This window comes from Melopsittacus undulatus, chromosome 3 (genome assembly GCF_012275295.1).
Source record: "Melopsittacus undulatus isolate bMelUnd1 chromosome 3, bMelUnd1.mat.Z, whole genome shotgun sequence".
Taxonomy (NCBI): Eukaryota; Metazoa; Chordata; class Aves; order Psittaciformes; family Psittaculidae; genus Melopsittacus; species Melopsittacus undulatus.
In genome coordinates, this window is record NC_047529.1 from 72,997,099 (window position 1) to 73,069,187 (window position 72,089).

Sequence of the window (72,089 nt, forward strand, 5' to 3'; positions counted from 1 at the left end):
GTACCAGGAAGTTAGTACCCAAGCTAGCATTCATTAGGAACTACAGATAATACCAACCCCCAAAACAGCTCAAAGCCTGTTATCTAAATGGCAAGTTTCCTAAAAATTGACAAGTTTTCTCATTTGCAAAGCCCTGTGATTTTTTTTTTCCCCCACCACTAAGGAGTGCTGTAATTTGTTTAAGCCTATTGAGAAAAGAGACACTTTTCCTTAGCTTTTGGGTCCCTCACCAAAAAAATATGCAGATGATTTGATGATAAAAAGCCTACCAGTTTAGAGACACATAGAATTAATATGCTGGAATTAATGGAATTAATATGAGATTAGTATCCTGGGCTTCATCAAAGTGAATGTGGCCAGCACAATGAGGGAGGTGATTCTCCCCCTCTGCTCTCATGAGATCCCACGTGCAGTGCTGCATCCAGCTCTGGGGCTCCAAATAGCCCTGGCTAGGGAAAAAAAAAAAAAAGCAAAACAAAACAAGAAACTGCCTTTCACTCATCTCTTCTGCAAATGGAAGTCTGTAATTGTTACACTCGCCAGCCTGTGGCTCAGTTCTGTGGTTGTGTTTCAAATTCTCAATACCATTTCTGTATCATTCAAGGGGAACAAACTCCAGAACAGGGCTCTATTCTAACAGCCTTCATGACCACCATCTCCAAATTACTACTGAGTTTGTAAATGTACTGTAGTTTTATGAGCCTTTTTTTTAAATGCAATGTCTCAGATCTTGTCTAGACAGTCTCTTGGCATTCAGGAATCACCATGCTGAGCATTCTAGGACAGATTTCTCCGTGCTCAGTGTGACTGGGTTTCACACTTTTCAGAGGTGTTAGTTTCAAGTTTACTCCAATGTGACAATTTTACCAGAAAAATTTACATCACCTTGTGATACTTACTTGACAAAAACCTTTGTTCCATGTTCTTTTTCTTACAGGAGATGAAATTTGGTGCTTCTCAAGTAAAACTTCTAGTTTTGCTGCACACCCTGGAAGCAGCAAGTCAAAGTAATTCTTAGTCACCTAAATTTGCACTGTTTCATTCCAATTTCTATTCAGACTTGGGCAGGGGGCAACTGAAACTATACTAACACCTGATACAAGGCCAGAGTGATTCCTCGGATGAACAGACATGGAAGAAGGAACTAAGGAATGGCAAAGGTGCCCTCTAGCCATTCAAGCAAGCTTCTGCAACCCTTCTTTACCTGTTAGAATCCCACGTTGTCCTGGGTTCAGCAGTAGCAGTCATTTTTTCTTCTTCTTTGTAGCTGGTGCAGTGCTGTGTTTTGACTTTCAGCCTGGGAACAGTGCTGATAGCACCGATGTTTTTAGTTACTGCTCAAATATTTGGTCTGGCCAAGGACTTTCTGAGCCTCATGTCCTTCCAGGGAGCAGGGGAGGCCAGGAGGAAGCAGAGACAGGACACCTGACCCAGGCTAGCCACACAGGTATTCCATACCACAGCACGTCATGCCCAGGATGTAATGGAGAGTTACCCTGAAGGGCTAGTGCTCTAGGGGGGTTGGAGAAGGTATTGGTCAGTGCTCAGTCAGGCAGGGTGGGATGAGGTATCTGTCGGTGAGTGGTGAGGTGCTGTATTCTCTTCACTTGTTATTTCCTTTATCATTATTATTATTATTGGTAGTAGCAGTAGTGATTTGTGTTATACCTTAGTTATTAAACTGTTCTGATCTCAACCCGTGGGGGCTACATTCTTTTGATTCTCCTCCCCAGCTCTCAGGGAGTTGGGAGAAAAAGGGGGGAGTCAGTGAACGAGCTGTGTGGCTGGGTTTAAACCACGACAGTTCTTCTTGGCACCCAATGTGGGGCACAAGGGGTTGAGATAACAACAGATCTGACCAGATTTATAGTCACTTATCACAATACTGATTTATTGGCTCTCAAAGTTGTTTCTCTTGATCTCACAGTTTCAGAATATTGTAACTTACTGAGGGCATGTATTTGCTGTGTTAGTGTTTATCAAGTGTGGGGCTTGGGCTAAGGTTCTTGTTTCACAGTACTTTATGGCAATGACCTGTAATACGGGCAGGCTCTGGCAGCAGGGCAGGATGGATGTGGCTGTGGTCTTGTACCAGGCCATCCCACTGCTCTTCACCGTCCTTGTTCTCACTGTCTTTGCGAGGCTGCAGGGAGCCAAAGAGGAGCGGTCCCGGGAGCTGGCGGTGGCTGAAGCGACCAGGGAGAGGGGTCCCGGGGACCAAGTGGCGGCAGGAGCGGGACCAGAGGCCGGGAGGGAATGGCTGCCGGTGGAGTTCGGGGTGGTGGAGGAGCGGAGAGAGGCGGCAGCCAAGCAGCGGGAGCAGGCAGCGGAGGAGCCAAGTCCCGCAACGGCCAAGAGCATCCCCCGGAAGTCGCCTGCCGAGCCCCAGCAAGATGCAGGAGACCACGCAGCATTTCCCAGCAAGTCAGTGGAGAAAGATCTGGACTTGGGAAAAGAGAAGCTGGTAGTGGGAGAGGTGGCAAGCACGGCAGCTACATCAGCCCCACTGCCAAGTGCAGCAGCATCATCTGAGAGTTCTGAAGGTTTTGAATGGCTTTTGGGTACCCTTGGGACCTGCCTGCTGATTGTGATGGGGATCAGCATGTTGGCACACACACAGAGTGTGTTCTACCCACGACCATTTTGTCTGATCTCAAAAGTTAAGCAGAGTCAGGTTTGGGTCTTGTCTAGGGTTAGACAATGACATAGGAGCACCAGGAGATTTTCCCCAAGGCTGGACAGTCATGAGTGGCAGGGCATGTGGGACAGTATGGGTGAGTATCTGGTCCACTGGGCCCCTCCAGTCCTTTGGAAGCATTGGAGATGGAAGGCAGCTGTATGGAGTCCCCAGCAACAACTTGCAGAAACTGCTGAAGGGGACAGTGAATTATTTTGAGCCTGGTGGGCCCATGACACATGTTTAATCACATCTGTAGCAGGTTGCAGTCGTGGCTGTTGTTCCAGGCCTCAACTCTTCCAAATCTCACAGCAGAAAGCACACACCCCTATATACAGTTCCCATCTTCTGGGATGTGACTGCACATGCCATCCACTCTTCCTATAATTAACTCAGCTGCTGTTAACTCACAAAAAGACCCCAACCCACCAAAACACTGAAAACATAACACAAAACCATCATACCCCAAAAGAAAATACAACATATTAGATTTTTATTCTTTCCCTTCGTATTTTTTGTCGTTTAAGCAACCCTTCAGAGTCTGCATTACTCAAGAGATGTTGGCATGGGAAAGAACCAGATCAGACTTGACATTGCTTACTGCTCTACTGCACACATGCTGCAAGTATTTTGACAACTGCAGTATTAATTTTGCAGAAGACATAGCGAACTGTCTGGCAGAAGAAACTGGTTTGCTTGCTCATTACTTGCTCTGTGTTTAATGCATGTCCTCTTTTAAGCTGTGGTTGTACAGCAGAAAACAAAACTGCTTTGCCCTGATATAAAAGAAAAATTAGTTTCCAGCATAATCGGCTACCCTGTCTTTCTAAGCAACCATCATGATGAAGCCCTGCTGTCCTGGGGATGGTTGAACATATGCCTGCCCATGGGAAGTGTGGAATTAATTCCTTGTTCTGCTTTGCCTGTGTGTGCAGGTTTTGCTTTACTTATGAAACTGTCTTTAAATCAACCCACAAGTTCTTACTTTTCCAATTTCCTCCCCCATCCCACAGTGGGAAGTGAGCAAGTGGCTATGTGGCCAGCTGGGGTTAAACCACAACACTAAACTAGCATGACACTTCAAGACAAAAAGTTGATTTCCAAGATATGTATAAGGCTGCACATGCTCACAGTTAGGAAGTAAACACCATACAAGTAAGACTTCTGTGATCACTGAAACTTAAAATACAGTAACAGGTGAGTTTCAAGGAAGCCCTTTCCTTGCTCTGTAGCCATTAATCTCTTCAAATGGTATGACCACTTAATCCTTATCCTCATTTTTAAAACAGAACTAGAAGAGAGGCCCCAGGCTTGAGAAATAGAACTGAAGTTCTTGCACGCTACATCAACAACACCAAAGGGCAAAAAAGAAACTGCAAAGCCAATGATGTGGCCAGAATCAGCAGTTCAAAGAGCTCCTTGTGTGTCAGCCATCGTACCTCTGAAAGACCTCCTACTGGAGTACAGTAAGAGTATCACCTCACATCTGTAAAGCAGACAGACCTCTTTCAAAACAAATGGATGTAAATTGTTGTCCTCAAAGTCAGACTTCCACTGCTGCCTGGAGCAAGTGGTATTTTACCCAAAGTATTCCTCGACAAACAAGGAACCAACTTAGTTTAAAACTACTTCTCCTCTATGACAGTACCACTGGTTAGCAGAATACAGTGACTAGCTACATCTAATTAAACACATGCTATACATATCCTCAATAGTGTTTCCTATTAATTTTCAATCATGTTCAAGCATACACTACATATATAACTTGAACTGAGCAAGCTTCAAAAATGGATTTAGTCTTCAGCACAAAAACAGTAAGAAAAAGTCGAACACACATATTTGTCTTCTGAAATTTCTTTAATTCAATGTAAAAGCATTTACAATTTACAGTATTTACAAGTAGTTCAGCTACAAATTTCAGACAAAAATGAAAGTATGTCCAGCAGGTCCACTGTGAATAATGAAGTGTCTGAAGTCAGGAAAACTTACATTAAACACCAGAAAATACTTTCTAGGCATAAAGAACTCCTGCAATAAATTGCCAGATGGGACTGTGGAATCCTCAAATGGGTAAGAGGCACAATGCAGCTCTGGGGAGAATAATAAACTGTGGACCTGTGAAGGACCCACTTAACCCAATGACTGCATCCATTTAGAGAATATAGAAAGTGTATTAATAAACAAGGGCTTCATTATTAAAGAACTGCATTTTTAAAAACCACCCCAAAGAAAACTATACAGCTCACTCATTTTGTAAAACGAAAGGTGCTTTGTGTCTGGTTTGGTGTTTTGGTTTTGGGTTGTTTTCTTTTTTTAAGACATGGTGAAACTATTAATTTGAACCAAGTAAAGTATAACAGGTCTTATTTATATATATTAAACTGTTTACATAGCACCACTTCAGAACAACCAGTTATTGCTAGCCTTGAAAAAAAAACAGCTCTTCTCATGCAAGTTTATTTTCCTGCCATCTTAACAAGTGAAAAACTACATACAAGTATGCACGTCTTGTGTACTGGTTTGAAGCAACCAGGACACGAGGTATCTTGTTTCCAGAGATGTCATTTAAACTAAATTACTGATTTATGCAGAAAAAACATAAAAGCCCAACTTGATACTTCTGTGCCAGCATGCAGTAGCACCACAATATTTCACTGTTAACTGAAGATCTGAAAGTAAAAAGTTACAGTGTCCATGCAAAAATGAGAACTTAAGATATTCTGAGAAACGTTGTCAGGTATTAGGCTGAAGTTTTGTGACACAATGTCGCCTACACAGGATATAATGTTTTGGAGTTTTATACTCCATCACCCCCAAATCATTTTTAGGAGACAGGAAGGGAGAAATGCTGAGCAGTCATAACAAGATAAAAATCACCTGAGAGAGCCTGAAGTGGTAAAACCTTTCACATATGTCATACTGGGTAGCTGATATGCCTATAAAAGGCACAGATACTAAATGATTTTGAACCTGTAAATGTTAGGCACTTTGATATCCTGTGTCAAGGTGTAATACATGAATATCCAGAAGCTTAAGCAAACTACTTCCTCATCACAAGAATATTTATTAATTTTAATTCATTTGGTAATTAAGTGAAAATGCATAGATAAATACTCCCTGACAGCTTCTAAACTCCATGGCTTAGATATTTGGTACTACAGTACTGGAAAAGTAAGGCTAACTAGCTGTAACTAAAAGGCATTTCCCTGTCCCAAGAAGTCCTAACATTACAGGCTGCTAGACTGTACCCTAGCAAAAATATCATCATGTACTTACTCTTTTTAGGCTCTCTTTTACTATCATTCCTAGCAATTGCTGGAAACAAGATTCAGTTAAATAGAGCTTGCTAACACAGGGAAAACACCTGTTTCTCACTGTGGCCTCATGTTTTCTGCTAGTCACAGCTAATTAGAGAATCTGGTGCTTTGTGCACCCTTAAGCTTCTTTATTTCACAATTATAAAGCCTGAAAGCTGCTCTGAGAAATTTAAACATCTAAACTATCCCTGTGCAACTGGTACTTGTGAAATACACATCACACAGGAGATGCACCTTACCTGCAGGGAGGGGTGACAGTTCAATGGCTTTTGTAATTACAGTTCAGAAATTTTCATTAAAAAAAATAATAATACATTTAGCCTTGTGATAGATACAAGAACATGTCAGTTTGTGCTATACAACATACCTATGCACACAAGCTCTCATACTCCTGTGCTTTATTTTCAGCTTAGAGTACCAGTGCCTTTCCATACCTGCCATACCAAATTTTTCCCATATGCTCATGATTTGTGTGTCATTTCTGATTTACCTTAACATTCTTGTCATTAACTATTATCCTAGCATCTGGCTGGTCCCTTTTACTCACATTGGACTCCACGTGACTTGAAAGATTCAGGACAATGCACAATGTAGTAATATTGCAGGGAAAAGTGAAAAGAATCAGAAATAGTCACTTGGTTTTAAAATGAATCTATCTGCCCTCACACAGCAAAAAACATCACCCCTCTTCCAGCACGGCAGCAGAGGAAAGCCTTCCAGAACAGAGAGCATTTAGCGACCCCTTATGTTCACACAAGTGTAAGAGGCTGAGTTTTGGCTAATAATTCTTCTGATAGTGCCAGGGTTTCAACACACACAGTTAAGAATGTAAAGCCAGCATTTTCAAGAAATTACATACTTCTAGCAGAATAGTTCAGAGACAGATACACCAAATGGAATGATTACTGTGGCTAATTTCTGATCTTGGAGAACAGCAAGCTTTTTTGGGGGGAGGGGGGAGACACAAAACTGATCTATTATCTTCCCATACAGAGTAGAGAAGGGAAAAATAGCTACTGCCTTTAAATCTTCAGTAATTGACTATGTACCATTGTGGTTAATGTTGGTTATCTGCAGGAATGGAAGCAGTCCAGAAACTGCTGTATAAACTAACTTTATCTTAGGATGTCCCATCCCTGGCAGTGTCCAAGACCAGGGTGGTTCAAGATCACGTTGGCTGCGGCTTTGAACTGTTCGCAGCTGGAAGGTCCCTTCCAACCCAAACCATTCTATAGTTCTATGAATGCTCACGCCACTGAGATGGATAAGAACAGAAGTACTATGATACTGATTTTCCTTTAAAACCACCTGCTATAACATGTAAACATTTCTAATAATCCTATTAAAAGTATCTTTTAAAACAAAGATATAATTTGGTATAAATACAACACCTTGTGTCTGTAAAGCATCCTTTTTTTTTCTGAACTAAGCTTCATTAGGAACTATTGCAAACATTTCCTACAATCAGAAAATACCCCTCAGATCTCAACTAAAGGGAAATAACTGGATTGCAGGCATTAGGCTCAAAAGCTTTTAAATATAAAGATAAAATCCTCATGCTTCAGTTTTCAACACTTTCATTACATTCTACAAAATTCAGAGGGCTGTCAGATGACAACTTCTGAAATACAGTTTATCACATTTTCTATTCTCTTGAGATATATTTTTAGAGTGTGGTAATTTGGTGTAGTTATGGCTTAAAAAGGGGGGAAAGGGTAGTAATTTTCAACCTGCTAGAAAGCATGTTTGGAAGAAGTCCTGTTGATATCTATTTCAAAAAATCGTATCATTCTAAGAACTGGGACAAAAATGCTCCTGAGGAAAGTACGCTTCAGCACTTTGAAAACATTTTCTCAATAATTTGTTCAACTATGCACTACACTTTTTTTTCCCCAATGAGCATAAGCCAGCATGGTAATGCAGGAGTTATCCAGAATGTGACATGATCACATAATGTATCCAGGTGAACCAAATGGATGCATCTACACACAAATAACAGCACCTTTAAAATAGCTTTTTTCAGTCACAGGATTTACAATTGAAAGAAAAAAGCCTATTGTTTACTTGCTGAAATGTACAAAGCAATGGTCTTGGAAATACGTATTTCAGTGCAGAAAAGACTACAAATAACTGGTTTGGCCATACACTAAATTCTTAAGATACACAGGAAAAGCTACAGGCATATTCTCACTTAAAAGAAATAGCATCTTGTTTAATGCAAAAATAGTTTTTAAGAGAAAAAGACAAGCAGGAGAAATATCTCCAGCAAAGACAAAAGCTCCCAAAATAGTTCTTGCACATCTCTATCATAACCAAGAGAAGGCCTTTGAAGCATACGTTAAAATTAATTTTGAAAAGGCTTTGAAATGGAAGGAAACTAATACAGCTGCTGTTTTAAACTCCTTCATGAAGAAGCTCATTCTCCATAGAGTACTGTTAAAAAAAGAGTGCTATTTCAAAAAGAACAGTGAATTATGTCATACACACAAACGCTTCTAAAGCGGTTAGTATGAAATTTCCCCCATATTTTTTATGCTGTTCTCAGGCACTATTCTCAGTGCCTGATCAGGATCCCATTGTCTATACTGTGCACTGGTTATTCTTGTTGGATCAGAGCAAAAACACCTTGTAGATTTTCATAATATAACCCGGACATTCCATAATCTTCAGTAATGCTATTCCTCCTGAGTTCTGATTAAACATGTCAGCTATCCTGGTTAGTCAGTTGGCCTGTAAGCAATTACATGCTGTTCTTCACCAACATCTATCAACATATCTAATGGAACATGAGGCTTGTCATAGCCAGAAAACTTGAGACAGCTGTTTGGAATGACTGTTTGCTGTATTTCTGTGTTAGAAACCTCTGGACCTGAAGAGTTAGAGCATATATCCATTTGGCTACTGTCAGAAATAAAGTAATTCTCTCTTACTTTATGATTTTGTTCTTCATCAGCAGATACCTCCTCTGTGCTTTCCTGCACAGACACCTCTTCTGTTTTGGCTGGTGCCTCCGGCAGAAGAACAGAAGATACTCCTTCACTGGAGTTCTCAGGACTAGCAGTTTCTTCTTTTGGTTCTACCTCCAGTGAGGTTACTTCATCGTTCTGTGGCAACATTGACTGGCCTGTCACGAAGCTTATTACAGACATGTATTTTACTTCCGATTTTGGTTCTGGAATGCTGTCTGTGTTCAGGTTTCTTATCACACTGACCTTAAATTTAAATAAATAAATAAATAAATAAATAAATAAATAAATCCCTTTTAGTTCCACATAATCTATGAATTTGCTTTATCTTCTGTCAAAGTTTTGAGGTTGAAAAACAGAACATAACAAGTTTGTAATACAGACTTTATGTCATTAAAACCAATCCCAACAGAAATTACCAAAAATAGAATCTGGCTAGATCAATTAGACTACATCTATGACTTAAACTGTTCCATTAACACCTTCATGCAAGCTTTTGTAAATGCTTTCCATGTGCAAACAAGCGTGCAAGGACCAAATCCATTTCATGCCACCCACTATATTTTAAGTTATTTCAAGTTTGCAATGTAGAGGAAACCAGTGAAGGAAGAAAAAGCTGTAATACTCTGCAACTAGCTGAGGAAACCTTTCATACTTATAGCTAATGAGTGTAACTTGAAATTCCTAGTATTTTGTGGCAACTGTCTCAACTAGGAGGTAAGTGAATTTTGGCAAGAGATCTTTAAAACTACATGAGACCTTTATGCATACCCACTAGTCACATCTATGCTGAAGTCTTACTTATTTTCTCCTCCTTCCCCAAGCATTTCCTCAATGCTGTGACAAGCTTTTCACATTTCACTTTGAAACTCCTCCCCATGAAGAACATTATCAATTCCTTCAATGGCCAGGCTGCAGCTGGTTTTAAACATTTATGACATACTTTCAGGCAGTTTAGATTCTTTTATAATAGAAAGCACAGAGAGAAAGGGTTACTCAGCTAAAAAGTGCCCTTTTCCAAATTTCACAGTTCAATATATGTCTATCAGAGACAACCAAGTACTATAGATAAGCTAATTAATAAAATGTACACAATCACTTTTTTCTGAGATACTTTGCAAACAGTCTGACCAAAAAATCAGGTCGAGACAAATTTGGAAGAAAGGGATGTAGGTAGGAGGAGGAAAGGGAAAGAAAAATAATGTTGTTTTAAGAAAAGCTACAAATAGGCAAAAAAAACCTCCCAGTCTGTATTAGTGTTAAGAACTGAGCCATCAAAATCAGATGATCAAATCTGACTGTCCTTTTCCAGAATCTTCCTTGATCAAAAGGTTGTGAGGCTGTAACTTTGCAGTCTTGTCTTCGCAGTGTGCTGACTTCATTAGAACTTCCTTCATCTCTCACTTCAGCCCCATACCTTTCCCCCCAGTTGTCCTGGTATCTGTTGATAGTACAGTGGTTTAGGCTGGATCAATGGAACTACTGGAGCTTAAAAACCAAACAAACACCACCACCACAAAACCCTAACAAGCACTCCCTGGAGAGCAGTTATTTGTAACATGAGTTTTATGAACAGCTGGGTTAGCTCCACTAAAGTGAGGTGGTCCCCTTGGCTACCACTGGAAAGCTAGTAAAAACAGCATTAAGGTGGCTCTTAACACTGAGAATATACCACACTACAACCTAGCTGTCATTCAGCCATCATTTTCTGTTATATAGAAGCAGTCAGGATACTATATAAGTAATGTTCAGAGTAATTTCCATGAGCATGTATGGAAACCACCCATTCCTAAGAAGCAGAATCTTAGAAGATAGTTACAGAAATCAGAAAACAATAATGCACAGATACTAAAAATGTTATGAAGAGCTGGTAGGATTAATGTACCTTTTGGAAACCTGTTCATACAGATATCTGAAAAAACACTGGATACTTATGCTACACCAAAACTGATCTTGAAGGGGCCAGTACCTGTAATTTTAGGGGGAGTAGCAAAACTATTACTCCAATAGTCACACTAAGTGACAAGAGAAGAAAATGCGCTACATAAGCTGGAATTCTTGAGGAATGCAAATGAAAACAAAATGCTACAGAAGCTATGGCTAAAAGCTGCATTTACAACTTTCCATTTCTCCCCATACCAGCATGTGCTACACTGAAGTTAAAACCTAAACTCAAAGAGTTCTTGCTTCTGTTCTTAAGATTTTCATGTAGCTCTAAAAAAAAAGTCAGTCCTAAAATGTGCTAAAGGACCACCTTGTACTCTGTGCAGGTTCTGCATTTAACAGTGACAGCTGGCAATACTAGAGATAGAATCCCCAGATAAAGTAAGTACCCTCTGTACAACTACATCCAAAACTTTTGTTCTCAAAAAGGAAACTGTTTTTCTCTCAGTCAGTTTTTGACCAAAGCAAGACAATGCAAACAAACTCTTATTCCCATCCATGAAAGAAAAATCAGAATTAAAAGACTCTTGTAAGTTTCCTGGTACCAAAGGTTCTTTAAAAGTCACTGAGTGATGATAATGTAGCAATTCATTCAGTTGTTTCTAACTTTCATGAGAAGTTAGCTTATCACACTAACTGGAATGCCATTCAAAGCATCTCAACTAGCAAGAGTAATGAAGATATGGTTGTTATTTGAAGAGAAGCATTTACTGCAAGAAAGTATTTTTCTTTTGTGCACATTATCTCATACTAGCAAACTGACAGACAGTGAGTTTAAGCTGGATGACAGCAGTATTTCCTGGCATGTACAGGTGCTCAGGTATCTTCCTGTCTTCAGTGGCAGTACCTGAGCTTTCAGATCTTCATTGTCTCAACAGACTTGGAAGACACGTCAGTGAAAGACAGGATAAAGGACACACATAAACCACATATCAAAAAAAAAAAAAAATCCATAAGAGTTAAAGTACCAGTTCCTTTCTTAACTTTCTTTTCTAAAGGCTTGTCCACCTACAAATTCATGGTAATTTTAAGGTGCACATTTTCTGAGGAAAGTTTGAGAAGTCAGTTTCAAATCTTGTTAGGACCTTGACAAAATCTGCACAAGCCTTGGCGTGGTCCACAACAATTTAATGCTGTGTAAATGCATGAACAGGAGACTGTCGTACTGCCCTGCAGGTGCTCACAAAGGGGGAAATATTCACAAAAGCTAATGAAGCAGCTTTTCTCTTCTAAGATGACAATTATTTGGGCAAGTATCAGTCAAAGTTCACAGGACCAATTACAATCCTCCAAATCAAAAATATATGTTCCAAATCAAAAATGTCGTATAACTAAAGAAGCCAGTCACACAGAAAATTCTTACATTTCATGAATATCTGTAAGCATTCTACAAATAATGTGAGAACGCAGCCTTGACAATTCAGTCAGGCTCACAAAAAGCACCAGCAGATAGCAAAAAAGCTAACTTATGTATGAGCCAAAACACTGAAGTTGGTGCTTCTCAAGGAGTCTCTCCCAGAGGGTGGATGTTTTCTACCTATGAAATATTTGCCACTATTTAAAGAGGCAGTGGGAAAAAAAACCAAACCAAACCAAAAAACAAACAAAAAAATCAACAAAAAACCAAACAAAAACTACACACACACACACAAAAACCCAACCAAACAAACAAAAAACCAACTAAAAAATGAAGTTAAAGCAGAGGAGATGCCTGTGGCATACCAGTAAATCAAGGATCAAGGCCAGGCTCCTTTGAAAGGGGGTAAGCCCTTATCACAAATCTTGCATCAAAAATCTAGTACAGGACAGCTCACACAGAAGACTAATTGGAATGACTGAAGATGGTCAGTGAAGAAGACAGCCTCTTGAAATATTTTTTTTGTGAGATAAACAAAAGAAAATTAATGCCTCTACCTACAGCTGGGTTTCTGAGCTCCAGCAGAAGACTAGTATGATGAAGTCTTGTAAAGGAATCTGTCCCATTCACTAAACACATACCCTGGTAGGATTCTACTAGGAATAAGGATGTTTAAAACAAATGTTTTCTCTAATAAGGGTAATCATTCAATGCCTACAGAAAAAGACAGATGCAGTGTGGAAGTAGGACCTGTACGTGACTGACATGTTACTCTTGGGAGTCACTAGCAGCACAACAAAGACTAACTATAGAAAATTTCTTTGGATCTAAATGGCAATGGATTTCTTTTTTATTTAATTTGGGTATACAAGAGCTGCAATCGTAGCTACTTGATAATGACTATTTTCTTAGTTCTCTTTCTATTGGAGAATTTCAATCTGCTGAGAGTCATTCAAATGGTATTTTAGCATCTACTTAAAGTCACCAGGAAGTAGATCACTGGAAGGCAGCAGTCCTAAGGTACAACACCTTGCCTAACCTTTTAAGAGATGGCAAAATTTCCCAGGTGTTTCATTTTCAGACAAGCTCAGGTAAAGCACAGTGTTCATAATCTGTACAGAAAGAAATGTCTACTATGCATTCAAAGGTCAGGGTCCCAGTTACAAGAAGTCTAGAGACAGCTTCATATCACTAAACTTACTAGTCAGATCATTTATGTTATTTCTTTAAATGAGTAATCATAAAATAATCTACAATTAATTAGCTAAGTACTTATTTTACAGTCCCACATTAGTCATATCTGCAGTTTGCATTTGTTACTAGAAACTTCAATGAAAATGGACATAATCACAGAATATCATGAAGGAAGGGACCATGGATCCAGTTGCACAGACTGTCAGAATACTAGACTGGTATAAATACTAAACATTCATGAGACCATGGTTTAAAAAAAAAAAAAAGACAGGCATAAAAGTGTTGCAATTATAAAAGATAACTAGCTGGATATTAAAAAATCTGGTGCAGAAAAGTCTGAACTTACCAAAGACTTAGGTAGCTTTATGTTGTTCTTCCTTAGTTTCTTGCAGCCACAACATACTGTCAATATTAGGGTCAGGCTCAGAACAGCAACACACAGAATGATGATGTATTCTGTGCCTAAGGAGTTAGACAAAATCTGTTAGAAAGCACTGCTGTACCATTCAGAATAACTTCAAAAACACTGATAGCTCCGAATGACAAATACCCATTATAGCTATGCAATTTACCACCTTTTTCACCAAAATCCCCTTAATTTAAAAAGCATTATAACAAGTAAATAAAAATTAGAATTAAAATTAAGATTTTCAATTCATATAAACAAATGATGCTTTACAGAGGTAAAAATTTTCAATTAATTTTTTGTTCCTTAGAGATGATGGGGGGATGAACAGATTTGTATGTTTTACATGCAATAGCTAAAATGTGACATCTTCCATAACGTAAAATTGTTAACTTTTACTATTAAGATTCCGATAGTCTGACTGTCCTTAGCATCCGTTCCCCTCAATCATAGAATCATAGAATAGTTAGGGTTGGAAAGAACCTTAAGATCATCTAGTTCCAACCCCCCTGCCATGGGCAGGGACACCTCACACTAAACCATGCCATGCAAGGCTCTGCCCAGTCTGGCCTTGAACACTGCCAGGGATGGAGCATTCACAACCTCCTTGGGCAACCCATTCCAGTGCCTCACCACCCTTACATTAAAGAAGTTCTTCCTTATGACCAATGTAAACTTCCCCTGTTTAAGTTTTAACCCATTACCCCTTGTAGTGATACACTACAGTTCCTAGTGAAGTCCCTCTCCAACATCCCTGTAGGCCCCCTTCAAATACTGGAAGGCTGCTAAGAGGTCTCCAGGCAGCCTTCTCTTCTCCAGGCTGAACAGCCCCAACTTTCTCAGCCTGTCTTCATACAGGAGGTGCTCCAGTCCCCTGATCATCCTCGTGGCCTTCCTCTGGACTTGTTCCAATAGTTCCATGTCCTTTTTACATTGTGGACACCAGAACTGCACACAATACTCCAAGTGAGGTCTCACATGAGCAGAGTAGAGGTGCAGGATCATCTCCCTCGACCTGCTGGTCACACTTCTTTTGATGCAGCCCAGGATATGGTTGGCTTTCTGGGCTGCAAGTGCACACTGAAGCCAGCTCATATTAAGTTTCTCATCGACCAAAACCCCCAAGTCCTTCTCTGCAGGGCTGCACTGAATTTCCTTTTTGTCCAACCTGTAGCTGTGCCTGGGATTGCTCTGACCCAGGTGTAGGAACTTGCACTTGGCATGGTTAAACTTCATGAGGTTGGCATCAGCCCACCTCACAAGTGAGTCAAGGTCCCTCTGGATGGCATTCCTTCCCTCCAGCGTATCAACCGAACCACACAGCTTGGTGTCATCAGCAAACTTGCTGAGGGCACACTCAATCCCACTGTCCATGTCACCAACAAAGATGTTAAACAAGACCGGTCCCAACACCAGTCCCTGAGGGACACCTGAGTTACTGGTCTGCAGCCGGACATTGAACCGTTGACCACAACTCTTTGAGTGCGACCATCCAGCCAGTTCTTTATCCACTGAGTGGTCCACCTATCAAATTGATGACACTCCAATTTAGAGACAAGGATGTCATGTGGGACAGTGTCGAATGCTTTGCACAAGTTCAGGTAGATGACATCAGCTGCTCCACCCCTGTCCATCAGTTCCGTAGTTCCATCATAGAAGGCCACCAAATTGGTCAGGCAGGATTTCCCCTTAGTGAAGCCATGCTGGCTGTCACCAAGCACCTTGTTGTTTTTCATGTGCCCTAGCATGTCTTCCAGGAGAATCTGCTCCCAGATTTTGCCAGGCACAGAGGTGAGACTGACTGGTCTGTAATTCCCTGGGTCATCCATTTTCCCCTTCTTGAAAATGGGGGTTATATTTCCCTTTTTCCAGTCGTCAGGAACTTCACCTGACTGCCATGATTTTTCAAATATGATGGCCAGTGGCTTTGCAACTTCATTCGCCAGCTCCTTCAGGACCCATGGATGGATTTCATCAGCTCCCATGGTACCATTTCATCAGGTACCATTGCTCTTGTGTATAAAAAAAATGAACACAACTCTGTCTATCAATTTTATCTCTCTTCTCTAGTTAAGTTTTGGGCCATAATGAAGTAACATTTAAAATTTTCTAAGAGGTTATTTATATTATTATATAAAGTTATAACTTTATTATATAAAGTTATCTCAACTTTATGACAAGTTTATAGCTGCTCCAAACTCAAGGAAGTGTACATACATGTTCCAAAATGACAAGACTAACCAAAAAGCCATTTGTTAGAAGTGAGACAATGTTTCTGAAAACCATGTAACTTGAGGAACGATCCATTTGTCATTTGTTAATTACACCAATTGTCAGGTGCAATGGAATCAGGTTTTGTAATACCAATGAAGCAGGAAAAGCACCCAAAGAAATTAAGGGTTACTTGAAAAATAACACACGATCTTCAAAGGTCTATAGAAGTGGGAAGTGCTTTTGAGAAAGAATGACCATGCTTTCCCTTTTTTCATATTCCCCCATAAGCATCCAAGTCATTCCATGGCTGTATCAGAGCTTGAATACTTAGCTAGATCAAACCTCTGGTCAGACTCAACGTGTTTGTACTAAAGCTTTAGAATCCTCTTACTCAATGTCCACTTGAGAGGAACATCAATGCAGCTTTCTTCTGATGGGGCACCAATCATCAGACTGCCATATAAAGTCCCCTTTGCTGAAACACAGTAAGTGGAACCTTCAGCAGGAACTGGGATGTTGACACTACATTTATACATCGTACAGCTGTCTTCTGTGAGCAATTCTTTGCTCTGTAAAAAAAAAAATTAAAGTCACATATCATTTGAGTCAACACAACAATATAGATATTACAGTACCTACCAATACTTCTAAAAATCCTAAACCAGTATTTGGTATGGCTCCTACATCATCTGTATGCCTTGCAAAAGCTGTGTAAACTTCAGCCATCAGCTTATGAGCTACTTTCAGGTGTTCTCTCTGATCAGACTTCCAGGTAAAATTTGTGCTGTTCATGGTCTAGATTTGCAGCCCTAACTCACTTATAAAACTTGTAGGCTGATGGCTTAACTTCAGCCAGTAACTCGGAACAATGTAACAACATTTGCTCACACCCCACCCCTTTTCTCCCCCTGCTCCTAGAGGGATAGTGAGGAGAATGGAAAGAATGTTACTCCCACGGGTTGAGATAAGAACAGCCCAGTAGCTGAGGTATACACACAAAACTACTGCTGCTACCAGCAATAATAATGATAAGGGAAATAACAAGGGAAGAGAATACAACTGCTCACCACCTGCCAGCTGATACCCAGCCTGGCCAGAGCAGCGATCTAGCCCTTCCAGGTAACTGCCCACTGTTTATATATTGGGCATGACATGCTGTGATATGGAATACCCCTTTGGTTAGTTTGGGTCAGGTGTCCTGTCTTTGCTTCCTCCCTTTTTCCCCACCTCCCTAGCAGAGCACGAGACTCACAAAGTCCTCAGTCAGAGTAAACATTACTTAGCAACAACTAAAAACATTGGTGTTATCAATCAGTGTTGTTCCCAGGCTGAAAGTCAAAACTAGAGGACTGCACCAGCTACTGTGAAGGAGAAAAATGGCTGTTACTGATGAACCCAGGACATATGCATATGAAAAGGTAACTGTAAATAAACACACCTATTACAGTTTTCCTCAAAAACCAAATAAAATTATTATTAAATAAAAACAGTATCAGTTTCTTGAAAGGTAATCTTCTTAAATGAAGTCTAGCTAGACAAGTAAAAGGTGCATAAGTTACTAATGTTTTAGCACACATGCAGAAACCATACCATGAGATCCAGTAACTATCTTGTGTATAACTAAAACAGTAATCTCATTTTTGTTGTAAGACATCCATTTGGACAACTAAAATCCAGACCTTCCAGTCACATATCTCACTGTGACACAGTCCACATTTTAGGGCATTAGTGGTCCTGTGTTACGTTCAACTGTTTTCTAAGTATCTGTTCCTCTGTGTGTCACAGGAGTGAACATCTTGTTTGTAAGTTTAAGGTAAACAAGTATTTTTAATTTGAAGCTTTCATTTGGAACTCACCTGATTTTTACTGTCCCAAAAAGTCACCAAGTACATGATCTCTGAATAAATGTCTTCAATCCCAGGAAGAAGCTCCACTGATGGGAATGCAGGATGGTAAATATCAACCACAATTTTATCACCATGCCTGGAGAGACTTAGTTTTGGTGGTCCTATTTTTCCTGCAATACATTGCACCTTTGCTATTAGGCCAAAACTTTTAATATAAAATATGCTATTTATAGTTAACTTTCAAAAATTCAAAGATCTGAGAAGAATTACATGCTTATTTCAATGCTGTCAATATTGAGTAGCTATAACACTTAGAGGTATTTGGATACATTCATGAACCTGCTTCTAAAACAGAAACAAGACTGTCTGTGCAGAGTTTCACTGTTAAGCAACCCAACTTTCCTATATGCATAAAGCCATAAAAATTCAGATCACCGAAAATCAGAAAAAACAAAGGAATTAAACTTATATGTGAATAAGAACAAAACACAAAATACTTCTGACTAAATCCCATCATAAATTACACTCAACTAAAAACAATACTGTTCTGAAACAAAGGTTACCTGAAAATCTAAACAAATCCCATCTTTAGCAACAGTACTCAGGAAACCTGATTCCCCATGGAAATGGTCTATGTGAATTTTTGGCATCTAATAATCTGACTAAATTTATGAGTTCCAGCTAAACAACTTTCATACTTCATTTCATTCCGGACTCCTGAATTTATGACATTCATTCCCAAATGAGACACAACAATACAGCAAAAAGGTTAATTACTAAGTTTTTTAATCTGGGGGGGAAATTACGAGGTTTAGTTTATGATGGAACTTACCATGCTTTTGCAAAATAAACTCATTTGTCTCAACATACTCAGACTGTTGTGACCCAACAACAGCTTTAACTCGAAGCCAGTGAGAGGCAAAAGGCTCATGTATTTGTATTTCCCTTGAGAGATCACAAAAATGAGCTGAAATGTTTACACAAGTTGAGACGATCTTATAGTAACCTAAACTGTAAAACAAATGAAGTAATAGTTAATACAATTTCAGCTGCATGGTATTGTACAATACACTGCATGTGACAAAATATCTGGGAGGGTGACAGAGCACTGGCACAGGCTGCCCAAGGAGATTGGGGTGTTTCCATCCCTGGATATATTCAGAAGCCATCTCAGCATGGCCCTCGGTAACCTGCTCTAGATGATCCAGCTTGAGCAGGGGGACTGGAGCTACAGAGATGGCCTCTAGAGGTCCCTGCCAACCTCAACCACCCTGCTATTTGACAATTTCTCCATGAATTTACACATAGGCAACCGTCACCCCATTGAAAGAAAATAATTTACTATGGACTGATTGCTTTTTTATGCTTCTAGAGAATATCAGGTACAGGAAATGATAAAAGAATAAGAACTTACTTGTAAGGTTTGATTTCCACAATAAAATGAGGAGTTTCAGACATAGGTGGATATTGCCAATGCAAGATAGTTTTGAAATTTTCTGATGTTACTGTGATCTGCATTGGTGAAGGCACTACAAGAAACAGAAAAATTGCACTTGCATAAGCAGATCCAGTCAAACGTAAAAACAGTCAAATATATTTTCTAAATTACTTGGAAAAGGCAATGTGCTAGAAATGACTGGCAAAATGAGACATAATAATCACAAATACTTCCCCTCAAATGGACTAGTTTGTCAACAATATGAATAAGTACTAGTCCCATAAGATAATTTATTAATCTCACATACAGAGATAGCTTTCTCACTGCTTGCAATCCAAAACCTACACAACACGCACACATTGAAAACATGTCCATCAGACACCTCTTGATTTCAGATAACAGATTCTTAATCTACGGTGATTATACCCCTATGTTGGTATTATATGGATATACCAACAAGACACATAGTATGAGTCTATTTAAGTCAGAGGAGATTAATGCAGCTCCTGTACCTTTCTCTTGCTCCTGGAAACTGAAGGAGGAAGAAAATACCAAAGCTGCAATACCAGGGTCTGTGGTTCAGAGATGCCCTAATGAATCCTACAGTCTGCTTCCTAACTCAGGTTTGCCAAAAATACAACAGGCCTGCCAGGGACCATCTGTATTCAACGTGAATTACTGACAATGACATTTTTACCACTCCTGTAGTGTTTCCAGAAAATTGTAATGATGACTATAATAGACTACTAACATTTGTGTAAGGAATTTGAATACTGAAGCTGTAATATAGTTCCAAATACAGGAAAGCGTTTAAAGTACATTCAGTAAACAACATCAAAGGTGATGCGGTAAGACATACAAAAATAAAAAGCAGCATGGATAGAAGCTTGCTGTATGAGACTATTTTAAGCACCAACAGTAACAGGGATATTGGGGAAGCAGCTCCAGGGGAAGGAAAATTACATATCTTGTAATTATTGAAGGCTGCCACATGGGATTCAGAAGGAGAAGAAGGAACCTGATGGTTTTTCAAGCTATTTTAATTGTTACTTCTTAGCTTCTCAATGTCTAGCTTGGCTTTCTGAATATAGCTTTGGTGAAATGATGACAATTAATTCATATTTGACCTGCTCTACACCGCTGCTTGTTCACAAAGCGTTCCAGCTTCACTCTGTGATATACTGAGGGAAAGTAAACATTTTTCACCTCTTGAGAACAGGACCACAAAGATGACACTCCACAGAAAGTAATACACAGAGGCCAAGATATGCTATTAACCGCGAATATACGATAGACATAACACACATCACTGCAAATGGTGCTGTGGTTTAGTTAAGTTTTAATACATTCAGAAGTGGCATTTCAGTTACTGGAAAAAGGAACACAACCATCAAATTCTCAACCACAAGAAAAAAAAGGTGACAAGTTGACAGAAGAGGTGTCAAAGCACCCAAGTGTTACCTCAAATTTTTAGTGTTAAGGCAGCGCAGTAAGTCTGACAAAATTTTACTTTTGTGTACTCTTATACAAATAAAACCACACTTAATAGAAGAGTGGAAAATAATGTCCCAGAGCATATCTGAACTGCCAGTAGAAGCTACACGGCTTTTAGTTGGGCTATTACATACCACTTTGCTTTCTCCTCCCTCATTCTTCTTCCCAACCCCACATTTTTGTGGGGTTTTTGTATACAGTCAGAGCTGCTACCCTGGATGCAAAGAAAGAAAACTTTCAAGCTACTCAGGTAGCTACTTAGCAGTAACCCCTGAGGATCTGCTTATGAGGGCTTTGGGATCCATGAGTGCTGGTCAGCTTTTAAGAAAGACCTTTTAGAGCACAGAAGAAGGCAATCCCATGGTGTCCTAAGTTAAGCAAGCAGGACAGACCAGCTTGGCTGAACAAGGAACTCCTCATGGAGTTCAGGAGGAAAAAGAAACTGTATGACCTCTGGAAGCAAGGTCAGGCTTTGCAGGAAGATTACAGAGCCATGGTTTGGAGGAAGAAGATGCAAAAAGCCAAAGCTAGAGCTGAAGTTGGCCAGTGCTGTTTCAGGTAAGTAGGGCTTTTTGAAGTACATTAATAGCAAATGGAGTTCTAAGGAAAACACTGGACCAATACTTTTTGAAGATGGTCACTTAACAGAAATAAAGAAAAAGCAGAGCCATTCAATTTTAAAGTTTTTTGCAGGTTTTTGGTTGGGTTTGTGGTGTTGGTTTCTTTTTCCTCAGTCTATAATAATCACAGAATCATAGAATAGTTACGTAGACCTTGGGATACCTGATCCTCCAAGTCAGAGGACCCTGAGTGAGGGAACATTTGTGAGCACTGAAACTTTAAGACGCCAGCTGTATCAGCTGAATGTTCACAACTCCATTGGGCCTGATGGGGTTCACCCCACAGCACTGAAGAAGCTAGCAAATGTTAGAGTAGGATGCCTCTTGATAGTCTACCAAAGTCCTGGGGAGGTTACTGTTGACTGGAAACTAGCCAACACTACTGCAGTTTACAATGGGGGCATGATGAAAGACCCAGGAAGTTACAGATCTGATAGGCAACTTCAGCACATGGAGAATTTATGGAGAAGATCATACTGGGTGCAAATGAAAGACATTTAAGAACACCACAATCAGCAGGCATAGCCAACATAGGTTCAAAGAAAAAGCCCTGATAAACTAATTTAATATCCTTCTACAATAAGGTCATCTGCCTGGTGGATGAGGGGAAGGCAGCAGATGTAGTTTTCCTCTGGATTTCAGTAAGGCTTTTGCTAGTGTCCCTCACAGCATCCTTCTGGACAAATTGTCCAGCTCTGAGATGAGCAGGTACTGGTGCTCTGGGTGAAGAACTGGCTAAACAGCAGGGCTCAAAGGGTTGTAGTGAATGGGGCTACATGTGGGTGTCTCAGTTCTAGGACCTGTTCTTATCAGTATTTTTGCCAATGATCTGGATGCAGAGGGATCTACATAAATTGGAGCACTGGACATTGATTAATAGGATGAAATTTAAGAAGTCCAATTGCCAGATTATGCACCTTGGACAGAGTAACTCCAGGCACAAGTATAAACTCAGAGAGGAGTGACATGGCAATGTAATACTCTGAAGTACTTGTGAACTTCAACTCAACTAAAAACTAAACAACTAAACGCAACTAAAATGACTCTACTCCTCCACAGCTTCATGAAAGACTACTCAGCCTAAGCCTCTGCTCTTCTACCCAGAGATTATTTTTAACACACTCCAGCTCTGAAGACTACAAAGGAACTAGCAGAGAACAAGCTTTCCTCAGTAAGATAACTTTCTTCACAAACTATATCATCACACAAACCACCTTACCAGGCACCAGGAACATCACCATCAAAACATCAATACCTCCGATGGCACTACAAGTTGGCTTCGAACACAGGAACGAGTTTTACACAGACTGCTACCATAAGATTCAGTAGGTGGGACCACTATGTGAGATGTGTGTATTTATATATACATAATTAAATACCTTCTCAATGTGCAATTATCACAGAATCACAGACCAGAAAGGACCTGAAGATCACCTAGGTCCAACCCCCTGCCATGGGCAGGGACACCTCACCTAGACCATATCACCCAAGGTTCTGTCCAGCCTGACCTTGAACACTGCCAGGGATGGAGTTTATACCGCTTCTTTTGGCAACCTGTTCCAGTGCCTCACCACACTCACTGTAAAGAACTTCTTCCTTTTATCTAACCTGAATTTCCCCTGTTTAAGTTTAAACCCATCATCCATTGTGCTGTTGCTACAATCCCTAATGAATCATAGAACAGTTAGGATTGGAAAAGTTCTTAAGATCATCTGGTTCCAACCTCCCTGCCATGGACAGGGACACCTCACACTAAACCATATCACCCAAGGCTTCATCCAACCTGGCCATCCTACCAAGGATGGAGCGTTCACAACCTCCCTGGGCAACCCATTCCAGTACCTCACCACCCTCACAGTAAAGAATTTCTTCCTTATATCCAATCTAAACCTTCCCTGTTTAAGTTTTAACCCATTACCCCTTGTCCTATCACTATGGTCTCTAATGAATAGTCCCTCACCAGCATCCCTGTAGGCCCTCTTCAGATACTGGAAGGCTGCTAAGAGGTCTCCATGCAGCCTTCTCTTCTCCAGGCTGAACAGCCCCAACTTTCTCAGCCTGTCTTCATACGGGAGGTGCTCCAGTCCCTGATCATCCTTGTGGCCCTCCTCTGGACTTGTTCCAACAGTTTCATGTCCTTTTTATGTTGAGGACACCAGAACTGCACACAATACTCCAAGTGAGGTCTCACAAGAGCAGAGTAGAGGGGCAGGATCACCTTTGACCTGCTGTTCACGCTCCTTTTGATGTAGCCCAGGATACGGTTGGCTTTCTGAGCAAGTCCCTCTCCAGCATCCCTGTAGGCCCCCTTCAGATATTGGAAGGCTGCTATGAGGTCTCCATGCAGAATTCTTTTCTCCAGGTTGAACAGACCCAATTTTCTCAGTCTGTCTTTCCACAGGAGGTGCTCGAACCCCCAGTCATCCTTGGGGCCCTCCTCTGAACTTGCTCCAACAGCTCTATGTCCTTCATATGTTCAGGACACTAGAACTGCAGACAGTATTCTAAGTGGAGTCTTATGAGAGAATTAACTAATGTATTTCAGTTCTGTTAATGTATTTAACATATTCAGAAAACTTGCATAGCAGACAGGAAGGAAATACATGTGGGAGGAAAACCAATGCCAGCAAAAATACTCGTTTTACTGCAAATATGCGCTGCTTGGTTTCAGGCTGCTAAGAAATAATGGGGGTTTTTTTGGTTTGTTGTTTCGTTTTTTCCAGAGTAACAGGACCAAGTATGCCTAGTTGCATCTCCTAAGACTAAGGAAGATAACTCATACAACTAATCCACTAGTTGCATACAATATATGATACAGTTCTGCTTCAAAAGCATTCATCAAGCCAGAAGAAATGCTTGTTTGTATCTACAAGTCTAACTTGTCTTGACTTGTCTTGTTTTGTACATTCATGTCCCCAAGTTGAAAACACCAGACTACACATCTTTCACAAATCTCATAAGGGTCAAACACATGCAGAAGATTTCTATACTAGCTTGAAACTACACTATCTTGTTCACTATCTAAAAGCTCCTGAACAACAGTATGTATAGAAAGGACTCATGAAACAGAAGCTTGAAGCAAGCATATATTCAATAAAATCTATTTTTAAGCATATACAGAAGGATTTGATTTTTTGTATGTATGTATGTATATATGTAATACACATACATGTAGATGCCACACCAGACCATTGAGCCTCAGCAATGCATCATCCAACAGCAAAAATCAAAACAATGAACTACAGAAAGACAAGCTATGAAAAAAAAAAATTGAAAGCATCTGTTGAAAGTCTCCTCCTTTCTTCTGGATTTCCATGAAAAGCCAACAAGTCCTTATAATCCCCAAGCGATACACCACAGGAAAACAGTTTTAAGCCATTTCAATAGGCCAAGAGGGACAACAGTTTGAACTTTGCTGTGGATTCACGCCAAATGTGTAACTCATTATTTAACCAGCTGAAACACACAATGCTAACAAATCAGTCCCATCTGGGCCTCTGACTGGGAATACAGTGTGTTTTCCTTATGTGAGCCCTGGGCTCCATTTGAGTTCCTATATCCACCTCAACTGCGTCCAGAAAGGGTAGCAGCTTTGGTGACTGCACAATTGTGAAAAACTATCTCTCCTCAGCTTCCACCACCACTGAAAGACAAGGGAAAAAAGATCAGAAAAGTCCACACTACCCAAGAATACTCTCACAGGACTTTGCAGCCATACACAGTGAAGAAAAAGAAAAAAATGCAAGTGTCAAAAAGGCAGCCAATGCCCTGAAAAACAGGTTCAGAGAGTAGTAAATCAGTGCCAACAACTGTGAAAAATAGCACATAAAAAGAATTAGTCTGTTTCTGAAAGCTTCATTTCATTCAAGAATATCCCTCTTTAATAATTTAGTCTCACTTCAATCTGTTCTGAATCAAGCAAGATTGGCCTATATTAAAGCAGAGTACAGCCACCTGGTGACTAGAAGAGAGCTAGGAGCACTGCCCAGAACTGCAGGACAGAATTTTTCCTGCAAGAGGTTGGCACTTAGCACAGGCTGCAAGAGTGACATGCTATAGGAAGAAACTGGAAGTGACTTATACACTGATGTCCAAGTGTATAAGTGTGTAAGTGGCTCTGTCCACTGCCACATTCCACTTCAGGGCAGCACACCTGGGTTAGCATGCATCCATCTCTACTGTGCACTTCTGGCATTGAAGATGAACAGCCCAGCTACTGCTAGTCAGGCTGCTGGAGGGTAGAGTGCCTGTTCAGCTGGCTTTGGTGGTGTGAGAGACAACTGAGATCACATTCCATTGTCCAATGTCTCAAAGATTGGTGTGAGGAGCCAAAGTCCACTGTCCCAAAGATGGGTGTGAGGAGCTGAGATCACATTCCAATGTCCACTGTCTCAAGGATTGTTGGTGATGGGAAACTGCCGCTGCCACTGAGACTACACAGTCAACATGTTCAGCAGAAATAGCCTGACTACAGACATGCACAGTTGAAGAGCTGGTTGCAAGACCAATGAAACTGGATGTGGGGGATCAAACAGGAATGTGCAGTACTTGATACTGCCACGGAAATTAACAATAAGAACACAGATACTTCCCCCTAATGCATAATAAAAGGGGACAAAGGTAATCACTGCTGTAGCCACCCACCACCAAAGACTACGTACCCTTGGAACGCTGCTGGATCTACAGCGGTGACTATCTCTCCACACTATGTTCCAAATACTTGCTTACTTCCCATCTTCTTTTCTGATCTGCCTATTGCTACTAAATAATTATCTTTTTAAATAATTATTTTATAATAAACAAATTGACCAATTGCAGTATTTGACCTTGTTTGTGTCTTAATTCCCAACACTGGATTTTATCTAGTCAGACCTTGACAGGAGGGGAAGTCAACAGACCACCAAACCACAAGCAGCAAGGTGCCAAAAAAAATTTGTTCCAGCTACCCGATCGACTGCCTTCTAAGTGGCAGCACCCACACAGCATATGTGGAAAGGTTTGCATGTGCCAGCCTTCAGCCATTTACATTCGTCCCTCCAAAAGCAACCCAGAGCACATACATCTCTTGTAATGCTGCTCCTATACCCTGACTGTACTTCCTTAGTTACCAAAACCAAGCATAAATTAGTGCATGTAACAGCAATTCTATGCAGATTGTTCTACCAGAAGTTCTCAAAAGATCTTATATTAAAAAAGGAAACCATGTTCTATTTACAAATGAAGTAAGTACAAAGACCAGGGTAAAATATAATTTTATTTATTAATATAAAATAATATAAATATAATATAAATATAAATTATAATATATTTTTAAATATTTAGTAAAATTAATTGAATGATTTCATGGGAATCAGGAATAAACACTATCCACAGTATTTAATACACTTTTTCAGCTTCTAATTACAGGTTTTAATCTTCTCAGGACTCAAGGTTTGACACTATTCCACAAAACTCTCAAAATCATTGTTTACAATAAAAATCTCAAGGTGGTATGCTGTACTGAGAAGAGAGGCAGACCTAGACCACCATCTTAAAAATACCACAGGAAGTTACACAAGATGGACATTTTAAAAACTACTGTAGTAGTAGAAGCTAAATACTGTTTTATCTGTTTTATGACTATTCTTCCCTTTTGTTACAGCTGATATCCAAAACCAGCACTTTCTCATCTAATCTGTTTTTGTTTGCAGCTGGAGAGACAACTCCTATGATTGCCATTAATCTGAGCCACAAAAGAACAGGTCAAGACCACCAAGGTTATCACACACACAAGAGGAAGTCACCCACAAAAAATAAGTGCACACATCTCCTTGGGAACCTGGCTTTCAATGAGCATAAAGCACCAGAACTTCTACCACAGTCTCCAAATTTTCTACTACTGTAATCTTGACCAGGGACCTCCTCTTTCAGGATTCTATAATGCAGACTGAGAGTTCCCATCAGCGATTGCCCAGCTCCACTGATGAGTCACAGGCCTGTCAATACAGACAAGTTAGGCATTCAGCTGTAGGAAAGGCAGGGGGTGTTCACAGCTACTCAAACAACTGCTGTTAGGTTGCCTGGCTTTTCTATGGAAAATTGTGTCCTAGAAAAGATGATAAAGATGATTGGGCATTTCCTCATTGTACACTCAGCCTTGAGATACATATTACGCTACTGGCACACTGAAAGCCCTACTGAGATTTAATTAAAAAATTAAAATTAAAAAAAAAATCACTATATCACTGCAAAGGAAAGCAACTTAAACAAGCTTTGGAATTCCCCTTCTATTTCTACCATTCCACTGTAAATCAGCATCTCTGCTTGCATCAATGTAGTAATGGAGTAAGGACAACGTATTAGTTTGTCATTACAGCTATAACCAGCATTTTCAATCGGCTAATATACAGCAGTACCTAACAGAATTCCCTTCATCATGTTTTTTGTTCACTAAAACCTAAGGATTTGCTTAAATGACAAAGTCACTGTAGGGTATGGTTATAGAGGCTATGGCCAACCTGAGTGCAAGGCACCAGGAAAACTGCTTGTGTTTTCAAAACATAACTTGGAAGCATATTCTGCTTCTTTCATCTGAGGGTCTGCTGTACTCACATAAAGCAAAATCAGCTTTTTTGCTTCTAGGGAGCTTGCTACATCAACTAGACCTCAGCACTGCTCTGTAGTCTTAGACTGAGGGGACTGATGTTCTAGACTATGCTGGATTATGCCAGGTTTGTTTTACCATGAGCTATTTACTGACATTGTGTTTTTTAACCTTAAAATTGCATCATGCAATGTAAAAGTAACATATTGTACCAGCAATAAAAGCAGGACCTTGAAAGAAGTTAAGTCAGATCTTGAATGCCAGTATTTAACATATCAACCCTCTTTACTGCTAAAACATGAAAAACAAAGAAGGGGAGATTCCCTGCGAGGTTTACCAGATAACAATTAACCACCAAGTCCAACAAACTGGATACACTAGATATAAACTACCAAGGGAGAAGTCAGCAGGCATATTACCATTTTTATTGCTCCTGGTCCATATCAGGTAAACCTAAACACTCTTCCAAAGTTCTGGTATGTTGTGGCCTACCACCTGGGCATGGATCTAAACAGCATAAAACCCCAGCATATCTGCATTATGCAGCTGCACATTCCAAGGAGCCTGGGCACCTGCAATCAAGTGGGTAAAGCTCAGAAGAGTACTACTACTTTACCTAATACGTGGACCCGCTTCCTTATTCAACCCTTTTCATGAAGGACATAACATGTAACACTGTGTACAACTCTCAGTAGTGTTAAAAATTAAATGCATGTTTTCTTTTGATCTGAGCTATTAGACATCCACCTCTGGTTTTAATGAACTGTTCCACTTTGAGGTGAAACTTACAAACCAGATTTAACATATTTCTTTCATAATTCACTTGCAACAACCCTGACCAAAGACAAAACCCTGTTCTTTGCTGACAGGCCACTCTGTCAGTGCTTGGCTGGAAAGTGCCCCCCCCAACTGAAGTCAGTATCAAGGCCTTGTCTGGACTCCCCGACTCACACTCCCCATCTTTGCACTGAAATTCCCGATTTCTCTAGTTTTTTTGGACACGCACATTTATAAAGTACAGTGGAGTCAGCCTGATAGATGCATACACTGCATCGCCTACGTGACAAAAAGTACAAACACCAGCAGCTGTCAGCCACCTCACCGTAAGGACATGTAACCATTTATTGCGGGCGCCATAAAGGCAGATTACGCCTCTAACAGTAACCAGAGAGCAGGAACACGTTCAAAACACACCGACGGCGAGGTGCCACCAAACGGGCTGGCGTGCCACTACAGCACTTCCCCGGCAAATCTCTGCCCCGCAACCCAAAGAGCTCAACGGGTACAGGGCCTCCTCAGTGGGACAAGAGAGCACAGAGCTCTGGCAGAGGGACTATAACGTCTGTGCGTGAAGCCGAACAAGGCGCGACCCAAGCCACCGCCCACCCTCCAGGCGCAAAGCCAAGCGCCACCACTTCCACTCCGGCTCCGGAGAACGGCGGCAGAGACGCCCGACCGGGGGCCCCACAGCGGCGCTAGCTCACGAAGGGCTCCGGGACACGGCACAGTATCAACGGCGCCGCCAGATCCGGACCCGCCGCCCCTGTCCGCACCCCTCAGGGGACCCATGCTGACCGTCAGTCTCCTGCCCATACCGTCCCGTCCGGTCCCGTTCCAGCCCCCCTCCCCGTCCCGTCCCCACCCGCTACCTGCGGGCGGCTCCTCGCCCTGGGAGGCCGCGCTCCGGTGAGGTGCCATCAGCGCCAAGAGGGCCACAAGCACCCACATGGCGCCCGCCTGAGGGGGGAAAGCTCAGGCCACCCCCTTTCGTGGTGCCCCGCCGCTCCCCGCTCGGCTCCCCGCGGGCGCCTGCGCGCTGAACTGCCAGCCGGTGAGGCCGGGAAGGGGCGGGCGATTCCGCTCTGCCTGACGCCCGCAGGCGTGGGGTAACTGACGGGCATCGGCGGAACGGGTTTGGGCAGGGACGAGGGTGAGTTTTGTGTCGCGGGCCGCCGTGGTGCCTATAGAGGCTGTAAGGGCGGAGTTATAAGGACTGTTAGTTCTCTCGGTGTCCTGGCTTTGTTAATTTCGTGTTTTGTTTTTAAGTGGCGATACAATGTCATATTTCTAAGCCCCAGCCGCCTGCCGAAAAGCTATCACCCTCCTCCTAATCCCGTTGGGACTTGAGCGTTCTCCCAGTTTCTTAAAGTACACAAAGTGTCCGTCCTGTGAAGTTGTTTCAGAAACAGTGCTTTGAGTTCATACTGTAGCGGAGTTGTCATGTACACTGAGAGATTTTATTTAACCTGAATTTACACGCACTTCAAAAAACTAAATAAAGTGTTGCCAAGCAAGATGGAGATTGCAGCTTTTCCCATGCCCCTGTTTCGGTGTTTCCCACCCATTGTCCAGTGCCAGATAATTATGCACTTTAACCATTCAACCTCAAGGTCACCCTGGGCCAGATGAGGAGAAGGACACAGGGAAAACCTCTTCTGCTATAAAGCTCCCCAGCTGTAAGGAGCATGTAGCAGCTTCTTAGGCTCTTGTCAGAGATTCTGCACATAACCTTTTCTAGACCTGAAATGGAGAAATCCTTGACCTGCTTCTTCTCAGGCTTTCAGAAGTCGGAAAGGAGGAAACAGAGCTACTTGCCATTATGCTTCTCCTGTTTTACACCTCCCTTGGAAATTTACGTCAGCCGCTTCCTCGCCTTTACTTCCTATCCCAAGCTTTGCCCTACTACCCGGAGAAAGGTGTGGAGGAATTGCTTTTCTTCCCATCAGCGTTTAAAAAACTGAGGAGACAGCATGATTTGCTGGAGAGGCTGGGAATGAGTAGCAAAGAGAGGGGAGACAGGAAGCCAGCACTGCATGTTGAACAAAGCACCTCACTGGTATGGCCTCAGAAATGATGGTGTGCCTAGAGGTGATAAGGTGCTGCTGTGTTTCTACACTCACAGACTAACATTTGTGCTTAATGCAAATGCAATAACAAGTTTCACAGCCAACAAGCGCTTAACTGTCTTGATTGAAATACTGACTGCTCACTAGCATGTGAATTTTAACTTCCTGAATGGTGGCATGCTTGCATGGTGTTTTCTAGCACATAGAGATAGAAGGAGAGGAAACGGCCTGGAGCTGTGTCAGGGTTATTGTGAGAGAATTTCTTCACGAAGAAGGTTGTGAAGCATTGCCCAGGGAAGTGGTTGAGTCACTATCTCTGTAGGCCTTTAAAAGGTCAAAAAAAGTATAGTGTGGTGATTAGGAATATGGTTTAGTGGTGGACTTGACAGAGCTGGGTTAACAGTTGGACTTTATGACCTTACAGGACTTTTCCAACCTAAATGAATCTGTGATTGAAATGGTATTTTACACAAAAGTAAATGAGAACAAGGAATGACCAGCTCTGACTAGAGGCTGGGTATAGGACAGTCATATCAAGGCCTGACAGTGTGCCTCACCTATGTGTCACATCAATGGTGTTTAATAAGGCTGGGGTGTTTTATGACAGTATACACAGACTCGGCAGGACCTTATGAAAGGTGAAAATAATGAATAAAAATTGTCAGCTCTCGACAGAGAAATTAAAGAAATTTAGTTCTAGTTATGAGAGCTGTCCCTGGCACATCTTCTGCCTGTGCCACTAGAACCCCTGTAAACACAGTTCCCCATGGAGTGCTCTCAGTGTACGGCCAGGGGAGTCTGCTCTCACCAAAACATTACAAACTTACTAGACTTTCTTCTTGTCTCGAGTTCTTGCACATTGGAAAAGAGGAAAAAATTTGCCATTATGATGTAAAGCATCTTGTAACTTCCTCCTTTGCACTCATTGTTCTCAGCCTAAGAGGTGGTCACATGCCCCTCTGTGAGAAAGGTCTTGATGAAATAACTTCTCACATCATGGGACAAGTTTCTGCAGCCTTTTGCTTGCTTGCTTGTTTGCTTGTTTGTTTCTTAGCTGTCACTTAATTGTGTCACAGTTATTGTGCTTTGTGCACATACATGTGCAGTAGCATTCCTTGGGGTTTTGCTGGCCGTGCAGAAGTAGGTACAGGATGTTCACCTCACTTAGCTTAAAATGCCTACTCCTCTGATTTGTCGTAACATTCACTGCAGTTACCTACACACTTTCTTACAGGCTACATTATGGACTTCAGGGCTTTGAAAAACTGCCCAAGATCCTTTGAAAAACTCAGATAGATACAGTACCAATGTGAAAACAAGTCTGGAGCCTGTATGAGGCTGTTTAAGAATACTTTTAGGAAAAGTGTGTTTCAAGGGTAGCACCACCTTTTCTTTTAAATCCATCACAAAAAGAAATCACAGACACAAAGAAGTTATCTCTAGCCAGAGCTTTCCCCCAGTGATTAAAAATTCTAGCTGCAGCTTTTTAGGGACTTGCTCATCAGCTCACAACCTTTGGAACACACCTTTCCCAAAGGTATTCATGAACAGCCTTGCACAGACTCCAGACTTGTTCCCACACTACTGTATCTACCTGAGTTTTTCAAAGGATCTTGCGCAGTATTTTATAAACTAATGAATTGATATTGCCTATTTTGTTGAATGTCATGAATTTCTAAAAAGCATTTTCATAGCATGAAAAAGTATCACAATTGGAGACACTGCAATTCTACATGGTACTCAGTGATTAAAAATTCATTACAGAACCATCATGTACCGTCAGGAAAAGCATTAATCAATTAAATCCAAATTAAGTATTACTTCTTGTAAATCTATGTAGGGACTATTCAAAAGCAGAATGGAATTATAAATAATGATACTTTCAACAATACACGCAATTCAGAACAAGATATTTTATGGGGGAAAAAATAAGTAAGAACCTACCTTTAGGTTCTTTTTAATCCTCATGATTTAGGTTTTTAAATTCTCATGACTGGGTAGATTGTAATTGAAATTCCTGTATGCTCATAATATTTGTTATAATTATACTGATAATATATATTATATATTAAATATAATATTTGTTATTATTATACTTGTGAGATCTCACTTGGAATATTGTGTGCAGTTCTGGTGTCCTCAATATAAAAAGGACATGGAACTGTTGGAAAAAGTCCACAGGAGGGCCACAAGGATGATCAGGGGATGGAGCACCTCCTGTATGAAGACAGGCTGAGAAAGTTGGGGCTGTTCAGCTTGGAGAAGAGAAGGCTGCATGGAGACCTCATAGCAGCCTTCCAGTATTTGAAGGGGGCCTACAGGGATGCTGGTGAGGGACTATTCATTAGGGACTGTAGTGATAGGACAAGGGGTAATGCGTTAAAAATTAAACAGGGGAGGTTTAGATTGGATATAAGGAAAAAATTCTTTACTGTGAGGGTGGTGAGGCACTGGAATGGGTTGCCCAGGGAGGTTGTGACTGCTCCATCCCTGGCGGTGTACAAGCCCAGGTTGGACAAAGCCTAGGGTGATATGGTTTAGTGTGAGGTGTCCCTGCCTATGGCAGGGGGGTTGGAACTAGATGATCTTGAGGTCCTTTCCAACCCTAACTATTCTATGATTCTATGACACTGTTATTATATTTGGGGTCTTTTTTATTTATTTATTTTAAAATAATTTAAGAAACATTTCCAGTGAGAGGAAGCTATGCAATATATTCTCTTTGGCAACAACCAAAGAACATGATATCTAACTGCAACATATGTGGACTGATGAGCCAAGCGGTGGATATGTAACCCAGATTGGCCATCCAAAGTACTGGTTTTGCATAGTGAACGGATCACAGGTGACATGACGTGAGGATGGGACTTGGGAAACAGCAACATAAATCAGTAGGAAACCAGGCTTTATTAATTGTGCTGCTTGCAGTAAAATTTGTTATGTGAATATGTTTTTGCTGAAGCAAATTCTATTATCTTGAAAAAGAGGAAGCCAATGAAACCATAACTGAAATGAGCACCAGACAAAGAAGGTGGAGTCAAGTAGAAAAATCAATGTACTAAAAGGCCAGTGTGTGTACTGATACCAGCCAAACTTTTGTTTCTTTTCACAAATATTTAGGGAGAATCAAAGCCACTGCAGTAGATCTCCTATAGTTAATTAATAACAGGAAGAGGAAGCTGAGGATTTCCAGATGCCGTTTGTACACAATGTTATACTGTTACCCTTTGACAGACTTGAGATGAGGTAGGGCTCAGGTCAGGATCTCAGTATCCTGAGCCAGGATACTGTTGGGCTTGGCCATGGACATGCGTTGCTGAGAGATGTCTCAGAGGAACAGCAGAGATTAGTTTTCAGTTAATTTTTTTAACATCTTTTACATTTGAACCAGCCTCACCAAATTTGTCAACAATCCTTTGTTAACCCTTTGTTAGATAGAATTTTTTAGTTTTTATTCTTCTGTTGTTTAAAAAGAACTACAGCATATTGTATAAATTAGTGGTGGGCTGGGAAACTGGCACATCAGCTGAAACTGGAACAAACACTTTGTCTTTATACAACAAACTATGGACAATGGTATTTGATTTTTTAATTCATTTTTTATTTTTTTATCAATTATTAGCCTAATCAATTGTTAAGTGTGTTAAACCCAGCAGAGAGAGTGAAATACCACTTCCAGAATTTGAGGAAGCAGCTACGTGCTGAACTTACGTGTAAAGATAAAATCACTAAAGTGTCAAGCTGGCAGGAATGTAGAGGTATGGCTTGTCCAGAATACATAGGCATACTTTTTTATTGCTTTTTCTATAAACTACTCATGTTCTAATCCATTTTCCAGGAAAGCCAGTGGGGGACAGAGGTCCCAGGGGGCTGTATCTGTACTGCAGATTTAACATCAGCATATGACAGGTGAAACGTAACTTTTGTCAGTGCATTTTATTTGGTAGTACAAACTTCTATAGATAGAATAACAGACTTGAAATCATGCAGAAGAGCAGCTGACTTCACACGTGTTATTTCACAATTTGGTTCCCTAATGACCCTGTAATTCAGGCAAATCTTTAAACCTACACAGTGAATGTGTGAGACAAAACTAGCCACAGTCACATCAGAAAATCATGTACCGCCCTATGTTCGCATTCAAGGCATTTATTTTTATGGAAACCAACCAGGAAACAAAAATTCTTTCAGATATCTTAGATAAGAAATGTACCTTTGAGCTTGTTGTTTCAGTACAAGTATTTAGTATGTGGGTATGTGCATCTGTAAAGACTTGCAGGTTTACAAGTGTACAGAATGGGTTGTAGAAAAGCAATCATTCTTGGCTTGATGGTCTTAATTAGGGTCATCTACTCTCTCTGTAACCTCCACTGAGTAAAATGAGAAGATGAACATGGAAAAATTGCAAGTCAGATGCACTAATTCCTAATTCCTGCTTCTGTCTGGAAAAGAAGCAAGGTGTAAGGGATGTTAAGAGAGTGGCTGCTTCCTCCAGATAAGGCTTTTCCCTTAACAGGACCCACAAGTAGGGCTTACACAAAATACAGACAGAGAAGACACCCTTCTTGGTCTGGCAGAGGTGGAAAGTCACTAATGCGGTCACATACATCACACTCTCTGGATTCATAAGCACATGTGCACCCATGGATACCTTGAGCACCAATACAACCCCTCTGCCTGCCCAGCACTCTGGATGCATGCCAGCTCCCCTTACCTGCCCCACAGGTATCCAACAGAAAGAGATATGGCATAAAGCCAGTTGTTTTTCTAAGGGTATAAAAACAGGACCCTGTTGTTGTGGTCTAATCTAAAGCCTCACCTACAGGTGGTGGATGCACCGTGTAGGAATTTTCCCAATTACCTGAGACTCCTAACGTTGGCTGCAATGGGGTTTCCCAGCTTGAAGTGTGGGCCTGGATGATGATTCAGTAGTAACTGGTGATGTATTTCTTCTTAATCACTAGCAGGACAATTAGGCATAGTTGGCAGGATACAAAACAAAACTGCTTTTTTTTTAAGATAAAGAAAACTGTTGCTAAGACAGATGTAGAGCTGGATATTCTTGGCTGGTAATAATCACCTTATTGTACTTTGGCTGCTGAGTGGTTGTGTCATGCTTTATGTGAGAATTTGTGCTTCTGTTTTATGGAGGCAGAACCCCTTGTTGTAATGAAATGTTTACAAAATATTGAAGTGAATTCTCTGGGGAGATGAGGGTGAATTCTGTTGGCTGCATACTGAAAGCAGCATCAGCAGAGGAAGCAAGTATGTAAGGATAAGATTGATTTGGGAAGCAAGTATGTGAATTGCAGGGAAAAAAACTATGTTGCAGTGCCCAAATCATGGGTAAATTGGATACTTATCAAACAGTAGTAGAAAAAGCAGCTGTAGCCCAATATAAATATTGAAAGTTAAGGGGTTGAGTAAACAGGAAAAAAGTGTATGCAGTGATTGCAGAGGCAGCAATAAATTGGAACCCTCAGAAATGGGACTGGAATGTGTGGGATTCAGCCAACTTATATAGTAGTTCAGAGGGTGAAACGTTTGCTGGCATGATATAGGGGCTTCAGGAATTAGATTGGATTCAGAAGACAGTAAAATATTTTTAATGTTAAGCTCCAACTCATTTGTTCAGGATGCCTTCCGAGGCACCAATGGGGTAATTTATTAAGGCTGTAACAAAAACATACCCCATGGAAGGGGAGTAGCTCAGTGACCTGTATGCCAACACACACAGCAAAGGACTGTGCCACATACAGTATGAGGGCAATTGGGGAAAATTACCAGGACAAATGGTAATCTGGCAAATGGATTATGTAGGTCCTCTGCCAGCCCCTCAAGGTTCTCAATATGTGTGTACAGCCGTACACACATACTCTGATGTTTAATAGCACACCCATGTAGATGAGCAGCCCAGGACAGTACAATTAAAATAATTAAAATTGATTATTTTATATTAAGGCATCCCTTTGCAAATTCAGAGTGACAATGGTTCACACTTTAAAAAACAGAAAGTACAACAATTTGCTGATATGTATTTATCAGCAGATATATATATCCCTTCTCCAGTCATTAGCACAGAGTCTTTTGATCACCTCCCTCACTCCCGTGGAGGACAGAGCTCAGCCAGACAAATACACTGACTAGACCCATTTTACATGTGACTGGCCCCCTTTATACCCTTTTCTGCATATCCCGCTCTTTGTTCCTCCCTGTACCCCTTCCTCTCTGGATCTCCCAGGATTTGTACAGCTCTGACCATTCCCACACCCTTGGCTTACAGTCCCACCCATTACAAAGTCCAGACTGATCTTCCTGGAGTGGTGCCAGTAGTTTCTTGATAGGCTACCAATTAGCGTAGTAGGGTTATGTCATTGTTTTGCCAGATCTATATCTTTGTCTCTTTTTGCCTTAGTCCCAGTTGACAAGGTCCCCTACCAGATAACCTTGCTGGAATAAACTTTCCTATGCTGTCACTCACCGCAGCAATTAGTGTGACTGACAACGTCTGGTTCCCGTCACTGCCTGGTTCACCATTTATTGGTCAGAGTTGTGTCTCCATGTCTTGTTTATGGCTTCATCCTTTTCTTACTATCATAGAATCATAGAATTACAGAATAGTTAGGGTTGGAAGGGTCTTATCCTTTTTCTTTATTGAATAAGGTCCTTGTCCAGATGCCCTTGAAGGAGCAGACACTTTCCTCCCACTTACCTTTAAACAAGGATTGGAGTATACATTGGCAGGTCTCCAGGAGATAGAAAATAATTTAGTTTTCAATTTTCAAATTAAACTTTGTTGTTGTTATTCTGGAGTGATCTTCACATTTACTATTTCTTCGAGTGCAAACTGAAGGAAAACGAGTGTAGCCTGAAGTTTTGTTTGTGGGTTCTTTTGCTTTTGTTGCTCCCCACCCACTCCCCTCCCCACCCCCCCTGCCCATCAACTGTCTTACATTGCAAATATGTGGTAGGAATGTATATGCCTTGTGTCATCACTTTGGCCCACCCTTTAGGATAATTCCATGTGTGCTGAGCTTACACATGTAAGACAAGGTCTTTGCGTCTTTTTAAGAGCTTAGGTTAGTGACTGTTTGCTGTAGCATGGACTTAGAGGGCTGCAAAGTGGAGAAAAAGATCAGAGGATTAAAAACCACTACAGGTGCCATCTCTATTTGCAGGAAATTGAGCAAGACAATGACATTATCCAACAGAAAATTGAATCAGTTTCTCATAAACTCTTGCCTGTGAACACCCTGTTTCCCAGCAAAGGTTGGCCAGTTTGCCAGCACTTTCTTAATTCAAAAGTTTGTTAACACAGAGAATTCCTCTGATTCCCCTGTGAGGTTTGTTCAGCTTTGCTCAACTTCATGGTGCAGATAAACAGCAGTGAACGTGAAGAGGAAGATTCAGGGTGTCAGCTGGAGAAATCCAGGAGATTTTAAACTCAGAAAAGTACCTGACTGGGACAAGACTTTAAAAGGAACCAGAAACTACTCTAAAATGAGAGAAAGAAGAAGCATAACTTGGAAGTGTGGTTGATTTGTAAATAATTTTGCTTTTCTGCAAATATGCACATGAAGACATACAGATGGAACTGTCATTAAATGAAGGCATGTAGCCGTGCAGCTACCTTTGGTCAGGTGCCGTTTTGTCTGTTGAAGGAGGTTGATGATGTTCAAACAGGATCTGGAATTTGCAGCAGACACAGTGGAGAGCAAGAAAGTTTGAAGAGCATCCTGATATGTGAAAGACACAAGGCATAGCATTGATTATCACTGGCCAAAAGAAGTGGCTGACTAGGTTGCTACCACATTGCTACCACTGTTTTGTGAATAACTGGATAATAAGTGTAATGGTGCCACTGGCAAGAGCCACAGCCCGACTCCTCCTAAAGTAGCTTCATCACTGGCCTCCACAGCCAGTCTGCCTCTCTCCCTGGCCACATGCAGCTTCACGTAGGGAAGGGGGAATGGGGAATGGGGAGTGCCACACTCCCAAGACCTTCTGTGAAGATGTTCTATTTCTGTCTGTATTGGAGGCCCTCAGTCAAGAAGAAAAGTTGCTTGGAAAAATGTGTAATGAGAGGCTAGATGTGGCAGAATCTCTATGTATGAATGCTCTTTTGGGCTTTGGCCTCTCTACATACCTGCATATGTGCCATTTACAATCTGTCGTTACTTCTTTTCCACTCACTTTTTTTGGCTATACAGAATATCATGCTTCTGTACTTCAGTGGGATGATGAGCAAAACTGAGAGAGTAGGTGTTTTAATTACTGACACTGTGAAACTTCCTTCAGCTATTGTGCATGACTGCAGTCCTGTTTTGAGGACATGCATGCTTTTTACAAGTGAAAAAAGCAGGAGCTACTGTTCAAATACAGGCTGCTATGCAAGTCAGAAGTTGAGCTCTATGAACGTGGTGAGCAAGGGAGATGCTATGAGCAGATATCCCTGGAGAAACACTCAAGAAGCACATGAAGAACAGGAAGGAAAAGTAGAAAACCCCCCAATGAACAGGAGAAAGAATTAGTAGGGAATTAAACAAAGAACAAACTTCTGGAAAAACTTGAAGATATTAGAAAAGACATTTCTTCTTGTTGTTTGTTTCTTAGAATTTTCAGGTTCTGTTAGAAAAGAAATCATGACTCAGTCTCAAATTTTGCCCATAAAGGAAACCAAAATCATTGTCGTTTTTCAGAAGTTAGAATCAAAAACCAAAATAGTATGTTCAGTAAATATCAGCAGATATGAGGTATAAAATGGAGACCAAAACTAGCTCTTCATACACAGTGGATCTTGTTAATATAAAGCAAATATGAATTTTGATTTTACTTTAGAGATCAAGGGTGAAGTCTTTTTCTAATTGGTGTCAAAACACCAATAATATGGTAAGAATTAAAAAATGCTCGTTTTTAATTTCCTTCCCTTTTCTCTCAATGCTATGCATTTTGTGCAAAATTTAATAAATGTTAAGATGCAATGAAAACCCACTCAGTTTAACTCATGTTAAACCATGACATAAAAGTGCCCAACAAAAGACTCTCTTCCAAAGGATCTTCTTTCTCACAGCAGATACATTGTGCCAGGGCTGAAGTTTATCAGCAGTGTCTGGCTGCAAGAAGGCTCCTGTACTTTCTGTTAACTTTTTTGGCTTCTGGATGAAGGCCAAAGATGTATCTGTCTTTTCTGATTATTTGGTTTTTGGCAGCCTACCAAAGTGCTGACAGGTTTCACCATGTGTTGCAAGCCCTGCCTTGATGCACTGTCAACGCACTGCATACACCAGACTTTTGAAGAGGCATTTGCGTTGTTCCTGCTGTGTCTGGGAGGGGATTGTCTTTGGCTGAATGCATGAATAAAGCTGTAGGTTACAGAAATGTGGAGTGGGTCTAAAAGGGAGACAGAAGTAATTACTTAGTTTTTAAAGGCAGTGATGTCGTCCCAGGGAACTCTGCTCATTGCCAAGTCTTTGAATTATTCTGACCAAAGAGGCTGAGGGTATATTTTCCTCAAGAGATGGAAATTATAGACAAGCACTGGCCTACCCAATCTGCTGCTATTCTGAAAGATCAGTGGCTTGGTTGGCAAAAAAGAGTCAAGCAGCTGAATGTTACTCTTTGTGTTAACACTTCATGGTATTTAGCTTTCTGCTGGAAAACAAATTTAACTACTGCTATGTTTCAAATAATAAAAAGTAGATTATGAGATTTAATCATCTATCATAAAGTAGATGATGAAATTGCCCCGGTATTTAAATGAGTGGTTGTGTTTAATGCCCAAGAGCTGTGTTTTTTACATTAGTTGTTGGAAAAGAGAGGCAGGCAGGTAGACTTTAATGATTAAAACCGGCATACAGACTAACATTTATTTACACAGGAAAATTAGCATAAACTTAGTAACTGCTTTTCTTTTCCTGTCTGAATACAATGTAGGGATCCATTTTGCAGCCAAAATGCTCCTCACAACCTGACCATAACAAAGGCTTTGCTATGTGAATGTATCTTGAGGGATACCAGGATACCAGAACTGAGTGGCTGGAGAAATGGGGCCACTGTGTTTTCCTTTGTATCTCTGAGTGGCTGTTGTGATGACTGGGCAAAATATCTACATGCTTTTCCTATGAGCTTGAATGAGTCAGATTTCCTGTTAATTTTCAAACTGGGGGCTGCCAGGCTTATATACGTTCTCCAGGGCAAATAGAGCAAAACTGCATGAAGCTGTAAAGGGACTGTAAAGAGAACTAACAAGGAGTACTAACACGATAATGCCCAAGCCAGCCTCAGGTGCCCAGTTTCAGAAGAATGAAGATAAAACCACTGACACTGTATTGAATAAACCACTTCACCCTTCCAGAGTGTGGAAGAGAAGCTTTTATGGGATTTTTGAGAGCTGCACAAGTGTGTTGGTGAAAAAGCTAACTTGTTGCTGTGACCTGTGAAAAGGGAGGTAATGTGGCAAGAAGTAAAGGGGAGGAGGGTGGGTGGGTTGGTTGGTTGGGGTTTTGTGCTTTGGTTGTGTTTTTTTTCATAGAATCATAGAATAGTTAGGGTTGGAAAGAACCTTAAGAACCTTAAGTTCCAACACCCCTGCCATGGGCAGGGACACCTCACACTAAACCATATCACCCAAGGCTTCATCCAACCTGGCCTTGAACACTGCCAGGGATGGAGCATTCACAACCTCCCTGAGCAACCCATTCCAGTACCTCACCACCCTAACAGTAAAGAATTTCTTCCTTATATCCAATCTAAACCTCTGCTGTTTAAGTTTCAACCCATTACCCCTTGTCCTATCACTATGGTCTCTAATGAACAGTTCCTCACCAGCATCCCTGTAGGCCCCCTTCAGATACTGGAAGCCTGCTATGAGGTCTCCACGCAGCCTTCTCTTCTCCAGGCTGAACAGCCCCAACTTTCTCAGCCTGTCTTCATACAGGAGGTGCTCCAGTCCCCTGATCATCCTCGTGGCCCTCCTCTGCACTTGTTCCAACAGTTCCATGTCCTTTTTATGTTGAGGACACCAGAACTGCACACAATACTCCAAGTGAGGTCTCACAAGAGCAGAGTAGAGGTGCAGGATCATCTCTCTCGACCTGCTGGTCACACTTCTTTTGATGCAGCCCAGGATATGGTTGGCTTTCTGGACTGTAAGCACACACTGCAGCTGGCTCATGTTCATTTTCTCATTGACCAACACCCCCAAGTCCTTTTCTGCACGGCTGCTCTGAATTTCTTCTCTGCCCAACCTATAGCTGTGCCTGGGATTGCTCCGACCCAGGTGTAGGACTTCGCACTTGTCATGGTTAAACTTCATAAGGTTGGCATCAGCCCACCTCACAAGTGTGTCTAGGTCCCTCTGGATGGCATTCCTTCCCTCCAGTGTATCAACTGGACCACACAGCTTGGTGCCATCAGCAGACTTGCTGAGGGCACACTCAATCCCATTGTCCATGTCACCGACAAAGATGTTGAACAGGACTGGTCCCAACACCAGTCCCTGAGGGACACCACTCGTTACTGGTCTCCAGCCAGACATTGAGCAGTTGACCACAACTCTTTGCATGCACCCATCCAGCCAGTTCTTTATCCACTGAGTGGTCCACCTATCAAATTGATGTCTCTCCAATTTAGAGACAAGGATGTCATGTGGGACAGTGTCGAACGCTTTGCACAAGTTCAGGTAGATGACATCAGCTGCTCCACCCCTGTCCATCAGTTCCGTAGTTCCATCATAGAAGGCCACCAAATTGGTCAGGCAGGATTTCCCCTTAGTGAAGCCATGCTGGCTGTCACCAAGCACATTTCTCTTTTTCATGTGCCTTAGCATGTCTTCCAGGAGAATCTGCTCCCAGATTTTGCCAGGCACAGAGGGGAGACTGACTGGTCTGTAATTCCCCGGGTCATCCATTTTCCCCTTCTTGAAAATGGGGGTTATATTTCCCTTTTTCCAGTCGTCAGGAACTTCACCTGACTGCCATGATTTTTCAAATATGATGGCCAGTGGCTTTGCAACTTCATTCACCAGCTCCTTCAGGACCCGCGGATGGATTTCATCAGGTCCCATGGACTTGTGTACATTCAGGTTCTTAAGATGGTCTCGAACCAGATCCTCATGTACAGTGGGCCCAAGGTCTAGGTTTTCACAGTCTCTGCGTCCGCCTTCCAAGACTCGGGTGCTGCGGTCAGAGCCTTTGCCAGTGAAGACCGAGGCAAGGAAGCCATTCAGAACCTCAGCCTTCTCCAAGTCCTGTGTAGCCAGTTCTCCCGAAAGCTTCCGGAGGGGGCCTACATTGTCCCTAGTCTGTTTTTTAGCCGCTACATACCTATAAAATCCCTTCCTATTATCTTTAACATCCCTAGCCAAGTTTAGCTCCAATTGGGCCTTAGCTTTCCTAACTTGGTCCCTAACTACCCTGACAACATCCCTGTATTCATCCCAGGCCACCTGTCCTTGTTTCCACCTTTTATAAGCCTTTTTTCCTGTGAATTTTTCTCAGCAGCTCCTTATCCATCCAAGGAGGTCTCCTGGCCCTCCTGCTGCACTTCCTTCTAGTCGGGATGCAACACTCCTGAGCTTGTAGCAGGTGATCCTTGAATGTTAACCAAGAGTGTTGGGCCCCCCTGCCCTCTAGAGCTATATCCCATGGAACCTTGCTAAGCAGGTTCCTGAAGAGGCCAAAGTCTGCTCTCTTGAAGTCCAGGGCAGTGAGCTTACTGCACTCTCTTCTCACTGTCTTGAGGACCTCAAATTCGACCATCTCGTGATCACTGCATCCGAGACTTCCCTGGAGAGTCACATTTCCAACAAGCCCTTCCCTGTTGGTGAGCATGAGGTCAAGCAGGGCACCTCTCCTCGTCGGCTCCTCTATTGCTTGCAGAAGGAATTTGTCTTCCACACAATCGAGAAACCTCCTGGATTGCTTGTGCCAGGGCGTACTGTTGCCCCAACAGATGTCAGGGTGGTTGAAGTCCCCCCCATTTTCCTCCAGAGATGAGGAATGTCATCCATTATGTGATAAGAAAGTTTAAGGGACAAGACCTATAGAACTGTTTCTTGGTTTCATGCTTTTGTTTTTCATGCTTTGTAACTTTAGGTGAAAGGATAAGTGATGCTTTAATCCAGAGAAATGGATAGTAAGTCCCTCTGAGCAGCTGTGTCAAAGGTTTATGTGGAAGACCCTGGGTGAGTCTGGCTACAAAATAAAGGGGTGGCTGGTGACTCTGAGACTTCCAAAGTCAGAGACTTTGGGATCATGTCCCAGGACAGGCCGAGATTTATCAAGGATTACAGGGGCTTTTGCTCATTAGCTGTCATTTCACCATGATCTCTTCCTCCTGATGTGGTACAGGCAACTTGTCCACACAGCACTGCTCTGCAAACCCTCCAGCTTTGCTTCAGCTCCTCCACAGCTATCAGCCTGCACAGCAGCTTCTGTCACATCCAGTCCCTGTGATTTACCCCTTCTGCTCCTAAAGACAGTGAAAAAAAACCCAAACCTGAATTACCTTTCTGTCTACAGCTAAGTGCCATTGAAGTCTTCATTAAAGCACACATGAAGGGAGAAATGAATGTAATGTGCACTTTTAACATTTCAAAATCTGCAAACTGAACACTGAAGGGCTGCTAAGTGTAACACAAAGGACTTTATATCTCATTTAAGTTGACTACTAAAGTAATGACTACAGTATCATTACTTTAATGACAGAAACGTTCTCAAGAAATTGTTTCTATTCTCAAAACAGGTCCTGGAAAACTAATAAGATCCCATGTATATGGTCTCCTGAAGGTAAATGTATGTTTGGCTGAGATTACAGCAAGCCTGTTTTATTTTAACTTCATAACACTAGCTTCCTATTTGTGAAAGTCAGAATATTAGTAACATGCACAGAGATAATTCTATAGTAGAACAGTAAACAATCAGTGGACAAATTCATAGGTCTTCCATCCCACCAATGAGCAATCAGAGATCAAAATAAGCTTTGCAGGTCTGACCTTTTGTCTTGCTAGCTTCTCTTTAAATTTAGTTACACCATTTCCATCCAAAGTCAAAATGAAACCTTGTATGGGAAGAGTCTGAGGCCATGAACTGGATGCAGTTCACATTAGGAAAATCTTGAAGAGTTATCATTGAACTTATTGTTTGGGGCATATACTTCCGGTGAGGATTTTTATTTCAATCAGGTCTTTGTACTACTCCTAGCAAAACTATACTCAGATTTTTTATACCTTTGTTTTATTGGGGGAGGGGGGGAAAGAAATCAAGCTTAGGAAAAAAAAAGCATTGAAAAAGCACTTCCTCTCTGTCAAACCACGACTTCAGAAGGACAACATGTTTGTGAGGAAGATGCCCAGCATGCTGTTTAAAGCAACAATACCAAATATTTGCTTACTTTTTGTACACCTGGCAATGTGTATATCAAGTTATTTTTTTTGGGGGGGGGGGGGGGGGAAGTGTTAATGTCTACCTGTTTAGCATCATGTGGTGCTGGTAATGGATCAATGTGGAAAAATTTGAGTTTGTTGATAAAGTACTTTTTCAGAGGGTTTCTCAGTATGTGCCCTATATCTAAATAAGTGCATAAACCCTATTCTGAGCATCTACATACTGTATCCTGTGTGCCACTGTGGGGATAAAGACGGGATGGACATTGGTTTTACTTGGGGTGCTGCTTCCTATAAGCTCCCAATAGGATTCTGTATGTCAGAGAGCTAATCTAACTCTAGAATGCATAAGCAGAATAACATCAGTCAAGTGTGGAAGGGACACTATGTTATAACCATAGACAAAATAACTGGTGTAGATACTTCAATGTTGTGACTATTTATGGTGCCTGGATTGCTTAAAAAATTGCAGAGCATCCAGAAAGAATAATTTGATGGGGAAATTCTTCCCAGTAAAGAGAAACTAAGTTGGTTAGTACAGTTTATCTGACAGAAGGCAAATTATGTTCTTTCTAGATGTTTCTGATAGAAGATTGATCTTCAGTCTAGGGGAAATCTTGTAAACAGATGCAATACAGAAAAGGTATCTGTCATGGTTTAAGCCCAGCCAGTAACTCAGCAGCACACAGCTAATCACTCTCATTTTCCCTCCTGTCTCTGGGCAGGATGAGGTGCAGAATTGAAAGAATGTAAACCCCACAGGCTAAGATAAGAACAGTCCAATAACTAAAGTATAATATAAACCAACTGCTAATAACAATAAAGGAAATAAGGTGAGAGAACATAAAATTTAAAGGGGAAAGAAAAAAAAAACCCAAAAGACAGTAAACACAAGTGATGCACAATACAGTTGTTCACCACCCACCAACTGATACCCAGCCTGATCCAAGCAGTGATCAATCTCTTCCGGGTAGCTCCCTCCAGTTTCTATATGGGGCACGATGTGTTCTCTGTGTGTGTGAGTGTATATATATAAAGCAACACATATATCATTCCTCAGCCCATGCACCATCCCTGTAAAGTCTGATGAATTCATTCAGTCCACGGTGTCAGGCTCCATCTCTAGTAACAGTCTTTCAGGGCAGGACAGATGGTGTGCAGTGCTGGATTGTTGCCTGATGATGACACCTCCAAACTCATCTGATCACTGCTCAGCCTGTCTGGTTTCATCAAACTTCATTCATTGTTGGAGTGATGATCAGAGGGAAGTCAGGGTCAGTCACTGGTGGCCTGAGGACAGTTCTGCTGCTGCTGCTGGCCTTTCCTGTGACTTTACTCTCCACTGATGGTCATGACAGCACATATCTCCTTTTCAAAGCTCAGAGTAGTGAAGATCACAGAATCGTAGAATCACAGAATCCCAAGGGTTGGAAGGGACCTCGAAAGATCATCTAGTCCAACCCCCCTGCAAGAGCAGGGTAACCTAGAGTACATCACACAGGAACTTGTCCAGGCGGGCCTTGAATATCTCCAGTGTAGGAGACTCCACAACCCCCCTGGGCAACCTGTTCCAGTGCTCTGTCACTCTTACAGTAAAGGAGTTCTTCCTGATGTTAACATGGAACCTCCTATGCTGGGCATTTAGCTGATGGGTTATAAAAGTGTTATATAGCAGGCAACAGAATATAATTGAGCCCATTGGCTGTTTTCCCCAAAAATTAAATCCTCTTGAGGTACACACTGGACTTCCCCATCTTCCTGCATTACTCACCAAGTATACCTGGGTCCCTAAGTGAAAGCAATCCATGAGTGGGTTTGCCTTTACCTGAAGCAAGAATAACCCAGACTGTCTTCCCCAACAAATTCTTTATGTGCACACAAGAACTTTATCCCTCTCTAGCATATGTAAAAGTTCTGATTGAGCTGGGGCAGCCCTGTTGGCAGATGCCTTACCATCAACCAACCAGGTGGCTTTTGGTAAATGTATATCCCAGTGTTTAAAAGTCCCACCACCCATTGCTCTCAGTGTAGTTTTTAGCAGGCCATTGTACTTTTCTATTTTCCCAGAGGCTGGTGCATGGTAGGGTATGTGATATACCCACTCAATGCCATGTTCTTTGGCCCAAGTGTCTATAAGGTAGTTCTGGAAATGAGTCCCATTGTCTGACTCAATTCTCACTCTTGGGTACCTGGGCTTCTACATGGTGTACCTTCATCACCAGGCTCTGCACCCAGGCAGCAATATCTTGCCACAGTACAGCAGCCCAGATGGGTTTACCTCTGCATTGCCAGTTGCTCTGCTTCCATTGCTGCAACCACCCCCACAGGGCATTTGCCACCATCCATGAGTCAGTATAGAGATATAAAGTATTGTCCGCTTTTATCGTTCAGCAATGTCCAGGGCCAGCTGGATGGCTTTCATCACCTCGGCAAACTGACTTGATTCACCCTCTCCTTCAGCAGTTTCTGCAACTTGTTGTTGAGGACTCCATACAGCTGCCTTCCATCTCTAACACTTTCCCACAGTATGGCAGGACCCATCAGTAAACAAGGCATACTGCTTTTCACTTTCTGACAGTTTCTTATATGGTGGGACCTCTTCAGCACGCATGACCTCCTCCTCTAGGGGAATTCCAGAATCTGGAATCCCCCATAACTCCAGAAATACAAATGGGTTCTACCTCTTGATGGCATCAGGGAACACTGTGCACCAGTGTCTACTAGAGCCTTATATTCCTGTGGGACTGATGTGCCAGGCCATCCGATCCATACAGTCCAGTAAACGTGATTGTCCCTCTCCTCCACCTGTCTGGAGGGCTCCTCTAATAGTGATCACAGATTCTTCACTTACTTCTTGTACAAAGTGGTTAGAAAATCCTTTTCATAGGAGTCAAAGTAAAATCAGATCTTTCACTCCATCTAGGTAACTGCCCACCAGAGACTGGAGCAGCAACTTTCTTGGTAGTATCACCAGCTACTCGGAAGGAGAAAAAAATAACTGTTACAGCTGAAACCAGGACAGTATCTATATATTGTTTAATAGCATGTCCAGTCAGGAGAAGTTATGCAGGGAATTGACAGGATCTTTAGCACTTGATGTTAAATCAAGAATAAACATCTTTCTAGAAAATACAACCTAACGTAACAGAAATTCTAGGATTCATGCAGAAACTAAGAAGTATAATTCAGGCATTAAAAAAGGGTTACACTGTGCAAAAAGATGGACTAGGTGACCATTATGGTCTCTTTGAATATTTGATTGTAATAGAGTACATAAGAGCCTGCAAAAATTACCAACTGTGGCTGGAAAAAGAATGCAGAAGACTCACATTGTGCAGAAGTGCTACATGATACTGGATGTTTCAACTACCACTTCCCTGAAAGAGTTTTGAAATCCTTTTTCTGTGTTGTCTGAGGAACTATAAAAATAGAAGAGAACATCTCTTCCTAAATAAGCTGACATTACACACTACAGGACGTGCAGAAGACAAATGAACCCTCAGAGGTTTCATAAAATCCATTTCCTGACTCTGATAGTGCTGACCCGCTTGTGCTGCCTCTTTTTGACCCAAGCTGCTGAGCTTTGAATGCCAATGACACCTAGTAGGAAGGAAAACTGATGACAGAGCAAGTTAATTTCCTGAAGAAAGTATGTTTATTTGCAGTAGTTTGCCCAGGGAGGTAGTGAATGCTCCATCCCTGGCAGTGTTCAAGACCAGGTTGGGTGAAGCCTTGGGTGATATGGTTTAGTGTGAGGTGTCCCTGCCCATGGCAGGGGGGTTGGAACTAGATGATCTTGAGGTCCTTTCCAATCCTAACTATTCTATGATTCTATGATCATAAGTGGTTTGGTTTGGTTTTGACTTGGGACATAAAGAGCTGGAGATGGTCATCCTGCTTGTTGCTGAGGTTTTGTGTGTGTGTTTTCCATTTGTTCTTGGAGAAATTGCAGTTGCCTCTTGAGACAAGGAGGGATGCTATGGTAATGCAGAGATGTTTGATGATGCTAGTTGAGTAGTTCCACGTGGTTTAGGTTACTGCCATGATGTGCCTTGTTTTCATACTGTGTTTTTGTACTCTTGCTGTTTTCTGCTATTTTTCTGCTGGAAGGTGTGATTCATTGCCCAGGACTCTGGGAATGTAGCTTGGGAGACTTTGTCCTCATGTTAGCTCTGCACAACCAGTGAAAAACACTAATGGCAGTTGAAATGTTAGTATCATGTCTCTTCCTTGGGACGCAGTTCTGCAGTTAGCAGACCAAACTTGTGCTGAGTCACTGCCTAACAGGAGTACAACATCTGACTAACTTGACTATGTGGCCCAGATTTGTTTAGGCAAGTCTTAATGACTCAGCCAGCAGATTATAGGGGGTTTTGGCTATGACAGAGACTGGTGCCCTGGGGCTGCTGACATGCCTGTTTGCAGATGATGACACTATCTGTTTCCTTACTCAAGTGTCCTGGAATCACAGCATGAGCAGGCACTGTGTACTTGCTCACAGCCAATGATAGTTAGTTCATAAACTGGACCTGGTGTTCAGTGAAAGCTGCCTAGAGATCCCTTTTTCTGCTAGCATAGTTATCTCGCAGGTTGTGAATGCAATTTGCAGCCCTTGCACAGCTGGAGGGACTGTGTTGAAGGGATATCAATGGTCCAGCTCACTCCTGACACAGGTCTCCTGGGAAGATTTTGCACTCCAAATCCCTTCTCATGGAGTGAGAGGAGCTGGGTGAGACTGGCCTGCGAAGGGGGTGACTGTTCATGGGGGACTGCTCTGAAGGACCTGTACTATCGGTGCAGGTGCTAGGATTTGCTGCTGGTGCCAGGTGCCAAAGGTTCCTCTCATCTCCTGTACATGGCTGTTAATCTATGCATGATAAAATGTTCCAATCCCAACACAGCATGCTTCAAAACATACCTCTGTACAGCTACTAGGAAGAAAAATAACTCTATCCCATCTGAAACCAGGACAGCTCCCTTATTATGCACATCTTGTTTACAGGCAGATAAAGCAAATAATTTGTTGCTAGTATAAATCAAATCTGAGCAGTCCAATACAATAATTATTAGTAGCTATTACAGAAAGGGAAAGAATATATTGTTGCAGAAAAAGATATTGATAATACAGTTTAAAACATTATGCACACACTTAGTTTCTACCCCTTTCCTGATGTTTTGACCACCCTTCCCCTGTTCCCGTGGCTCCTTGGGTTGGTGGTTTGACTCTGGTGGTGATGGAGTGGGTGTTGAGGGATGTTGTCAGTGTCTGGAGCCCTTCTCTGGAGAAATATAATGTCCATTATGGTGGTTTCTGCTTCCTCACTCAAGGATCCTCTTTAGGTCCTTTTTATATGCTTGCTAACATACTTCCTCTTTCTCTGCTGATCTGCAAAACATTCTGATTTAAACATTCAGTGTATGTTCAGAGAAACACTTCTGAGCCAGGATTTCTCCAGTTTTAGAAACTAGTTTCTACTCTACCATTTCTTATTAAAAGTGTTTGTATTTACTAGAGCATAATACAAATCTTCTTCTCCTTCCTTCATGATTGGGTGTGCATCACAACAGCCTTCCTTAGGAAACCCTAGCACAGCCCCTCCCAACAGCACACCTATTTTTCTGTGATGTAAGTGCCATTTTGGAGCTGATAACAAGAAGTTTGGCCTGCCTGTAGAGGTCTTGTTCTTTTAATTTAAAAAAGGTACCACTGTTGCTTAAGCTTTTCCTGTGACCTGTGCTGCTTCTGGCTCTAGGAAATGAAGATATGAATGTACTGGTCACTCTCTGAAAGTTGTTCTTCCTCAACCTTACAAACACATGATAGCTCTTGAGAATAAGAATATTTTTTTTTCGGGGGGGGGGGGGGGGAGGGAATAACAGAAACATTAACATTAGTAGAATAAGTACAGTTCAACAGCAGGAAAATATGGAAATGAAATTGCTACAGGCACCCAATGCATTTAACATCAGAGCAGCTTCACTAAAAGGCACAGGCTGCCAAGCTCCTCTGCTCTGGCAACTGTGATTTGTTTCTTACTGTTCCAACACAAATATGGCACTTCCAAAAAACAACATACCCTTTCTGTAGAACTACAGGAACGTAACATAATTCATACTGAGCAGTGCCTGGTTTCCTATGAAAGAAGTAGAGATTTCTGTTCTTGCAGGGAGCATACATTAGTTGTATACAAAATCATCTGAGAACCAGATGAAGCATTTGAGAAAATTGCCAGCTGTTCATTACAACTTCTCATCTGGACATTGCTCCTCACACAGCTGAGCTGCTGGAACAGATCTGGTGGGTGTTACCTACATAATAAAACTGGACATACTAATGCAAGCTTCAGCAGTGCTTTCAGCTAAGGAAGACTAATTTCTCCAGGAGCAGATGGGGGGTGCTCATAGACCCCATCAGTGCTCAGCTTCTAGAACTGTGAATTACATCAGGGTGACTGTCAAGGAAACAACTTTCCTTTAAAGTTTAATTTAAAGCATGGGTGTTGAGACCAGGTTTTGCATACTTTGTTGTGAATGGGGAAATTTAGTTTAAAGGCTGTTTTGTGCTTGTTATTAAGAGCAGCCAGAGATTTCATTAACAAATACGAAACTGAGGATGCAGAGAACAACTGAGATTTCCGCACCCAGGTTTCACATTTCCATGCTCTGAGAAACAGCACAGTAGGACCACTGTAGCCTGGATGGGCACAGATCTGCATCTTCTTTCATGTCTAATAAAGCTTCTCGTGCCACAGGAACAATCAGAATGTGTGCGTGTGCATGTGCATGTGAGCACGTTTCCCTTTCCTCCAATTTCTGAGGGCTAGCAAGGGTGAAGCCTGCGCTTCAGCTTCCCTTCCAGCAGGAGGCAGAATCTCTCTTTCTTTTATCCCTGGCTTTTTATTTTCATATTTGTAATAATTCTGATGGTATTAACTGAAATTGTCCCATTCATTTGAAAGTTATTTCAAGGGAGGATGGCCAATCATGCAGAAGTACACATGAGGGCTTACTCATTGCATGCACATACATACACACCCCACTTCCCAAATGGAAATGAGGCTATAAATAATTTTTGTTTTATCTTTAAACTGTGTTTGTAGCTATCACAACAATTTCAAGAGAAAAAAAAAACAAACACAAGCATATGGGCAAAGATACATCTGCTTTTCTTTGCTGATCCCACATTAAGTGGCAAAACCAGAGATTAGAGCTACTACAGAAAATGAATGCCATGTAACATTTTTTGTTGTTATTGTTCTGCTCATCTGGCATAAATTTAAAAACAATAATAAATCTTTTGGGGGCTGTGATTGTTTTAACCTGCCAGTAACCCCCTTGAGTTTATCAGATCAAAAGACAGCAAAAGCCTGTTTATTGTCCAGCAGGCACCTACACATGTTGTAAGCAAAGTTCCATCTGGTCACAACATCGTGGATCATCTGGGTAACAGCCAGGCTTCATTTGCTTCATGTCCTGGACAGCATGGAGGCAGCCGAATAGGAATATTTAAATGACTGACCAACCGCAACTGAGTCTGCCCCTGAGGATTCGCCTAATAATGGCTCCTCACTATGGAGCAGTAGTGGCTCTGTGAGCTGTTTTCTCTTTTAAATGACTCAAGGTGGGCTCCGTGGAATGATTTAGCCTTTTTATTAGGTGCCAACGATTTATTGGAGAAATGTTCTGGCTCTTACCTTGGGAAATCTAAAGGTGGATGTTGCCTGTGCCTGAAATTCTTCCTGAAACATGTTTATAAGAAAAAAACCTGAGAGAACCTGGATTGCTCAGCATAGCTGTTGTGGGCCTGACAGGGTGCTTGTACAGGATGTGTTTCACACCAATTCAGAGGGCATGCAGACAGCTACCATATCAGAATTTTCCAGGCACTTGAAAATTTTCACACCTGTTTCACACAAGGGCAAAAGACAGAGAAACCAGATGCACTACTTAGTTTTGCTTAACCCATGGCCTGAGCATCTCAGAGAGACTTTTGGCAGGCAGCAGATGGGCAGGGACCCCCAGGAAAGCCCTGCCTATGCCTCCAGTGGTTCCCTAGCTCCCTAGGCTGGGCAGGAGCTCCTCACTGCTGGCAGCCCCAGAGGGATGTCCCGCTCCTAGATGTATTCCCCTTACGGGAACAGCTTGCCCAGAGAACCTGTGACTGCCCCATCCCTGGAAGTGTTGAAGGCCAGGTTGGACAGGGCTTGGAGCAGCCAACAGAAGGACTGGAACTAGATAATCTTTAAGGTCCCTTCCAACCCAAGCCATTCTGTGATCTAGAGGTTGATGCTGGGCTACAAAAGGGTGGCAGGCAGCTGCCTAACACAAACTTGTGCAGTTTCAATAACAAATGTTGACAAAGGCAGTGCTTGCTAGGTGAGTAATGCCCTTCTGCTGGGGCTAGGAGGATATGCAAATCCCAGCATGTTGCATGAACTTCCTGCTGCCTAAGCACCTAAAAAAATCAGCCTGTCTATAAATACTTTATTGGCAGCTCCCAAATAAGCCATTTTAAGCACAGTAGATCTTTTGAAGCTCTGTAGGTGGCTCATTGCTTATTTATGATAACAAACTTATTCAATGAGGTTTAGGGAGAAGTGCCTGAATTTACCTGGTGGCTGTGAGAGCTATTCCTTTCTGCTTTAAGATGTGGGCATTTTCCATGAAGAAGTCATTCATGTAAGATCCTGGAGTAAAAATTATCCAGAGATGGTGCATGGGCTGTTCCTTCTGGAAAATCTCAGGGGGGGAAGGTATCTAGATGATAGAGGGGAAAAATCCTTACACAGTTTGCAGTTCATTAATGAGACTATCTGAAGTATTTGAGGGATTTGACTCATCCCGTAGCTGGGCATACCTCTGCCTGCCTCCTCCCATGGCCAGTCCCGGTGTGAGCAGGAAAGAGCTGACCAGCAGCAGTGAAAAGTTTGTTTGGAAGTTCAGGAAACTATATTTCAGAGCATTCATGTCTGTATCTATCTCTCTATGTAATCTTTACCTAATGAACCTGACATAGACATGCACGTCAAAAATCCTTCTTTAGGTAAGTAAAGTCAACAAAGCCGGTGCCATTACTCACCGAATAAAGTTGTGCCCGAGCCTAAGGAGGCAGGAAACGGTGAAGTTTCGTTCATTCTAATCAAACTTAACCCGCAGTATTCCTTTCTCGGGCACGGCAATAGCGCTACGAATCCGCTTGGAGTCACTGTAACACAGCGGCGGGGCCGCAGGGAGGCGGGGGTCCCCTTCCCCCCATCCGCGGGCTTCATCCGCTGAATCAAGCAAGGGAGATTTCGTGAGCAATGGGACTGATAGACCAGGGCTGTCTTGTTGGAATTGCTAATCAATAATTGACCGTGCTTTTCACATTTACGTTGGGTGGTGCTTAAATACGGTCATGAAAGCGGAAATCAACATCGTGTGTTTTGACAGGTATTTGAGGAATACATTTATGCTTTGCAAAGTGGTAAAAGCAGAGTGCTAATTTGTTAGAAACCTAAGAAAATTATTTCATACCTGCTCGTGTCCTTGGGTACATGCTCATGCTCAATCCCATTGAAGGGATGGGGCTGCTCGTACACTCCAGTGTATCTGCAGAGCTGTCCTTCCACAGGGGTGGAAACTCTGGGAGAAAAGGAAGCGCAGTTGGGGGAAAAAAAGCAGCTCTCTCCGTGTCAAATAAAGATTACAAAAAATAGACATAGATGGACAACTACTGAGAAGGCTATTTACCTCAGGTTGTGACCTACAAATGGTGAATGGTAGATGCTGTCATACAGAATATTTCACAGATGCTGCAATGGTTAAGACAGATTAAAACACAAAGCATTTTATACACCAGCCACAACTGATCACAGTATTTTTAGCATATTTGACAGGAGGACATGCCACATAACAAGCCAATATTAAAATAAGTAATTTACAACGGTGCAGTTGGCAAAGAGGTAAAAAAGCACTCTAGCTGGAAGCAACAGTATTGGAAGTCTATTAAATTATTACCTTACAGTTTCAGTGACTAATAATGACTTGAATGGGCATGAATACATTTTAGTTTTATGAAGAAATCTTGTGTATATTTCAGAGATGGGATGATTCTCCCTGCGTCGAAACAGCATAGTTGTGCCTGTCATAAAATATTCTGCTATCCTCTGTCCCTTCTCCACATTACCATTTAAAACCCAGATATTTAGACCATGCCAAAGTATTGAACAAGATGTTTACGGTACCACTGCTGCCCTAGTCACTGTTTCTCTCTTTCTTGAGCATTCTTGTTTCAAGGGTGATGTATTTGCTTCTGAATGATATCCTCAGCCACCAGACAGATGTGCACTGAGTTTTTTTAGGAAAGGATCGAAACAGAATACAGAACTGGTGCTGAGCAGGCTGTGGTCACAGTCTGCAATTCTCTGGGCAATTCCAGAGAAGCTGTGGTGATTGGTAGTTAGTAGCATCTGTCGAAAGGGTGAATGTGGTGTAAAATGCTGAATAGGAAGAAAGCTACTGTCAGTAGCTTATTAACGGCAAAGGATATTTTGCAACTGACTAAAAATGTACATCAGCCTTTGTCGTTCTGAGTAGACAATATACTGTATTTCTGAGTGAGACTGATAAAGTATATATACTGACAAGTATAACGTAATTGAAAATAAGTCACAAAAAAACAAAATACATTTTAACAACAATCATCACATAATTACATCCTCGCATAAATTTACTTTTCAGATGAATGTTATTTTATGTTTAGGAGTGATTCATTTATTTGAAATTGTTTTCAATGCTGAAGTTTTAATGATTGTCATAACACTGATCTTGTCACCAAAATATGCTAAAAGAAACCAGAGGATTCTATCTTGAATATTTCTGTAAATGCGCTTACCACAGAATAGGACACTGGTATTTTGCAGTGCCCCAAGTGTAAATCAGCCTGTGGTGCTGTGCAGACAGACATCAAAATGGAGTCTTCCACAGCTTCTGGAGGAATTTGAAAACCTTTCCCATGTATCTATTCAGGAAAAATGCTGTGTTTTGCTCCTGCCTGGGTAGGTTCTCAATACAGCTCCTGTAGACCTAAGCCTTAAGAATGTAAATGGCAATATTTAATTATATATCTCTTTTTCCTTCAGCTCATTACTTGACCTGAATTATGCTTTCCATTTGAAGCCTAATTTGTCTCTGCTGAATGGCATAATTTCCACTGTTTGTATAATTAAAAATGAACAAATGCACACTTAGTTTCCGCTGTGGCAAATGACACATTTCATTTGGTTTATTTACCTTCATTCTGTCCACTCAATCCAGCCCCAGTTTACATGCTATCTATTTCTACAGTAAACCAGTTTCTGATACACTACAATATATGTAGATGTTACACAGTATTCATGACTTGCTTTAGACTTTTGCAGATTTCATAAAGAGTCTGCATCTGAAATATTCCCAAGAAATAAAGGTCCAAGCAAATGTGGGCATTTTCAATTGAAGCATTTTTAAAAGGAAGATAAACTCTTCAATAAGCTTCCATAAATGTGCAGTCACTTTTCTTAGAAGTGTTTTTGCAGAAATTACATTAACTATAATTTAGGATTGTTTATACTATAAATGCCATTCGGCTCTTCTTAGCAAGTGGTGACAGCTTAAAATTACCCAAATGAACTGTATTACAGCATTTTTCAAGGTAATCATTGCACTAATTTTTCTGTTTGCTAGATACAAAGTACTTGATGTTCAATAAAACAAAACTTTAAGGAGTTAATGGATTGGTGAGTACTGTAAATACATCAAGACTTCTCTTTAGCATCATCAGAAGCACTCTCTGACCTGGAAGGTGAAGAGGTAGGTCAGGAAACTTTTACCATATGCTGCCAATACCTATTGTGCCATAAAGATTTTCAGTGTGAAGCCTGGAGTCTAAGAGCTGGCACTGAAGCCGCTCCAAATCCCAGGTAATCGTATTTAGCTCATGTTTCTGTGGTACTTCCTGTGTTAAACCACTGACATTAATTTGAGATGAAAATTGCTACTAGATTTTAGGGGACATTTGAGGTGCTAATAATTGAATAAAGGCAACCAACTCCTTGTGTTACGCTCCCTAACAGAAACTTCCAGGAGCTTTTAAAGCTAAATCTGTAACACCTGGCCAGGACATTCCCCAGGGCAACCAGGCTGATCCCTCCTCTTTGTAAGAAGAGCACCTCAGGTGACCCCTTCCTGGAAGAAGAAGGAGGATTCATTAATAAAGAATTGGAAAATGTCCCAGAAGAGTTCAAGACACTGATGTGGCTTTTCATAACCATTTGAGAATGGAGAAGACTGAAATCCAGCCCAGGAAGCCCCAGGAAAGGGCAAGTCTATGGGTACTTGTGGAGATGTGCCACCTGCTCCAAGCTGGTCCTCCCTGCCTGCTTTTGGTTTGCTTGGCATTGTTACAGAAAGAGGAGACATGACCCTGGAGAATACACAGGGACTGAGGGCCACCCAATGTGGCCCCTTGACAGGGACTCCCAAGCCCAAAGAACCTCTGTGGGACTTGGTGGAGCAAGAGTATCTCAATTTCAGCAGAGGATAAATGTGTTCTGAGTAGGCCAGAACTGTCATAGCATTGCTAGGACATTTTCTCTGGTTATTGCTCTGTGGTGAACAACAAATGAGGCAGGAATTTCACTGCTCCCGTCCATGCTGGTTTGTAAAATGTTGCGGATAGGCATGTGAAATTTCATGGTGCTTCTCCATGTTGAGCCTCTGAGAAGGAACAGACTGGTATTTAGAATGGTGGAATGAAAGCTGTCTAAGCCCATCAAGGCACAGGGAAAATCCTCATTTTGCTAAGGAACGTGTCCTTGGGCTTTAGCTGCTCAGTGTTGTTGCTAATCTACTTGTGTTGGACCAAGAGTCCAGTTTTACACCATCTAGCAGCTGGGCTGCATTTTGCCTAAAGCTCTTCAGAAAGCAGTTTGTCTTGCCAAAAAAAAAGACAGATACCTCTTCCTAAGACTTTGTAAAGTAAAGACACAGTTTAAGGGTGTAATCCTGCATCCAAAGGAGACAGGGACAAAAATCCCATTCAACCAATAGGACTGGATTAAGCTCTAGGTGTGAATTTGGAGAGTGGTCTCTCAACCAAAGACTAAAGCAACCACTGTGACCTGTGACGGCACAGACAGCAGCCCTGGCCGCGGTGGGAATAATCACACTTCAGACAAGGAAACATAAGGGAGATTTTCTGCCAGAAGATGTATTTTGCTTTGATTGCCTTAACTTTACAAATATTTCCTCAAATATTTGTCTACTTTTGTGGAAAAATATGAAAAAAAAAGAAAAAATTGAAAATTGCCTGTAACTGACATTGAAAGTTTTAACTGGTAGAAAAATATTTATAGTTTTCAGATGAAAACTAACCAGCTGGATGTTGGGGTTTTTTTTAGTGTCTGCTTTACTTGTTTTCCAGGTTTTTAAAAATATAATGATAATGATCTTTATAATCTTATCTGAAAAAGATGACTCCTGCAGAGATTTTCACTTTAACAAGTCCAGTAAAATTAATTTTCTACTCATCTATCTTAAGTAATTGAAGCAACAATATAGAGTGTTTATCTTTGATAGTGTCCTGGGTTCAGCAGTAGCAGTCATTTTTCTCCTTCTTCGTAGCTGGTGCAGTGCTCTGGTTTTGACTTTCAGCCTGGGAACAGCACTGATTGATAACACCAATGTTACTAAGTAATGTTTACTCTGACTGAGGACTTTGTGAGTCTCGTGCTCTGCTAGGGAGGTGGGGAAAAAGGGAGGAAGCAAAGACAGGACACCTGACCCAAACTAACCAAAGGTGTATTCCATATCACAGCATGTCATGCCCAATATATAAACAGTGGGCAGTTACCTGGAAGGGCTAGATCACTGCTCTGGCCAGGCTGGGTATCAGCTGGCAGGTGGTGAGCAGTTGTATTCTCTTCCCTTGTTATTTCCCTTATCATTATTATTGCTGGTAGCAGCAGTTGTTTGTGTTATACCTTAGTTACTGGACTGTTCTTATCTCAACCCGTGGGAATTACATTCTTTCGATTCTCTTCCCCATCCCTCCAGGAGCTGGGGGGAGGAAGGGAAGTGGGGAGCAAGCAGCTGTGTGATTCTGAGTTACTGTCTGGGCTTAAACCATGACAGGTAGCTCAAATTGTTTGAAGTGCTAAAGCTCCTGGACTTTTTATCTCTACATAAAAATACTTTAAAGGAAAAAAAATATTATTTATATTGCTGTATGGCAAAACCAAAGCTCTTCACACCAAGGCTCACTTTTGCCAGCTTTAGCACGAGATTGTTTTTTCTGCCTTATCTCTGTGTGTGTTGGCATGCATTACGAATACTAGATCACATATAGCTTCACAAATTCACATGATGCCTGTATGGTCTGAGTGCCTTTTCAGTCTCCAGCAGTCTTTCCCCATGCCCTTTCCCACCTGGCTGCCGCTCCCTTGCTCCACACTCCTCTTTCCCAATGCTCCCAGTTGCTCTGATGTGAACACTTGTTTTCAATACCCTTGCCCTGCAGCCACGTGACCACAGTAAATCCTCAGCTGCCCTTTCAAAATGAGACAGGATTTTCTTGTCTGCTGAGGTGGTGAAAAGAAACCAGCTAAGTTCTGCCTACCCGAAGTTCTGCCCAACAAAAAACCTACCAGAGTTTTCATGGATTTAAATGAAACTCATAATATTGCCCATTTTTAAGCATTTGGAAGGACCCATTATGGCTTGTTTTGGTTTATTTTGTTGTTTTGTCGTTGGCGTGGGTTGTTGGGTTTTTTGGTTTGGTTTGGTTTGTTTTTTTCAACAGTTAGTGGCCCAGGGTCTTTCCTTATTATTTCCCCAAGATGCTGAGGACTCAAATGTTTGCTAATGAGCCATTCCTGTCTTTACTTGGGATCAGTCCAACAGCTTTAGCCACATATGCCTGATACCATAAACACTTTCACTGCTCTCTATTGTTTACCAGTGTGAGAAGAGAGGCAGATATTTTGCAGTACTCAGTGTTTATTCACAAATACCTGACAGGCTCTCCCCTACTTTTTCACCTGCAGATCACCAAAAATGTTTTCTGGAGTCCAAACTGTAACTTATCATAGATATTAATAAATAAAAATATCCTTAGTTGGGGGAGGAAGAGAAAAAAGAATAGTGGAAACACCAGAAAAGGGAGGCTAAAAGCTCTGCAGACTATTGTTTCTGTTAGCACTGTGAGTATGAACACCACAGTATTTGCCGATCTTCTTATTTTATGTCTCTTCCTGTAAGCCTTCACACTCAAACCTGCAGAGATCAGCAGCCAAAGCTATTGGTTTCCTTGGGAAGTTTTTTTTTAATTTGACTGTAACTGCATAAGGAGAAACCACATTCCCAACAGAGACAATAAATTGTAACACCACTAAACTGTGATGAAACTGACTTCAGCAGTTGTGATGTTAAATGGCAACAGAGGTATGGAAAGATAGTTTTCAGTATGTCATCCCTCCCTACTGATCCGAAAAGGCAGGAGGAAGAGTAGAGAGGAGCATTAGGATGGCCATTTATCCTGCAGGGAAAGAAAAATCCTCAGCTTCCAGTCAAAAGCTCCAGAAAGCCTGAGGTTTATTTGCTTACCATTGTTTTGTATATTTTTACTGCAGGAGGTAGGCTGACCACTACTCCCATATCATTGCCTGGGGTAGGAGTTGTGAAGTGTCATATCCCACACAGTTGTGTACTGAGTGATTCTCACACTGGACTGGGAGCAGATTCCACGGCCAGTGGATACCATCTCTAGAGGCTGAGAGAAAGCAGGGGCAGGCTGAGTCATTCCCTGCCTCCAAATCCTTCCCAGTTGTGTCTCCTGCGCCTTTCAGCCTTATTCATGAGCAGATCGCTGAGGGAAGAGGATGGGGAAAGTTATTTACATTCCAGCATTACATTTAAAGCTATAAATTACTAGCAACTATAAACAATCTCCCTGCTGATGGCACCGCTCATAAAAATCTGGGTTTGCGTATGTGTTGCATTCGCATGTGTGTGTGCATATCCAGCCTTGTGGGATTTCTTTCCCAGTTATGACAACAGTATTAATTCTTCTGGGCTCTGAATGCAATGCCCAATGCAACAGAAACTTTTGCTGCTTTTTCTGGCTTGATGTAGGTCAGGCTGAAAGGTAGAGTCTTTCTCGCTTCTTTGAGTTAAGCTTTGGCTTTAAACCGGGACAAAAGACTGGGGAGACCTTGGTTAAAAGCTAGACAAATAGCAAAAATGCTTTTGAACCACTTAAATTTACTGTAGCCAGAATGTTGCACACTCTAACTTACTGATGAAGAAGTGTTAGATGGAGGGGAAAAGGAGGAGGGCAAAAACATGTTTGCTGTGTGTCCACAATCTGACTACTGAGTGCTTGGGAGTGAGGTTTGGAAATGAAGGGAAAACCAGTCTATTTCTGTCACTTCTTTGCCCCACCCTAAGGGGGTGGATATGAGAGTAAACTGAGTGGTAATGACAAGAGGTCTGTATCTCTGTTCTGCAAAAACCTGTTTGGTATGTTTGAAGGGGTCACAGCAATGCAGTGATCTGTGTGCTTTCCAAAGTTTGCTCACATCCTCAGTTTGATGCATAATGGAAAGAATAAAATTCTGTTAGAAAAAAAAATCAGTGTGTTTCATATCTATTTTATGTATATATTCTCTTAAGTAAATGTTCAATAATGAGATGCCAAATTTTTAGCTCATGGCATTTAATTCCTAACATTGCTTCATGATGTAATGACCCCAAGCCAGTGATCTTCACCCCTTGTTCTTAGGAGTTTCAAAAGCTTTGACTGTAACAGTCCATTTCTGCAGCAGGTAAAAGAAAAGACTCAAATCCATTTTTGCTGAAATCTCTGTACATCAAGAGTGGGCTGCGTATGCTGGGGTGGCTGACTGATGACCAGGGAAGAAGGAGTGTTGCAGCCCACCATTTCATAGCCAGACGAGGAAAGGCAAGAGTGCTGCAAGTGTTACGGAGGCATTCATGGCAAGAATGGCAGTCTAGAACTAGAGTTCTTGGTTCAGGAATAGCTGTGATCTGGGATAGTTTTCCCTGCAGTTCCAGCTAATTGTGGTTAAAATTATTCATCGAAAAAACACACATAAACCCCTGTGACATCAAGGTCATGCAGTAAGGATGGAATTCTGTTATGAATTATACAACCTCCAAGAAGGGTTAGTATTTTCAGCTTCCAAATAAGAAGACACTTTTTGTCTGCAGCCAACATTAAGTACAGTGCTGTGGCTTCTCGACTTCAGTGGCATGTTCCATGTGGGAAGACTGAGCATGTATGGCAGGTCCTAGCACTCATACCCCAGCTAACAGGCAAGCTGCTAGGAAAAAGCCACCCTGGAGTTAGTGCCAATGCTGAGCTGAGAATTAGTGTCCCCATTGTGCCTTTGGAACACTTCAGAGAGAAGTAATGCCCAGGCACAGAGATGGGGAAAAAAGAAGAGGTGGAGAGAAAGGGTGAAGGAGATGGGGAAAGCATGTGCTGCCAGCAAAGTGATAGAGAAAAGGGTTTTCTGTGCCCTGGTCTCTCTCTAAAAACAGGGCAACACCCTTCCCCTGTGCACTAGTCCTCTCTAAGGAGAGAGGATGAACAGGAATTGCATGTGCCATCTCACAGGTATTTGGAGATATGTTTTTTTCCCCAGGATCTTGCTCTCATATGGCCCAATAGCAACATTTTTCAGGTCATTTTCCACATTTGCATGGGCCAGCTAGTTGGGGCATGGTGGAATTGTGTCTGTCCTTCACAGGGCTTGTGCCATGTGCTGGAGACCCATAATCTTCTCTCCACAGAAGGTTATTGGCTGACTGAGCAATCTCCCTGGCTATGCAAGGACTTTATCACCATGCAGGCTATGCTGAGGCCCAGGTAATTCATCTCCTTGCATGCCAAAACATGACTCATCAACTCAGGGCAGTTTTAGGGCTAATTACACTGGCAAGAAAAAAAAATCCCAAACAATACACTTTTGTTTGGATTTGTCATGGCTTGGGATAGCATGTGTCAGGAGCATGAGCCTGGACACTGGACATCTCCAAATGGAAGCTGCAGTTCATAGAGGATTTCTTCTCTATATACCTTCAACCCTATGGGCTGTTACTAGAAGAAAGCAGCAAAAGAAAAGCCAAGTGAGCAAAAGTAAACCAGGTGTTTACTCAGGTGTCTGCCTTTCACACCACCCTGTGATCTTTTCCCAAGATCATTTGTGCTGCTGTTCTTCACACCTACCCACAGCATCAGACCAAGTCTCCAGTGGGGGATATCAGGGTCAGATCTCCCATACTGTGGATTAAAGAATGCAACATCTTGTGTACTGGCAGATAAATGTGGTGGAGGGGGATGCTAGTGAGGAGTGTACAATGCTCTTGTGGCTCCCATGTTGGGTGGAAGGGACTGGGTAAAACCCCCAAAAATCAGAAGCAGGTCCTGGCCAGTTCTTTGCGGGCAGCGAGGGGGAGAGAACAGACCCTATAGATCTCCATGAGAAGCGCCAGTCACTCGGCAGGGAGAGCAGAGCAGGCTGTGCTTGCGGTTCGCATCTCTTTGTCAATGGCATCCAGCCCCTGGCCTTGGGAACTGACTGGCGGCAGTTTGCAAATGTATGTGCTTGGCTGGGAGCCTGCAGTTCCCTTTGTCCCAGCGGCACAGGGGGGCTAATAGGGAAGCCGGAGCGTGTCATCCCTGACTGCCAGAGCTTCCAAGCAGTAACATGATGGGCAACTTTTCAGACAATATCCAACATGAACATTCAAGGCTGAACCTATTCTTCTTCTAGACACTGGTACTGACTGATTCCACATGCTGTTTTCCAGACTCTGTTGCTGCAACAAGTTCCAGTCCTGAATATGGACCATCCTCCCAGGGAAAAGTCCCATTGAATTCAAAATGACTGAAACCATTTGGAATCCTTAAAAGCTGAATGTATTTGGACTTCGTGTATAATGCTGTAGAGATAAACAAAAATATTTGTGCAGAGTTTTATATAAGGTACGCAAAATTATTTGTATTTGTTCCACTTTGCTTTGCACATCCTGCTCCTGGTGCTTACATACAACTTGCATGGATATGTATGCAATTAAACTGTTTGTGCTGCACCATATTTTAAGGCAAAATAAACAGAAGTTAGTGTTTAAGATGGGAATGTTAATGGCAGAGGAAATATACAACTTGTCTCACAGGAAAATCTGAATCAAGTGGCTGTAGTGGAAAACCTTTTGGAGGTTCCATTGAACTTCAAGCTTAAGGTGAGAAATTTTGTATTATTCTGGGATATGCTAATAGGCAAAGGCAGTTAGCAGAGAGAACTTGTGCCTCCTTGATTTGATGCTGGATCCGTCTGCTTCCAAGTAGCTAAGCTTCAATTGTTGCCCCTGCCTGCCATTGCCATTGCTCCTCTTCCAAATTGTGTGCTGCTGGATCATACGTCAAGAAAGCAAGGCAAATGGAAACTCATAAAGACACAAGTGAGTTGGACATTTATGGATGAGCTGCATCTGGGCTTACATTGAGTCTGATGAGTGCACAACTGCCATGTCTGACTTGACCCAGTGATGGTGATGGTCCTGCTTTGAGGGACAACCTCCAGGCATCTCTTTCAACCAGCATGGCTCCAGTCTGTAAGTCCATGTTACTTGACCTGGTAGAATTACATGCTGCCTACATTTGTAATAACATGCAATTCCCTTAAACCAGCATATAGTACTGGTAAATAGCTTGGAATTTCTCTTTAGTATTTTCTCACCACTTCTTCTCTTCTTCCCAAAAGCTAAACATAAAAGCATTCCAGGACAATTTATAGCTAAAAGACTCAGTCAGCTGGTAGTACTTTCTCACTGTCCCTCTGCTTCCTGAAATGGCTCTAGTGGCACCTAGCCTGAATTTCACCACTGCTTCTCTGGAAAAAAGCTGTAATCTCATATCCCTGTTTGCAAATTCTGTCAGGTGACTGTGAAAGACAGACGTTTTTCAGTACTGCAGTTATAGCTCTCATTTTTTCTGCCAGAAACACAGTAGTGGTAACATTTGATTTGCAAATCTGGCATACATACATCAGCCTGGTTGAAAGCAATCAACAGAAGCCATTTCCTCGGTGCAAGTAAATATATTGACATGTGTTGACAATAAACTGATTTTGTGCACTTTTGGAAAGGCAGACGGCAGCTCACATGTTTCAACTGCTTAGTTCCTCTAAAGCAGTATGCAGAAAAATATCTTTCACAGCCTAAGTACTGTTCTCGTCCCTCCTGCCAGCCACAATCAATGACAGTGGTTACATCAGAAAAATCTCATTAAGTAATTCCTGGCTCCATGACTGGTGTCAAAGTCAGAATTTTGGGGTTTTAAACCATGGGTCAGTCTACATGGCACCAAGCCTGCTGGTGGCAGATGGAAGAAAAGGGGAAAAGGATTCTAGCCCAGGAGCAAGCAAGGCTTATAGAGAGGGCTTTAACTAGGTTTAAAGGGGAAAGGAGATAACACAAGGCTTGCTAGAAATGAGCCATAGGGTAGCACGCCACGGTTGGAGTCCAGATCCACAAGGCAACTTAAATACATTTATGCCAATGCCCACAGAGGGGCAACAAACAGGAGGCGCTGGAAGCCATTGTGCATCAGGGAAATCATACATAATCACCATCACAGAAACATGGTGGGATGACTTGCATGATTGTAGTGCTGCAATGGATGGCTACAGGCTCTTCTGAAGGGATAGGCAAGGAAAAAGAGTTGGTGGGTTTGTGGGGAAGAGCCTGGCTGAACAGGGAGATACCACTTGAACTCAGGAAAAAAAAGATAATTTTTCAGCTGTGGTCTTCCCTGTCACTTCATGAAAAGTGCAAGGATGTTGCTAAGTTATGTAGAGAGAAAGTCAGAAAGGCGAAGGCACAAATGGAACTAAATCTGGCTACTGCCATAAAAAGTACATTTACAAATATATTAGTGACAAAAGAAGGGCCAAGGAGAGCCTCCATCCTCTACTGGATGTTAGGGGAAACCTAGTCACTGAGGATAGAGAGAAGGCTGACATACTGATGTCTCTCCTCCCAATTAATAAGGGATAGGACAAGAGGCAATGGTCTCAAGTTGTGTCAGGGGAGGTTTAGATAGGATATTAGCAAAAATTTCTTCACAGAGAGCATAATCAGGTACTGGAACAGGTTTCCCAGGGAAATGGTGGAATCGCTGTCCCTGGAAGTGTTAAAAAACTGTGTAGATGAGGCTCTTAGTGATATAGTTTAGTGGTGATCTTGGAAGTCCTAGGGTAATGCTTGGACTTGATGATCTTAAAGGTCTTTTCCAACTGAGTTGATTCTGTAGTTCTAGATTAGGCAGTTCTTTCAGATCTCTGGAACAGTCATATCCTCTAATTACAAGAATATGATTTTTACAGAGTATTCATGCTGCACTGAGCATGATAATATGTTAAAATGTATGTATAAAGCGTATGTTGTAGGATGTGATAGAGTTAGGATTATTAAATAATAATTTTTATCCTGTTACTTCCATGATAAAATATAAAATAAAAATAAATATGTAAAAGTATTAGTAAAGGCTTTAAAACCATTTGCTGTCTTCTTTTTGACTCTAATATATTTGTTCCTTGCTGAAGAATTAAACAGCATAAACATCCTCCCACTATTGTCAGTAATCAAGAAACATGTGACTTTGTAATAGCTATGGCCCCAGACCAGAAAGGCCCTAAATCTCATGTTTCACTGTGGTGCTCTTGCTTTGAGACAAGCTGGTGGGCAGGTGGGCTGCATGGCACTGCATTCAGGTGTCAGCCTAGACCAGTGGGAAATGCCCATGGCACCCAGTTCTCCCGGCAAGCCCCACAAAAATACATACTACTACTAATAATAATATTGCAGTCTAGTTCTTCCCATCACTAGATCTCAAACTGAGTCTGTCCAACCCAAATGGCCACTTCCTCGAAGGACTGTCTTGCTGCCTTGAGAGGTCATGAGCTACTGACACGGTTTAGTGACGGACTTGGCAGTCCTAGGGGAATGATTGGATTTGATGATCTTAAAGGTCTTTGCCAACAGAGTTGATTCTATGATTCTGTAATTCTACTGACCTGTCTGGCAGATTTAGAAAGCAGACACTGAGAGAATGGCTCATGCTTAGCTGGTTTTCTGGTGGGGAACTGATCAAGAGAAGGCTGCTGACTGCTGCCCAGATCTCTGCTGGAGATTCAGGGATTGATGTGGCCCTCCCAAAGGAAGCAGACCTCTGCTACTCTAATTGCAGGCTCTTCCACCAGCATTCACCTATCAGCACAAGGTTGTGCCAGCACATCTGTATTAAGCAGAAATTGGAACAAATCCCTAGAATAGCCCTTCTCAATTACAGGGACACTTGTGCCTGTGTGCCTTCAGGTTCCTAACTGCTGAGCTGGAGGGAGTGTAACAGTGTTTTTTATGGTGAAAACTCTATTCTTTATGGACATAGAACTATTTCTGAAAACAACAAAGCGTGGAAAAAAGTTCATTAGATGGAGTCTTGATGTGGGGAACATGACCTGCCACAAGATGGAGAAAAGTCCTAGATCTGGGTCTCAGACTTCATACAGTCCAAACTCTGTCTGTCTCTCAAGCTTCCTCGGTGTGAACATGTAGTGAACTGATAGGAAGAATGTTGCAACCAAAGAGCCTCACCTCTAGGTTTGGACAGTGAAATCAGGGAAGCAAATTGAGTGTGTAACCATCTGTTGTCTGAGGCAGGGAGTCCCTCTGCCCTCTGCAGACAGGGTGTGATCCTGTCCCCAGAATGATCAGAGTGCTGTTTGCTTATAACTGAATTTTCCAGTAAGTACTGTTTTTCACTCCAGCTATCATCAGGTTTCACCCGTTTGGGTCTGTGAAAGACTGTTTATGGCAGCATAGGAGTTTCGCCTCTTTTCTCTGCTCCAAAGAATTCAGTCACTAAATTAAAACAGATTGGTTTTACCTACTTTCACTTTTCTGTTTTAAAATTTCTTTATAAAACGGACATCACAAACCTCTCAGTGAAATTCTCACTTGCAAAAAGATGTGAATCTCTGAGAGTCCTCTGTTGCAGCTGTTCCTGTAGAGCTCCCCACACAGTGGCTGCTGCACTTGAATGCACTTGCTGAGACAAAGACCTTCGCTTTGGAAGTCAGAGATTTGGTGGCTGCTGTGTCAGAGATATGTTTAAATAGAAACAGTACCTTAAATACAAGCTCTTCACTTCTTTGTGAGACCACTTGTAATAACAGATTAGAAGGGTAGCATTAACTCAATGACACCTTCAGAAGGTTTTTATCTTGTCACCTAAATTGTACCCACACAAGCAGTCAAATCTGTGCCCACTGCAATTGTGTTTACTCCTCTAACTGCTGATATTGCCTGGAGAGATCTGTGGAGGAAACAGACACTGAGTGTGGAAACAGGCTATTTGCTAAAGGCATTAATTTAGTAATTAATGAAGTGTCAATGCAGCTATTTAGCTGCCTTGCATTTAGGCAGTATTTAACTCTAAGCGTGGTCTTCAGCCTTTTGATACCACGGATGCTGCTAATGCTCAGTTGCCATCTGAAATTGTAGCAAGCAATTCTGCACTGCATTCTCAGGGTATTGGCTTTGCATAAGCTACTATCCTTTGAAGAGCAAGAAGTGTTTTCCTTAACACCAGGATAAAAAAGAGCACCACAGTTTTGCAAATTTGTACCCATATTATCCTGGGCTGTATTTTACAAATGAGTTAAGATAGGTATTGGTCAAAAAAGCTGAGTTGAAAATGTCAGTTATCTTTCCTCAGGTTTTTTTTTGTGGGTTTTCTTGTTTGTTTTTCTAATTTCTGTCAAAATTTACACTGTTTCACTTTTTTGTTGTCGCTACAGAACTGAAACTGAAACAGTAAATGCCTCAGTTTTCAAAGTAGTTTCAGGTAAACATTTTGACTGTGGATTTAAAAAAAAAATAATCTGAGCAACAAATAAAAAATCAAAATCTGACGGAAATTATTTCAATTTTAAGAGTTTGCATTTTCTTCCACTAAAAAAGAATACTGAAAAAGAGCTATTTCTGCAGTAACTTTATGCCTATGAATTGGTTCACATTTGAATTTCTTTTTGAAAAAGAAAAAATTCTCATCTCATTTCAAGCTGCCTGAGAACAAGTTCTTCACAGAAGGGAAAAAAGAAAAAAAAGTGCCTTTGAAGCACCAAGCTGAGGGGAATAATGGCACTTCCAGTCATCTCTAAAGGTCTTCCCCAGAGATTATGCTTTAATTTAGGAGAATTTCACAGGGTGTATTCACTCGCATCTTCTTGGGCATCTCCTTAAAACTTCCCAGCTTATCTCATCTAACTGCACTCCGAAGATGTAATGTACTCACTGACGGCATCTTTTCATTAGTACAACCCTGACCTGCCTCAGAGTGCAAGAGAAATGCATGGAAGCCTGCTTAAAGATAGGGCTGGGCTTTCAAACATTTAAAAAATTATGACTGGCAAGATTTTTGCTCACATTTTAAAGGAAAATATTTGTTGAAATATATATTTTTCCCAGACATACCCAAAGCATTCGTGTATTACTTTAGCTTATATCTGTTATTAAAATCATTGGCTTATATGCTGTATAACACAAAAAAAAAAAAAAATCAAACCAAACTCCCCAAAACCAACCAAAAACCAAACTGCTAGGAACATTTAGAATATTTTACTGTGACTGCTTTGCTGTGGAACTAAGTGATAAAAATCGCTCCCAGTTGGTATGATAAACCCAGAGCTCAACAGCCATTGCATTCAAGTGGAAATGTCAGTATTTATACATACATATATATATATCCATTTTTATGACCATAGCTTATAATATAAATTCAGTTGTGTATCGTTTCCTCAGAGCTCACATTAAACAAAGAAACATGCTAAGAACATCAGACCAAGTAAGAATTTAATACAAACTTATAAGCAAAAGGGAGAAAAAGTCACTGAATTTAATTTGTTTACAATCACTGAACTTCCCCAAATTACAGTGATGGCTGTTTTGTTTCAGTCCCGTTGGCAAACGCATTTAGCATTACCCACACTCCATCTCAAACAATGCAAATGACTTTCCTGAGCTATTTGGAAAGTGCATGAAACATTGCAAATGATGCAGTTTTACCATCAGTATGACTGAATTCTTTTGCAGCACAAGAAAGCAACTAGTTATTTTACCATGCCAGAAGATTGGTAACTATTTATTTACACATTTATTATCTGCTCCACTCTGAGAATAAAGAATGAGCCTGAACTACAAAAGCTGAGCCTGCATGAAGGCCCATCAGTCTCTCCACACTTCTGCTGTCAACCCTATTATGGAGGAAACATTATTCAAACTGCAGGCTCCGAACTCCCAGGTAACTAGAGACAGCAGGAAGCTCTGTTTGATATCAAGTATATTCTTTATCAACCTTTTTGTTGCGATGGGAAGAAATGATTGAACTTTACTTTCATCTTGCTCTGTCCTCACATCACCCAGTAGGTGAATTGCTTTATTGGTGAGCCTTGGCCAAAAGCTCTTTGATATACGCTGCCCTTTGCAGCCATAAATTTTCCATCTTTCAGGCAAGGTTTGAGACTTTCCCTGTCCTGCTATTCTGCCCCTAAGTGATTAGATGCTCTTTTCAAAATGAAAGATGAGCTTTCAGGGAAACTCTTGGCCCTCTCCTAGGTACCATAAAATAGCCATAATTTGATTTTGCTAGCAATGATAAAAGTTGTGGGGTTTAGACCAAGGCCCATCATGTGGAAATGGGGTGGTGCTGAGCCTTATACTGGCACAGCTGCAGCACAGAGGGACAGAATGTTCCTTCCCAGAGGCATGGCTGAGCTGAGAAACTAAGATATGCTGGACACAGTGTGCTGGTGGCCCCTGGCTCACGGCTGAGCACTGCATCCCCTGGCTGAGCCCTGCCTGCGCTCCCAGCACACACGTGTGTGCCCCTCTACCCTGTGCTGCTTGGTTTTCCCACCCAGCCTCCCATACAGGCTTCCCAATGGGGAAACCTAGATGAAGAACCATGCTGTGTGGTATCCCATTGCTTTTGAAGTGACTGGAGGCAGGGGACTGCACCACTGCAGCCAGCCTTTCCTGCTGACCTGTAGAAAGCAGATGGAAGAAGGCTGGTGGTCTCTGCCATGGGGAAGAGCCAACTGCCAACAGCCACCATGTGTTGCACACAGGGCCTCGAGGAGAAGGACCCCTGTCCTGGCACAGAGACTTGCCATGTGGCCTTGAACAAGTCTCTTATAACCTGTCATAGTCCAACAGCAACCTCCAGGTCTTCAGGGGTTCTGGTTGGAGCTCTGTGATTCTGGACACTTAATCTTCTGCCCCAATCTACCTCTGTGACATGGGAAATATGGCAACTGACCACTTCTTATCCTGTTGTCTGGAGGGGTTAACTGCCTGGTAAGTGTCAGTATGGGAGCAGTTCCTGCTTGTACAGGGTTTTGAACATGGGAGTGCTGCAGATTACAGAGGATTATTTCCCAGGGACAAAAAGAAAAGAACCTGCAAAGAGCTGATGGCATCCTGCCTCCACAACTAGATGTCTGTGATTTAATAAAGACAGCTGGGAAAATATTTATTTATTTCTCTCCTGGAAAAGACCAATAAAAATAATTTTTCTCTGTCTTGCCAAAACATTTTTTTGACAGCTTTTGAGTTTTCATTAAAAATGAAAACATAAAATGTTGCTGCCTGAAAACTAAGTATAAAAGCTTTTCACATGACAATAATACTAATGTGTGAA

General features: G+C 41.7%; 1 protein-coding gene across 1 annotated transcript; it reads right to left on the reverse strand.

The window, feature by feature from the left end:
* Positions 1 to 4,515: 4,515 nt before the first annotated feature.
* On the reverse strand, positions 4,516 to 29,850 carry IFNGR1 (interferon gamma receptor 1). Its single transcript, XM_013130501.3, has 7 exons — positions 29,707 to 29,850; positions 19,337 to 19,451; positions 18,755 to 18,933; positions 17,932 to 18,092; positions 16,467 to 16,644; positions 13,802 to 13,917; positions 4,516 to 9,206 (listed from the first exon to the last, which is right to left on the reverse strand). Exons 1-7 carry the CDS (start codon positions 29,783 to 29,785, stop codon positions 8,712 to 8,714), a joined length of 1,323 nt encoding a protein of 440 aa, XP_012985955.3. The 5' UTR covers positions 29,786 to 29,850; the 3' UTR covers positions 4,516 to 8,711.
* Positions 29,851 to 72,089: the final 42,239 nt, after the last annotated feature.

Coding starts and splice junctions, on each gene's coding strand:
- IFNGR1 (XM_013130501.3), bottom strand. CDS start 29,785: ATGTGGGTGCTTGTGGCCCTCTTGGCGCTGATGGCACCTCACCGGAGC. Junction 19,452..29,706: donor GGGCGAGGAGCCGCCCGCAG/GTAGCGGGTGGG, acceptor TGTTTCTTGTAG/TGCCTTCACCAATGCAGATC. Junction 16,645..17,931: donor TTTGGGACAGTAAAAATCAG/GTGAGTTCCAAA, acceptor TTTTTTTTACAG/AGCAAAGAATTGCTCACAGA.